General features: G+C 44.7%; 3 protein-coding genes, 1 long non-coding RNA gene and 1 other non-coding gene across 8 annotated transcripts in view; 2 read left to right on the top strand and 3 right to left on the bottom strand.

Moving 5' to 3' along the window:
* The window catches only part of LOC103715762 (protein REDUCED WALL ACETYLATION 2-like), a 7,031-nt gene extending 5,720 nt beyond the window's left edge, over positions 1-1,311 (bottom strand). The window contains exons 1-2 of one of the 2 annotated variants that reach the window (XM_008803504.3): positions 1,015-1,311; positions 644-735 (exon numbers count right to left, since the gene is read on the bottom strand). In XM_008803504.3, coding sequence (XP_008801726.2) covers positions 644-735; positions 1,015-1,047 — 125 coding nt within the window. In that variant the 5' untranslated portion in view covers positions 1,048-1,311. Of the gene's footprint in view, positions 1-643; positions 736-1,014 lie in introns of those variants that run through there. The other variant, XM_008803505.4, reaches the window with a different exon arrangement.
* A 25,876-nt stretch (positions 1,312-27,187) lies between these two features.
* Positions 27,188-38,258, top strand: LOC103715763 (importin subunit alpha-4). 3 transcript variants are annotated; one of them, XR_605439.3, is made up of 11 exons: positions 27,188-27,622; positions 33,282-33,378; positions 33,470-33,561; positions 33,638-33,769; positions 33,892-34,077; positions 34,179-34,342; positions 34,474-34,552; positions 35,639-35,767; positions 36,016-36,143; positions 36,293-36,431; positions 37,601-37,737. XR_605439.3 is itself a non-coding variant. In XM_008803509.3 (11 exons), the coding sequence occupies exons 1-10, from the start codon at positions 27,404-27,406 to the stop codon at positions 36,378-36,380; spliced, it is 1,314 nt and encodes a 437-aa protein (XP_008801731.2). In that variant the 5' UTR covers positions 27,188-27,403; the 3' UTR covers positions 36,381-36,427; positions 37,601-38,258. The 3 variants fall into 3 exon arrangements, 2 of the variants coding, with proteins under 2 accessions (XP_008801731.2, XP_008801729.2); XM_008803509.3 differs by having other exon boundaries at positions 36,293-36,427; positions 37,601-38,258; XM_008803507.3 differs by lacking the exon at positions 36,293-36,431 and having other exon boundaries at positions 37,601-38,255.
* A 5,411-nt stretch (positions 38,259-43,669) lies between these two features.
* LOC120104300 lies at positions 43,670-43,776 on the bottom strand. Its single transcript, XR_005506756.1, has one exon. It is a non-coding gene; the product is annotated as a small nucleolar RNA R71 (small nucleolar RNA).
* An 8,891-nt stretch (positions 43,777-52,667) lies between these two features.
* LOC113463293 lies at positions 52,668-59,016 on the top strand. The gene is made up of 2 exons (XR_003387300.2): positions 52,668-54,671; positions 58,019-59,016. It is a non-coding gene; the product is annotated as an uncharacterized LOC113463293 (long non-coding RNA).
* A 146-nt stretch (positions 59,017-59,162) lies between these two features.
* On the bottom strand, positions 59,163-65,471 carry LOC103715764. Its single transcript, XM_008803510.3, has 5 exons — positions 65,178-65,471; positions 64,411-64,465; positions 64,237-64,293; positions 61,436-61,513; positions 59,163-59,855 (listed from the first exon to the last, which is right to left on the bottom strand). Exons 1-5 carry the CDS (start codon positions 65,448-65,450, stop codon positions 59,398-59,400), a joined length of 921 nt encoding a protein of 306 aa, XP_008801732.2. The 5' UTR covers positions 65,451-65,471; the 3' UTR covers positions 59,163-59,397.
* Between the last annotated feature and the right edge of the window lie 5,352 nt (positions 65,472-70,823).

The raw sequence follows: 70,823 nt of genomic DNA, 5'->3' as shown, positions 1-70,823 counted from the left end.
AGGAGGAGGAGGAGGAGTAGAGGGTGAGCAAAGAAGAGCAACTCAATATTCTACATTCTCAACAATAAAATTTGTCTTCTCAATAACATAGCAATAAGTTTATATTGACATCAGAAAAACCAAATAAGATAAATCCTGGAGTCCACATAAAAATAAAATTCCAGAGTCCAAACAAAATTCTAAAATCCATATAAGTTTTTTTTTTCTTCTAATTTCTATATCTGCACTTAACATAAGTGCACCTAATTTCCTTATTACCATCAATAAGTCTCATGGATAACTCCAAGAAAATGGCACCCCAAAATGCCAACTTTTTCCTACTTCTCGTGCTAGGAAGCTTTAGGTGGCAAGCATTGATCAGATTAGTTGTCAAAATTTTCACACCGAGAGGACCTTCAAATCGTGCTTTTACTTTTGCAAAGCAAAATATGATCAACAACACCACAAACTAAAATGGAACTTTTGTCTTGAAACATTAAAGATGGTTCTCTAACAACTTCCAGGCAAGAATAAATCCACAATCAACTCTATCAGGAAAGATGCGTAGCTGCATAGAAGTTGAAATATTTAAGAACTAGGCTACACAACTAGTACATAGCCAGCTTTATGCACATGCAGCATCTAAATTTTATATATAACTCACGGTCTTGATGAACTCGAGTTCTTCCAGTACCGCAGCAGCTCTGAATAAACCCATGCAACAAATACAGGGATGAACCCGAGAAGCACCGACACCTGCCACAAGCACAATCCAAATTGCGTTAGCCAATGCCTAAAGCATACAAAATGACACCATTTTCAGTAAATTATCACTCACACTTCTTCATGAACAGCATAAAAACAAGGATATCAAACTATTTCTTAAGCAGCAAAAGTTCAAGAATACAGACACCACCAATTTTCCCCACTGTGCATCAGAAACTTATGAGGGAAAAAAGTTCCAAAACCCAAATTTTTAAGAAAGAAAGAAAGATTTTGAGCAAAAAGAAGCCAACTTTCTTCGGATTCACGCACCTGGCCGGCAGTGATGGGCCCTGAAATCTCCATTGAAGACCGCCGGAGAGCCACAAGGAAGAAACCCTACCAATAAAAGAGATTCGAGTACACGAGCATTTCTAGGCCTAGAATTCACCTCAGAAACCCCAAAATATCTCAAGAAAAAAGGTCTCTTCACCGCGGAATCCTATTCGAAACCCTACTCTATTTATAGAGGACGGTCGAATCAGACAAAATTCCTTTTTTCTTTGATTTAGTAATCAGACAAAATTCGCAAAAGAAAAGGTAAATTTACATGAAAAATGTGGAGCGAGCGCGAACGAGCTGCGGGAAACAGAAGGCGGTGGAATAGAATCCCGAGGTGGGAACATTGTATCCTAACATGATCCGGCGCATAGGACAAGGAAAAGAGGGTAGGTAGGGGTTCGGTGCCGGTCCGCCGTATCTACCCGGTAACTGCACCGGGCAGTGCCGTCCACCGATATCCCCTCACCTTCCCGAATCCGAGCTACAGATACTCTTTTATTCTTCTTCTTCTTATTATTATTTTTAGTCACTATCTTCTTTTTGAGTAAACAATTGTTTTTACCAAAATTTACCATCTTAGTACCGAATCTTATACCGATACCATACCAGTACCGTATCGATATAGTGTAGTATAAATTTTTTTGCGTACGGAATATCGGTACGCCACCTATATCAAGTTTCAGTACCGAACCGATGCAGTAGGCTCTGTACCGTTTGATTCGGACCAGTACGACATATCATAATTCAATTATTTATTTTGCTTATCTCTCTTCATCCAAATATTTCGTTATGCACTCTTTCATTAATATTTTTTCGTGTTTCTTATACCTTCGGTCTAATCTTTCATTATTATTATCCCCAGCTTTTTTTTGGTGCAACAATTCTATAGTTAGGTTATCGGCATGCAATGTAGGGTAGAAAGTTCCAAGTGAACTAGAAAGGAGTTTCAGATGAGTACATCTAAATGTCGAGAAGATTAGCTAGCTCACTGTAGACCAAAAAATATAGAGTAAATGATGTAGCATAGAGTACAACCAACAAGTATTATGACTAGTTAAACCATACCAAGCTTTGCATGAGTCAGCATAAATAATAATTCTAACATATTTTCTTACCGACGAGTTCTATATCTAATATAATTTTTTTATTAAATTTAGTTCTTGAATTAGGGGTAGAGTTCATGTACCATATATATATACTTCTAATGTATTGTATGGGGGCGGCTTTTGACATACTAATAAATCAATAATTTGGAGGAAACTTTCTTCATCAAATGATAGACTTTTTAACCCAGTTTGCTTTCAATTTGTGTGTTTGACCTTCCAACTTAATTTTTGACAATCTAATCGCTCTTTACTCTACGAGCCATGTCGATAATATAAAGAAATGCATTGCATGGAGAAGTTTCGGAGTGGTCCTAAAAATGAGTTGATATTCAAATGATTTTTATTGAGAAAGTTACTACCAGGTGATTTTGATACGAAATATCTACTGGAAAAGGTTTGTATGAGAAGGAGACATGTGCCTAAAGTCAAAAAATTAGGAGATTGCTTGATGTCAATGTTGATGGGATAAAGAAGAGGAATCTGTGGATGCTAGGATACCGTGCTTGGATCAAATTAATAGTGACATTGGATCCTGACTGTCAATGATGACAACATTGAATCCTTGTAAGTTGATATATCTGAAAATAATACAAACCCCATTATTGTTTAAGTTGATTGATGGAGAGGGCATCCTATATGAAGGTGTGCATTTTGATATTATGATGTTTGGGAAACACCTAAAATCTGGCCTTGTTTTTGAATAAAGGCTAGATTTTGATTAAAACTATTGATGGTATCAAAGCATGCTCTTGTTATTGCTCAAGTTGATTGAGGTAAGCATCCAAGGTTCCAATTTGGTATCTAATGGTGTTAGATATGAAAGATATCTAATGTGATTAATAACAATGTCCAAACCCCAACCAACCACTCATGCATTTTAATAGTTTTATGTTTGATCTTGTGTTCATGAAACTACTGACTTCACCCTTCATTTGTTTTTTTTAACAAAAACTTTTTGAAACAGGTGGCTTTATCAAACCATATCTGATAACAGGAGCCTCTCAACCAGTATCACATAAATGAGGATTAATTAGTTGGCCCATATCTGGGGTGAATCGCATCTCTGGCTTGGAGATTTCCATTGAGAGCAGGGTTGTTTTCCATGATGTTCCATCAACTTTACTGCATGTGAAAAATAACGCCCTGCTTAAAATTACTCTCTTTTACAGTGGCAGCTCCTATATTAATGAGCCAGCAACCCTACATCAATGGCCAGAAAGAACCAATGATTGTTTTGGTGGTGGACATTTTTTCCGCCATAGGGTACTCTGCCCATGAATTTTTCAAGCACCATCTCCTTTGATGCACTGCTTTTGATGATCCATGTACTCAATGAGCATTAATTATTCATTTTTTTATCTAAAATTTATCTAAATATTTTATTAGAATGAATTCATAAATTGTGCCATTAAATATGGCTTATACCATCCCGTGAAGAAGATGAAATCTCGATGCCTTTTCATGATGAGATAAGTACATATATGTTGTAGAGGAAACAATAGAATGAGAGCGATTCTAGGAGTGTACAGCTGATCACATCCCATGTTGATATACATAATGAAATTACCCAGAGGCAAGGATATTGGGTGAGAGTTTCGAAGTTGGGATGTCATCCGATATTCCTATTACGCCCCCGCAAGACGTGTGGATCGTCAGTGACATCGATCTTGGAACTGAGCAGTTGAAACTGGTGACGAGGAAGAGCCTTGGTGAGTAGATCAGCTAACTGATCAATAGTGCTGATGTGAGAAACAACAAGGATACCTTTGGATACCAGATCGCGAACAAAGTGAAAATCGATAGCAATGTGTTTCATGCGAGAGTGCATAACAGGATTAAGACTTAGTTGTGTGGCTCCAATATTATCACAAAAAAGCTTGGGGGCATCCGGAAGCCGAAGACCAAGCCTTGAAAAGAGAGACTTGATCCAGACCAATTCAGAAGAGGTAGTGGCTAGTGTCCGGTATTCAGCTTCAGTGGAGGACCTCGCCATAGCTCATTGCTTCCGAGTATTCCAGGAGATCGGACTGTCGCCAAAGAAGATGATATAAGCGGTGGTGGATGTCCGATCATCTCAGTTACCTGCCCAGTCTGCGTAAGAGTAAGCACGAAGATGGAGATCGTTGCTTCGATAAAGAAGAATACCGTGGCCAGTAGTGTGCTTCAGATAGCGCAAGACTCACTTCGTGGCTATCCAGTGTTGCTGAGTAGGTCTATGCATGAACTGAGCCAATTTATTCACGGCATAAGCAATGTCCGGTCTTGTGAAAGCAAGGTATTGAAGGGCACCAATGTTGCGACAATAAGATGTGCTGTCCACAGTACCCGAGCCATCATTGAGTAAAATGCTCTCTTTAGCACTGAGAGGAGTAGTGATGGCTTTAGCACCACTCATGTGAGAACGTTCCAAGAGGTCCCGAATGTATTTCTACTGGAAAAGGAATAAACCTTGTGGAGCGGGTAAAACCTCCACCTAAGGAAATAATGCAGGGCCCCTAAGTCTTTGAGAGAAAAATGAGTACGAAGCTCGGTGACAACACGAGAGACAGCAAATTGGTTACTGCTTGTGATAATGAGATCATCCACATATACAAGAAAGTATATGATGATGGAGTCCTTGTTATAGATGAATGAGATCAGCTTTGGAGTTGAAGAAGCCAAGGGCAAGGAGGCAGGATCGGAGTTCCTGGTACCAAGCACGGGGAGCCTGTTTCCACCCATAGATGGATTTCTTCAGCCTACAGACATGAGATGGAGAAGTGGTGTCAGCAAAAACCCGGAGGTTGGGTCATGTACACTGTTTCATTCAGAGTCTCATAAAGAAAGGCGTTGATGACATCTAGTTGTCGTAGGCGCCACCCCTTCGAAACAGCAATAGCAACAACACTCCAAACTGTAACAGGTTTCACAACGGGACTGAATGTTTCAGTGTACTCAATCCTCGGGTATTGATGAAAACCCTTCGCAACCAACCGAGCCTTATACCGCGCAATGGATCCATCTGGGTGTCGTTTGATTCGAAACACCCATTTACAACCGACGATGTTGTCGGAAACCGAACGTGGTACCAGGTCCCAAGTCCCATGATGGAGTAAAGCATTGAACTCCTCAGACATGGCCTGTCGCTAGTGAGGATCTTTAAGGGCTTGAGTAACACAAGTGGGCTCTACGAACGGGGAGAGAGGATGCTTAGTTGTGACATAAAGTTGTTTTGGTTTGATTATATTGTTGCGAGATCTGGTGACCATTGGGTTCAAGCGAGTTGAGCTTGGAGGTTGGGAGGCAGCAATAGGGAGAGAGACAAAAATGTCCGGGTTAGGCGTGGAAGCAGTAGGAAGCAAGGGCTCAGTTGGACTGGAAGAAGTGTCTTTTAAAGAAGAAAGATGAGGACCTACAAGACAAGGCATATCAGAGGGAAGTGTAACCACTGGAGGTACCGGGGGAGCCATGAAATCTACGATGACTGCACTAGGTGTGGAGGAAGAAGAATGGGTAGTGGCGAAGGAAAAGAGAGACTCATCAAAGACAACGTACCGAGAGATGTAGATTTTGAAGGATTTAAGATCCATGCATTTATAGGCACTTTGAGATGTGGAGTAGCCAAGGAAAAGACATGGTTTCGACTTGGGTTGAATTTTACTAGAGATGTAAGGTTTGAGCCATGGATAACACTGACAATCGAAAACCTTGAGTTTGGTGTGATTGGGTGGTCGTCCAAAGAACACTTCAAAGGGACAACAATTGTAGAGAAGAGGTGTAAGCAACCGGTTGATAAGATAGACAGCTATTTGAAAAGCATGAGACCAAAAGGAGAGTGGTAAGGAGGCCTGATGAAGCAAGGTAAGACCAGTTTCGACAATGTGACGATGATGCCATTTACTCGTCCTATTTTGTTGAGGTGTGTGTGGAGCAGTGGTGTACCAACTGATGCCATGTTGGAGAAGGTAAGGTTGGAGCTTCACAAACTCACCCCATTATCAGAATATAGATTTTTGATAGGGACACCAAATTTCTTTTTGAGCATGGGTTTCAGGTTCTGAAAGATAGTCAGGACATCAGATTTATGAACGAGAGAAAAAAACCAACAATATTTCGTGTAGTGATCAACGAAAAATCACATAGTAATGATAGCCATCAATGGAACTATGCCTCGTTGGACCCCAAACATTAGTGTAGAGATATTCTAAGGCATGAGTACTCTGAAGAGAAGTTTTGCGAAAAGGAAGACGATGACTTTTATTGCATTGACAGGAAATACATATGGAGTTGTCATTCAACAAAGAAGGCCGAACGGGAAGATAGAAATTGCGAAGAACATGGAAAACAGTTTTAGTCGATGGATGGCCTAAGCGACGATGCCATACATCAATGGCTGTTCTTTGAGTAACTAGTGTAGTGGCGTAAGCAGAAGACATTGATGCCGGTAGTGGGTAAACTCCATCCTGACAGCTACCTTGAAGTAGCGTCGCCCCCGTTTTTCGATCCTTCACAAGAAAGTGAAACGGATGAAATTCCAAGAAAACATTGTTGTCCCTGGTAAAGCTATGAACTGAAATTAAGTTTTTATGAATTGACGGAACACAAAGGATATTAGATAGTTTGAAGGGACAAGCAGAGGAGGGGATTGTTGTAGAGCCAACATGAGTTACACGCAAATCTGATCCATCATCGATGACAACCTCATCTGTACCATTATATTTATAGTGAATCGAGAGATTAGCTAGTTCAAAGGTGACATTATGAGATGCCGCTGAGTCAGTGAGCCATTGTTTATCCGAAAAGGAGTTTGGGGAGGCACAATTAGCAGAAGCATGGCGTCGTGGCTTCACACGGCATGTTTTAGCAGAATGGCCATGGAGATCACAGAGTTGGCAGATAATGGATGCTTTGTCTTGACATTGGTTATGTCTAGGCTTGCCAGAATGGGGCCGAGAGCTCTTTTTATTAAGAAACCTGTTGGAGTTGGGAGTCCTACGTTGGGAGGAGTTGGCAGTTGCAACCATAGTTGCATTAGAAGCTTCCAGTCGTCGGATGTAGTTTTCATGGCCAAGTAGCAGATTGTGAAGTTCCTCAAAGGTGAGAGGAGTCTCATGAGCACGGATTGGAGCAACAATATCCCGATAATCAAGACCAAGTCCACTAAGGACATGAAGCATGACGTCGTCGGCTGAGAGAGGAGCATCAATGATGGCTAACTCATCAGCAATAATCTTCACAGCATGCAAGAAGTCTGTCATAAAACGGGAACCACGTTGGATGTGGGTAAGATCTTCCTTCAACTGTATAACTCTAGTACGAGAGCGATTGGCATAGAGCCGAGTGAACTTCGTCCAGGCTGCATAGGAGGTTTTCGACGTAGCGATCATTGGGATGACAGTTTCGAAAACTGATGCCAGGATGGCATGAAGCAGGAGCTTATCCTGCCGAAACCAAAGAAGGAACTCAGAGGAGGGTGACGAGGATGCATCTCCCTTAGTTGGACACAGGGTTGTGCCGTCGACATAACCCATTAAGTCATAACCAATAAGAAGAAAAACGAATTGTGCACGCTAGGAAGCAAAGTTGGACGACGTAAGCTTCAAAGGAAGTTGGGTGGATGCATTGATCGAGATTAGCTGTGAAGTAATGGTGGTGGGGTTGTTGACAACAGCAAGAGTTGCACTAGATGAGTCTCTTGAGGCCATGAGAGCAGATCGAATTCTTCTCGTTGGAGGAAGAGCAAGCTTTGATACCATGAAGAAGATGAAATCTCGATGCCTTTTCATGATGGGATAAGTACATATATGTTGTAGAGGAAACAACAAAATAGGAGCGATTCTAGGAGTGTACAGCTGATCACATCCTATGTTTATATACATAATAAAACTACCCAGAGGCAAGGATATCGGGTGAGAGTTTTGAAGTTGGGATGTCATCCGATATTCCTATTATCCTGCAATTCCTAGTCTGGATCATATGCAAAAAATAGGCAATTTGTGAATTCTTTTTTTTTTTGCTTTATGTAAAATAATAGAATTGCAGACTGTGATTTAGTCCAGAACTTAGATAATTTTTAGATGCTGCAGGCTGGACAGGACAACAGGTCTGATTTTTACAAAATATTTCTGTAAAAATATTTAAACATATCTTTATTTTGATATTTATCCTAGCTTTATCGCAATAGAATACTCGATATTTCATAAATAATGAGCATTGAAAGATTTATCCATGAGTACAAGTTTATTAATAACTAGTAAATATCTCTATTTAAATCTTATAGCTACGACACTTCTATTCTTGAAGCCAAGCTCAGAGCTACATAGGAGGAGATTATCCGCACACGGCTCACCTTAGGGCAAATCAGATTCACCTGGAAGAGGACTTGGCGACAGTGATTGGGTGGATCTAGAGCCACGCCAGGTAGGTGATGAACACCTGCTGTTGCAGGATATCTACAATCTATTGAGGAACTGCGTGGCCTCCCAGATCACACATATTTACTAAGAGGTGAATAGGGCTGCTGACTGTGTCGCTTCGTATGTTGCGCAATATTCTAGTAGTTGGATATGTAATAGCTACGAGTCCTCTCCACCTCCTCTTTGTCATTTTCTCTTTTTTGACTTTTTTTGGGTATATTCATGCTAGAATTGTATGATGTATCTGGCTTGCCCAAATAAAAAACTTATAGCAAATACTAACTGCAACATAAGAACCTCATCAATTCCTTTTACAAATGTCACCATAAATCGACTAGAGTTGAAGGTAGCTCTTCAACTTATCCTCAAATTCATGGAGAGTCAAAGCTAAAATATCGCTCTGTCTTGCAGTCCAATTCATTCAACTCCTTTAGGACCTAATAAAAGTCACCAACAAATTCGTTTTGGATAAAAGCAATAAGAACTTTATAAGAATTCTCTATTCTCTATTCTTCAAAATGTGCTTTTCTTTTGGAATTGATGAACAATAAAAGATTAGTAGGACTAAAAAATGACTAGTTAGTTAGAACTCAAACTCAAATGCTTTTAGTGCGTGATGTCATAAAGAATAAAATGCAGAGTCTAAGAAGAAATATATGCTTTGTCTATATGATGTATGTGGAAAAACTTATCTACTTGCACCTGAATCTCAATGTTCATCTCTTCTTATGCAGGAGTCATCTACATTCCATGCAGGATCAGCAAAAAGAAAGACTGCTTGGCTCACACAGTGTATGGCCTATGGACAAGGAGGTCGAAAAAAATAGCCCTTCTTTAGTTTTCAGTGATCATCTTGGCCTTTTCCTTTTAGTGGTGATACCTGTCATGAGATCTATCAAAATGTTTGGGCAACCTCATGCCACAAGATGAGCCTATAGTCCGCCTTTCTTAATTATATCACATTAATATTTCTGTTCCTAGTCGCCGGTCTAATGAAATTTCCAGTTACCTAGTGAAAACAACAGTGTGGGAGCATTCACTAGCTAGACAGAGGTGCACACACTAGATGGTCATGTGGAAGGCATCCATATGCTAATTATTGCTTGACATGGCTAAAATTGAGACAACCGCTAGGTTGCTTCATCTCACCGACAAACCCTAATGCCTGAATTATTTGCTGATTCTTGTCTTGAGTTCAAAAATGATGGTTCCTATTTGTTTGTTCTAGTTCACTTCATGCAGAATAATGTTGGTCATTTTGATTACCTGCTAATTCATCAAGTTTTTGCAAGGAGAACTTGTCAAACAGACCTAGATCCAGACCTGATGAACTGGACTATGGCATAGGACAATTGGTTGGTCTTGGGTCCCAAACTTAGATTTGCCTCAATGATGTAGGGGTGTTGCAAAAAAATACACCTAGCATAGGCTGGATTCAAGATTTCAAGTACTAATCATATGCCTTAACAAAAAAGCTTGCGAGAAGGAAAAAAAAAATGAACTAGTCCCATGCTAGAGACTACTTTGGTATATTAACAAGGGATAAGTTATATGGTAGTTCTTGGAATCTAGGTGTTCCAAGTGCATGACATTCAGCACTAGTTTGTTTGCAGATTCCCTGCATTGGGTCTGTCCTTAGAGCAAGTAGACAATGTTTTAACAAGAAATGCATGTAGGTATGGCAACTGCCTAGATTGGAGTCATGCAATTTGGGCTTGAATCATACAAAAATCTTTGTAGAGCCAATTTAATTAGTATGGTACTGCTGAATACTACTGTGATAAGTTAATAAGCCAAAAGGTAAGAAACCTACTTTGTTTCATTTCACAAGAACATTGTTTAAGAAATATTACTTTATTTCTTATCATGTCTTTCCCTACCTTGGTTCCATGATAATAGACAATAGGATCCATCTTATTTATGCAAGATAACATGGAGTGGTAACATAATATGCAATAAAAGTCATCAAATCATACAAGATCTTGCGAAAGATCAGACTCATGTAAACTTAAATCTTCGCATGCGATCTCTCAAAATCTTAGAGAAGCATGGCACAGCCCTCCTTAAAATGAATTTTGGCCCTAAGAGTGTCAAGCTCAAGGACATATGATATCTTTGTACACCAAATTCCTGTCCAAACTTAGCTTGCAATCCTATCACAGCTGCCTGTATTCCTGGTCAAGTGAAGCTTGAAACTAGCCTTGCTGCCCTTGGTCTTAGTAGACTTTGCTGCCAAGGTATTCAATGAGACAATCGCATGATTTAGTTCACCCAAAGGCACTTAATATGTTGCCTGTAAGTGATGTGACTTGTAAGCACTTGTCTAAATGTGATTACCATGGAAATTTTGTTTCTAAATTATATTTACCATGGTTTAGGTAATTGGAGAGCTCATTCAACTGAGTCAACTTGATTGGAGACAGACTGGGTCTGGACTCTGGAGTGATGCCATGTGGTTGCATCTGGATGGGAATGACCCATCTATCTCCTTTCATTTTTGTTGCTGGGGGTCCAAACCGAGAACGATTGGCACAGCAGTGTGAACGGGGTTCCCTTTGAATTGCTTTGGTTGCGCTCCACCTTCCGCCGGAAAACCTGCAAGCAAGCCTCGCACCACCACTGGGGTAGTGGGGGCCCTCCGACGATCAAGTTAGAGGGAATCGAAGGAGAAGGAGAGGTAGCAGGTAAGATGATGCTATGGAGAATCTTGCTCACCCCCCCTTCCCCCCTAGCCCCATATATATCAGGCTGGGGGGTTTTTCTGGGGATTGGTCATCGTGTGGCACGATGGGGTTGCCACTGACATGGCCGTTACAGGGCGTCGTGGGGCAGCGCCGGGTACGGCCATGGCAGGGCGTAGTGGAGCTCCGCTTCGTACGGTTGTTACAGGAGATCGTGGGGCAGCGCCGGATTCGGCCGTTGCAGGGAGTAGTGGAGCAGGGGGCCGCGGCGTGCCTCAGGAGAACAGTCTGTTGTTGTCAAGAGATTGCCGACCCGAGGTCGGATTGCTGGATCAAGGGGCAACCGACTCGGGGTCGGATTGCTGGATCAAGGGGCAACCGACTCGGGGTCGGACTGCGGAGCCGAAGATATCCGACCCGAGGTCGGATTGCTGGATCAAGGGGCAACCGACGCGGGGTCGGACTGCGGAGCCGAAGATATCCGACCCGAGGTCGGATTGCTGGATCAAGGGGCAGCCGACTCGGGGTCGGACTGCGGAGCCGAAGATATCCGACCCGAGGTCGGATTGCTGGATCAAGGGGCAGCCGTAGTCTTCCTGGGCGCGCGTGCCGGTCACGTGGGGCATGGTGGCTAAGTTCCCCCGTAACAGTAGCCCCCCACTTCCGAGCCTGGAACCAGGAGGGGAACGGGTGAAGGGAGTGATGCTTCGAGATTGCCGCCATCCCTCGGAAAGGCGCGCGCGCTCCGAGCTCCCCGCCTCTTTTTTTATGGCGTATGGCGGTTGTCGCTGATCTGGCGGTCTGCGGATTTCGGCGGACATCCTTCCTTAATGGTGTCGATTCGCCTTTGGGGCGAGAACGATCCTTCGGTAGCCAGGCGTCCTCTGGCGTCACCGAGGCGTCACCCGCCTTTCTGCCTATTTAACCGGGGGCCCTCCCCCGTCCGCCTTTCTCTTCACAGGCATCCTCGAGTTTCTCCCTTGTGCTGTTGCCGTTGTCGTCGGACTGTTCGTTCGCTCCTCCTTTGACGCTATCGGAGCCGTTCTTCCTTCCCTTCCGGTGAGTTGCCCCACTCTTCAATTTAGGGCTCTCCGTACTTTCTCCTTTCGTATTAGTGTACCCCAGTCGTTCCGGTCCCTTCTCCCCTCTTGACCCCGTCCTGACCGTAGATTCTCTGGCCGTTAGGGATGGACGAAGTAAGAGCGGACCGCATTCAGTCGGAGCTGGTCCCGAAGACCTAGATAGGTTCGTGGCCCGGTACCACCTTCCCGAAGCCTGCAACGTTACGCTCCCGGGGCCTGAGGAGAGGATGTCCCATCCTCCTCCAGGGAAGGTCGCCATTAATGAGGACATCCTTCGGGCTGGGTTCCGCTTCCCCCCTCGGACTTAGTCGTGCAGGTGCTTCGAGGTTTAAGAGTGGCGCCGACGCAACTGGTGCCGAACTCATGGCGTACCCTGACGGCCTTCCAGGTTCTCTGCCGCATGCACGAGGTTCCCGCCACCCTGAATGTCTTTTGGGAATGCTACGGCCTGAACGGCCACCCCCGGGACAGAGGGTGGTGGTGCTTTGCGGCGCGGCGAGGGTGCGGCCTCGTCAAGGAGGCTCCTTCCTCCATTCATGGCTGGAAGGAGCGTTTCTTTTTCATCGACGTAGATCCCTCTTGGGGAATCGGGACAACCTGGGAGACGCCGATGAAGTCTCCGATCGGCCTATCGAGGTTGTCAAGGGAGGAGTCCGATGGCGTCGCCGTTTTGAGGGGGTTGGTTGCCGAGGGCCGGCTCCCCCCGGTGGCTCGCCTTATTTCCGAGGATGCCTTGGTGAACGTCGGTCTGAGCTCGGTCCCTGCCGACCGTGAGCCCGCCATCACTTCTTCTTTTTTAGCTCTTTTCTCCTCTTTCGTTTCTTCTTTCCATCAGTTTCTCAGTTTCTAACCATCTCGTTCTTTTTGCAGAAATCGACGACGTCATGCAATCAGACAGGGCAATGGCTGTTAGTAGGGCGTCCCTACTGGAAGCGGTCCGGAGGAAGAAACGGACTCCTCCGAGCGAGGTCCCACCGGCGAAGAAGCCCCGCCAGCAGGCGACTCCGACGCCGACAGACGGGTCCGGGCCCACCGGTCAGGGGGACGCCGCGGGCTCGGACCGACAGTTGACGCCGTATCAGCCCTCCGGTGATGAGACTACCGCTTTTCCGGAGGTGTCATCCGGGCGCGCCCGAGACGGCCGGGTCGGACGCGGTCGGTCCCCAGCCCGGCCTTCGACTCGGTCGGCCTCGGATGATACGAGGAGGGGCGCGCCGAGGCCTCGGCCGAGCGGGACCCTATCGATTTCTGGCGCGGCCCCCGCCCCGAGCACGGTCGGCATGACTCTCCCTCAAGCAATGGGTAAGGGTAAGGCCGCAGAACCACCGTCCGGCTCCGGGGCGAAGTCGGGGTCGGCCTTCACTTTCGCCGGCGCCCGAAACCTCATCGAGATGATGCTGCTGGAGGGTGACCGTAGGCAGGTCCGGCAGATGAGGATCCCTGAAGTCGGAGCTGCCAGCTGCGTCTGCCTCATGTCGGTGAGTGTTCTTTTGGTCGCTTTCGTCATTTATAGGCTCTATTGATCCCCGTCTGACGCTCTCATTTTTTCTGTCTCTTAGCTCGCCCAGTACATGATCCGTCTGGAGGAGAGCCACGAGGAACAGGCGAGGCTCCTGGCGAAGGCCGAGAGCCGACTGAAAGCTGTAGAGGAGGGAGGCCAGGCTGCGGCGGGGAGAACGACCAGGGACCTCGAGACGAGGCTCCAGGTGGCCGAAGAGCGGGCACTCGGCTTCGCCGCCCTCGAGAGGCAACTGTTGGAGGCTCAGGAGCAACTCAAGGTTGCCTCGGGTCTCGAAAGCGAGATCAGGAAGGCGGAGGAGCGAGCCGAAAAGCAGTCCCGGAAGGCTGCCGACTTCCGGGAGAGGTGGGAGAAGGCCCAGCAGTCGGCCGACAACGCCCGCAACCGAACCCGATCTCTTGAAGCCAAGATGGCCGAATTGGAGTCGGCCTTGGAGGGGGCTCGTGCGAGCAACCAGGAGCTTCATTCGCGCCTGGAGGAGGCTGAGGCTGCTCGCATCGCTGCCGAGGCGAAGCACATGGAGGCTCGGGCCGATCTGCTGAGGGTCTCCTCCGAGGCGGACGAGCGGATTGTGGCGAAGGTCATGGAAGCGAAAGCTCAGATTACGGAGCGAGCGGAGGCGGCGCTGGCCGAGAAGAGCGCAGAAATCGGGCGTCAGGCGGTACAGGCCTATCGTCAGTCCGCCGAGTTCATCCGTGACATGTCGGATGCGGGGTCCGACTCCTTTGCCTTAGGCTTCGATGAAGGCCTGGCAAGGGTGTCCACTAAATACCCCGGAATTGACCTGAGTGGGGTCTCCCTCCTCGACTCCCCTCCGATGCCATTGCCTGCCGGTTCTCCAACCGTCTTCCTACCCTTCGCGGACGTGCTCGCCGTTCCCGATCCAGGGGTTCCTCCAAGCTGACCCTCTGTACTTTTTCTTTGTTCTTTTCTTTGTATGTTGGCGTTTTGCCATGTTGTATGGGTCTCGGCCCTGATGCAACGAAAGTTAATGCAAACCAAGTGTTTCCTCATTTCACTTTCGTCCTTCCTCTTTTTAACTCTTGGTAGCGTCTCGCCGACTCCTGACTCTTGAAGTTCCTCCGGCACTAGGCCAGGCATCCGAGGGTTAGGCCTCAGGAAATCCTTCCGGCGCTAGGCCAGGCATCCGAGGGTTAGGCCTCAGGAAATTCTTCCGGCGCTAGGCCAGGCATCCGAGGGTTAGGCCTCAGGAAATTCTTCCGGCGCTAGGCCAGGCATCCAAGGGTTAGGCCTCAGGAAATTCTTCCGGCGCTAGGCCAGGCATCCGAGGGTTAGGCCTCAGGAAATCCTTCCGGCGCTAGGCCAGGCATCCGAGGGTTAGGCCTCAGGAAATTCTTCCGGCGCTAGGCCAGGCATCCGAGGGTTAGGCCTCAGAAAATTCTTCCGGCGCTAGGCCAGGCATCCGAGGGTTAGGCCTCAGGAAATTCTTCCGGCGCTAGGCCAGGCATCCGAGGGTTAGGCCTCAGGAAATTCTTCCGGCGCTAGGCCAGGCATCCGAGGGTTAGGCCTCAGGAAATTCCGCTCATTGGTCGGCCAAGGCTGGCGCAAGCCGAGGCGACCGGTCGGGGCTTCAGGCTAGTCTGCTCCCGGGATGATCATCGGGTTAGCCTGGCATCCGAGGGCCGAGCCTCGGGAAATTCCGCTCGTTGGTCGGCCAAGGCTGGCGCAAGCCGAGGTGACCGGTCGGGGCTTCAGGCTAGTCTGCTCCCGGGATGATCATCGGGTTAGCCTGGCATCCGAGGGCCGAGCCTCGGGGAATTCCGCTCGTTGGTCGGCCAAGGCTGGCGCAAGCCGAGGCGACCGGTCGGGGCTTCAGGCTAGTCTGCTCCCGGGATGATCATCGGGTTAGCCTGGCATCCGAGGGCCGAGCCTCGGGGAATTCCGCTCGTTGGTCGGCCAAGGCTGGCGCAAGCCGAGGTGACCGGTCGGGGCTTCAGGCTAGTCTGCTCCCGGGATGATCATCGGGTTAGCCTGGCATCCGAGGGCCGAGCCTCGGGGAATTCCGCTCGTTGGTCGGCCAAGGCTGGCGCAAGCCGAGGTGACCGGTCGGGGCTTCAGGCTAGTCTGCTCCCGGGATGATCATCGGGTTAGCCTGGCATCCGAGGGCCGAGCCTCGGGGAATTCCGCTCGTTGGTCGGCCAAGGCTGGCGCAAGCCGAGGCGACCGGTCGGGGCTTCAGGCTAGTCTGCTCCCGGGATGATCATCGGGTTAGCCTGGCATCCGAGGGCCGAGCCTCGGGGAATTCCGCTCGTTGGTCGGCCAAGGCTGGCGCAAGCCGAGGCGACCGGTCGGGGCTTCAGGCTAGTCTGCTCCCGGGATGATCATCGGGTTAGCCTGGTATCCGAGGGCCGAGCCTCGGGGAATTCCGCTCGTTGGTCGGCCAAGGCTGGCGCAAGTCGAGGCGACCGGTCGGGGCTTCAGGCTAGTCTGCTCCCGGGATGATCATCGGGTTAGCCTGGCATCCGAGGGCCGAGCCTCGGGGAATTCCGCTCGTTGGTCGGCCAAGGCTGGCGCAAGCCGAGATGACCGGTCGGGGCTTCAGGCTAGTCTGCTCCCGGGATGATCATCGGGTTAGCCTGGCATCCGAGGGCCAAGCCTCGGGGAATTCCGCTCGTTGGTCGGCCAAGGCTGGCGCAAGCCGAGGCGACCGGTCGGAGCTTCAGGCTAGTCTGCTCCCGGGATGATCATCGGGTTAGCCTGGCATCCGAGGGCCGAGCCTCGGGGAATTCCGCTCGTTGGTCGGCCAAGGCTGGCGCAAGCCGAGGCGACCGGTCGGGGCTTCAGGCTAGTCTGCTCCCGGGATGATCATCGGGTTAGCCTGGCATCCGAGGGCCGAGCCTCGGGGAATTCCACTCGTTGGTCGGCCAAGGCTGGCGCAAGCCGAGGCGACCGGTCGGGGCTTCAGGCTAGTCTGCTCCCGGGATGATCATCGGGTTAGCCTGGCATCCGAGGGCCGAGCCTCGGAGAATTCCGCTCGTTGGTCGGCCAAGGCTGGCGCAAGCCGAGGCGACCGGTCGGGGCTTCAGGCTAGTCTGCTCCCGGGATGATCATCGGGTTAGCCTGGCATCCGAGGGCCGAGCCTCGGGGAATTCCGCTCGTTGGTCGGCCAAGGCTGGCGCAAGCCGAGGCGACCGGTCGGGGCTTCAGGCTAGTCTGCTCCCGGGATGATCATCGGGTTAGCCTGGCATCCGAGGACTGAGCCTCGGGGAATTCCGCTCGTTGGTCGCGCGCCTATCACTTGCCGCTCGACGGGATTTCTCCGTGGCCAGCTGCGATCGTATTTTTCCTCCTCTCGACGCGTCGCCTGGGGAACACCAGAAGGCTATTAAATGCTAATTGAGGCGTTACCTGGGAAATCGGATCGGCCAGTTGCTGCTTGCGAGGAGTGCCAGTTAAGCGGCCGCGATACGCGCGTTCTTCGAGGCGGATGCGGCCTGGGCGCGTGCGGAGATACGTGTGCCGTGGGATACACGCCGCCCGGAGTGTCCTGCATGAAGAATGCAATTAAGGAGAACGACGCTTAGGAGGTCGTGGGAGGATACGCCTCGAGAGCCGGAACGGCTCCGGATTCGATGCGCCCGCATTTATTGGAGCCACCCGCATCGGAACGACCGGGGGGCCACAGTTTGGCTATAAATATAAGTGCAGGTGCGGTGGAGCCTGCCAAGCCGGAGCTGTCCAGGTTGCCATGGATCGTGGACCTCCTCTCCGGTGCGTGGCTGGGAAGCCCCTGCCGGAAGAACGGGAGGTGCGCCCCTCGCGACTTCCGCCAACTAGCCGTTTCATCTGGGATCAACGGGGAGATTCTCCCCGGTGGAACTCCGCTCTAGGCGTTTCATCCGGGATCACATCCCCCCTCTTTTCCGTCCCACCTCCCGATTGAGCTCTGCGCCAGACGCTTCATCCGGGATCGCGCCTCCTCGCGCTCTTCTCCCTTGTATTCCTTCCCTCCCCTTCTCTTGGGGAGGGCCGGAATATCCTTTGGAGGTGGCGTTCCTCTAGGAGCAGTGTGAACTCCTCCTTCGTCCACTTCTTCTTCGTCAGCGCCGGCTCTTCGTCTTTTGCGTGAGGCGTCGATGGCGCCTCCGGGGAGAAGCACCCACGCCCGGTGGGATTGCAGCTGCTTCGGGTGGAGGGTTCGGGATCCCGGGTCTTCAACTCTACGGAGTCCCCACCTCTTCCTTACTTTCTTTACTCCCCAATCCCCCTTTGGGAATTCTTTGTAATCACACGAACACGCCATTACGACCAGGAATTATTGAAATGAAAAGGACTATACATTTTTTGAACTGTCTTTCTGGCTTTGTCTTTCTACTGGTAATACACCCGTAGGTTAGCGGAATTCCAGCTCCTTGGAATTTCTCGACCATCTAGGGCCTCCAACTGGTAGGAGCCAGGTCGGTTTACCCAGCGAACCCTATACGGGCCTTCCCAATTTGGCGCCAGCTTCCCTCCTTCCGCGGGTTGAGATGCTTTGGCTCGCCTTAGCACCAGATCTCCGATTCTGAAAAGTTTTGGTCGGACCTTGGAGTTATAATATCGAGCCACCCTCCGCTGATACATCGCCATCCGAACCTGCGCCATTTCCCTCGCTTCTTCCAAGAGGTCCAAGTTTCCTCGGAGTTGCTCCGAATTGGCCTCGGGTCGGTGCGTAGCCACCCGGGGCGAGGGGAGTCCGAGCTCCACGGGGACAACCGCTTCCGTGCCATAGGTTAGGCTGAAAGGCGTCTCCCCGGTAGGGGTCCGATGCGTGGTCCGATACGCCCAAAGGACGTTCTCGAGTTCTTCGACCCAAGCTTGCCCCGTCCGACCGATTCGCGCCTTAATTCCTTGGAGGATTGTCCGGTTTGTCACCTCGGCCTCACCGTTGGTTTGGGGATGCGACACAGATGTGAACCGATGCTCGATCCCGAATTCCTCGCAGAAGTCACGGAAATGCTTGTTGTCGAACTGTCGACCATTATCCGAGATGAGGACCCGGGGTACCCCAAATCGGACAATGATGTTTTTCTTCACGAACTTCCGGACTTGCGCCTCCGTGATAGTGGCCAGCGGCTCTGCCTCCACCCACTTGGTGAAGTAGTCGATTGCAACAATCAAGAATTTTCGCTGGGCGGAAGCGACGGGGAATGGTCCGAGGATATCCATTCCCCACTGTGCGAAGGGCCAGGGTGCGGTGATTGGTGCCAAGGGGACAGAAGGGACTCTCTGGACGTTGGCGTGGCGCTGGCAGGCGTCGCATTTCCGTACGTGATCCTTTGAGTCCTCCAACAAGGTAGGCCAATAATAGCCTTGCCTCATGATCTTGTGCGCCAAGGACCTAGCCCCCGAGTGCGATCCGCAGACGCCCTCATGGACTTCGCCGAGGACGTAGGCCGCCTCCGAGGGGCGGAGGCACCTTAAGAGGGGGGCAGTAAACGAGGTCCGATACAGCCTCCCTTCATAGAGTACGTAGTGGGCGGACTTCTTGACGAGTCGCCGAGCTTGATCTTCGTCTTCAGGGAGGATCCCTTCGGCGAGGTAGGCGACGAGCGGGTCCATCCAAGACGGCTCCGGATCAATCGCCATCACCGCTCCAGCCTCGCCGATGCTCGGGGCATCCAGGGTCTCCAGGTAGATTGCCCTCGACAAGTTGTGCGCCTCTGCGCCCACCAAGCGGGACAACCTATCGGCCCTGACATTTTCACTTCTGGGGACTTGCTGGATGTCGACACTGCCGAGGTCGGGAATGAGTGCTTGCACCTTCCGGACGTAGTTCTGCATGGTCGGGCTCCGGGCCTCGAACTCCCCACGGACCTGCCCGACCACCAGCTGGGAGTCGGTGAAGACCTTCAAACGCCAGATGCCGAGCTCCCCGGTGAGTTTGAGTCCTGCGACTAGGGCCTCGTATTCCGCCTCGTTGTTGGTAACTGGAAATCCTAACCTCAAGGCATACTCGGCTATCACTCCATCAGGACTGGTAAGGACCAGCCCGGCCCCTCCACCCTCGGGGTTCGACGACCCATCGATGTGAAGCGTCCAGGTCGGGAGGTCGAGGCTGGGCGTTTCCGGCGGTCTAGGTTCCGCCTCCTGCACCGTGCACTCAGCGAGGAAGTCCGCGAGCACCTGGGCCTTGATGGCGGGTCGAGGCTGGTAGCGGATGTCGAACTCACCGAGTTCTACTGCCCACTTCACCAGCCGTCCCGCATTCTCGGGTTTGCTGAGGATCTGTCGTAACGGTTGATCAGTTAAGAGGGTGACAGAATGGGCCTGGAAATAGGGGCGGAGCCTCCTGGTCGCGGTCAGCAGCGCGAAGGCGATCTTTTCGGCCTTCGTATACCGCGTCTCGGCGTCCCGTAGGACCCGGCTGATGTAGTACACAGGCTTCTGGAGCTTTGCCTCTTCCCGAACCAGCACCGCACTGACCGCGGTTGGGGAGACCGCCAGATAGAGGTAGAGCATCTCCCCTTCTTGCGGCTTGGACAGTAGGGGAGGAGACGCCAGGTATTCCTTGAGCTGGTCGAATGCTGCTTGACATTCGGCCGTCCAGAGGAAGTCTTTTGGGCGTTTTAACACCTTGAAGAATGGTTGGCAGCGTTCGGCCGATTTTGCCACAAATCGTCCGAGCGCGGCGACCCTTCCAGCGAGCTCCTGAACTTCTTTTACTTTGGTCGGAGGGGACATACCTTGGATGGCCTTGATTTTGTCCGGGTTGGCTTCGATACCCCGTTGGTTGACAATGAAACCAAGGAACCTCCCGGCCGAAGTGCCAAAGGCGCACTTCGCTGGGTTCAGCTTCATGCGAAACTTCCGTAAGGTGGTGAAAGTCTCCTCCAGATCCACGATGTGCTGGTCTGCCTGGTGGCTCTTCACCAGCATATCGTCCACGTATACCTCCATGTTCCGGCCGATTTGCTCTTTGAAGATTTTGTTGACGAGGCGCTGGTAAGTGGCGCCAGCGTTCTTCAGACCGAAGGGCATTACCTTGTAGCAGTACAGCCCCCGGTCCGTTATAAAGGCAGTTTTCTCCTCGTCCTGTGGGGCCATCATTATCTGGTTGTAACCGGAGAAGGCGTCCATGAAAGACAGCAGCTGATATCCGGAAGTCGCGTCGACCAGTTGGTCTATCCGCGGAAGCGGGAAGCTATCCTTAGGGCACGCCTTGTTCAGGTCGGTATAGTCGACGCACATCCTCCACTTCCCGCTCGCCTTCCGGACAAGTACAACATTTGCCAGCCACTCGGGGTAACTCACCTCCCTTATGAATCCTGCCTCCAAGAGTTTGTCTACCTCCTGGTCGACCACCCGGATCCGATCCGGGGCACAGTGTCTCTTCTTCTGCTTCACTGGCCGGTGGGTCGGGTCGACGTTGAGGGCGTGAGAAATGACCTCCGGGTCGATCCCAGGTACATCGGCCGCCGACCAGGCAAATACATCGGCATTGGCTCGGAGGAATTCCACCAACCGGGCCCGAGCTCCCGGATCGAGATTGGCGCCGACCCGGACCACCCGGTCCCGGCGGCCTTCCTCGAGGGGAACTTCGACCACACCCTCGGCCGGCTCCCCTTGCCGCAAGGCCACCTCGTCTCTGGCATCAAAGGACTCGACGCTTAGGGCTTCTGCGGGCTTCTTCCCTTTGAGGGTCGCTAGAAAACATTGCCGTGCGGTCGGTTGGTCGCCTCGGACCTCCCCGATCCCGACCGCCGTGGGGAACCGCATGAGCAAGTGGTACGTAGAGACCACCGCGCGAAGGGCGTTCAGTCCGGGTCGTCCGAGGATAGCGTTGTAGGCCGAGGGAACACGGACGACCAAGAACCCGAGTCGCACCGTGAGGCAGCTCAACGACACCTTTCGCCGGGACAGCGTCACCGGTGAATCCTATGAGGGGGGTGGATATTTTGTGCAACAATTGTCTGGACAAGCCCATCTTTTGGAAGGCCTCGTAAAACAAGATATCAGCTGAGCTTCCACTATCCACAAGAACACGCCTTACATCATAGTTTGCCATAGTGAGGGAGATCACCATGGCGTCATCGTGGGGGGTCTGAACCCCCTTTACATCCTCATCACAAAAGGTGATTACATTGCCGACCCTCTGCCTCTTTGCGACGGCCGCCCCTGACGCTTCCGTCGAGCCCCCTGAGTTCCTCACGGGCCGGGGGCAGCCCCCAGTGATAGTGTGGATCACGCCCGCAACGGGTCGATTCTGCTCCCGAGGCTCCGGAGGGGCCGGGTCGGCCGGACGCGGGTCTGCGGGGGGACGTCGGTCGCTCACATATCGACCGAGACGCCCCCGGCGGATGAGAGCCTCGATCTCGTCCCGAAGCTGGAAGCAGTCCTCCGTGTCGTGGCCGTGGTCTCGGTGGTACTCACAGTACGCCCGGGAGGGCCTCTTTCCAGGGATCCTCCGCATCTGTCTCGGTGCCGGGAGGTCCTCCCGCCCCTTGATCTCCATAAGGATATGGGCCCGGGGGGTTAGGAGAGGGGTGTACCGGTGAAAACGTCGGGGCGGAGAACGAGGGCGTGGGGCGCCGTGGTTCTTCGCCGGCGACGGGCTTCTGCGCCGACGCTGAGGCGTCGGGCTCCTCCTCTGGCGTGCCTCTTTCCGCCTTTTCTTCCCAAGCTTTTGAGGGATCTCGGCGGCCTCCTTGCTCCGGTGGGCGGCCGCCTCCTCGGCGTCCGCATACTGGTTCGCCCGGGACAACAGCTCTGGGAAGCTCCGCGGCAGGCGTTTGTCCAGGGAGAAGGTGAGTCTGCCCTTCCGGAAGCCACGCTTCAGGGCTGAAAGAGCTACCTCCTGACTCAGGTTCCGGACCTCCAGCGTAGCCCTGTTGAAGCGGGTAAGATAATCCCGCAGGCTTTCTCCCTCGTTTTGCCGGACATCAAAGAGGGAGTCGGAGACCAGTCGCCGCCGGCTACTGACGGCGAAATGAGTGATGAAGAGGCGAGTGAACTGGTCGAAGGACCGGATTGAGTCAGCCTCCAGCCCGGCGAACCATGCCCTCGCCGGGCCATGGAGGGTTGCCGGAAAAGCCTTGCAGAGAAGGGGATCTGATGCTCCATGGAGGAGCATGAGGGTCCTGAAACTCTCGACGTGATCCCGTGGATCCGCCGCCCCGTCATAGGGCTCGATCGCCGGCATTTTGAACCCCGGCGGATTCGGGGTCCGCAGGATCCTCGAGGCGAGCGCCGGCTGGGAGGAGATCTCTAAGTCGGCGAAGGGATCTTTGGAATGGCCCTTCAGGACCTGGAGTTGTCGGTGGAGATCGTCCACCCGCCGGTCCAGGGAGCGCGACCGGTGGGTGGGAGACAAGGAGCGGCGAGAGGGGGACCGACTGGAGCGCGGGTTCCTCGAGGACTGGGGGGTCTGGGAACGCGCCCGGGCCCGCCTCTCGTACCCCGCGCAGCTCCGGTGGGAAAGTCCCGGCAGAATGGAGCGTGCTCGAGAATCCTCCTCGCGCCGGCGCTCCTCCCCATGGGAGAGGAAGGAGCGCGGGTTGAGGAGGACAGGCGAACGCTCAGGCAGCAGCGGCTCCTGAGCCCGCTGCGGCGCCCGGGACATCGCACCCTGCAGATTCTGCACCGCCTCCGCGAGGGTGCGAACCTGCTGGGTTAGCTGGTCGAACTGGGCGGCTTCGACCATCTGAATGGGCGGTGGGGCGGTGGAGTGTTGCTGAGAGCGTGTTGGAGATGCAGCGGCCTCCCGGCCAGTGGCGCGAGAGGCCCCGCGACCGGAAGCATTGGAAGCTCCACGACCACCTCGCCGTGCCATTACGATTGCTCTGAGATCCGGCCCTTCCTCTAGCGCCAACTGTTGCTGGGGGTCCAAACCGAGAACGATTGGCACAGCGGTGTGAACGGGGTTCCTTTTGAATTGCTTTGGTTGCGCTCCACCTTCCGCCGGAAAACCTGCAAGCAAGCCTCGCACCACCACTGGGGTAGTGGGGGCCCTCCGACGATCAAGTTAGAGGGAATCGAAGGAGAAGGAGAGGTAGCAGGTAAGATGATGCTATGGAGAATCTTGCTCACCCCCCTTCCCCCCCAGCCCCATATATATCAGGCTGGGGGGTTTTTCTGGGGATTGGTCATCGTGTGGCACGATGGGGTTGCCACTGACATGGCCGTTACAGGGCGTCGTGGGGCAGCACCGGGTACGGCCATGGCAGGGCGTAGTGGAGCTCCGCTTCGTACGGTTGTTACAGGGGATCGTGGGGCAGCGCCGGATTCGGCCGTTGCAGGGAGTAGTGGAGCAGGGGGCCGCGGCGTGCCTCAGAAGAACAGTCTGTTGTTGTCAAGAGATTGCCGACCCGAGGTCGGATTGCTGGATCAAGGGGCAACCGACTCGGGGTCGGATTGCTGGATCAAGGGGCAACCGACTCGGGGTCGGACTGCGGAGCCGAAGATATCCGACCCGAGGTCGGATTGCTGGATCAAGGGGCAGCCGACTCGGGGTCGGACTGCGGAGCCGAAGATATCCGACCCGAGGTCGGATTGCTGGATCAAGGGGCAGCCGACTCGGGGTCGGACTGCGGAGCCGAAGATATCCGACCCGAGGTCGGATTGCTGGATCAAGGGGCAGCCGTAGTCTTTCTGGGCGCACGTGCCGGTCACGTGGGGCATGGTGGCTAAGTTCCCCCGTAACAATTTTGAATATCTAAACTATTAGACATGGTATGTGATTGCAATTACCTCTTAGCCCTGCCATTAAACCATTAAACCATTAGACATCTTGATGGGAATGATCCTCAAAATAATAGCTCAAAAGGCTAACTAAAAGAAATAGCTCAGCTACTTAAGTTTGGTTCCTCTCCGGTTCAAGACTAAGAGCATAGTTGGCTGGGGCGAGTTGGACTTTGAAATAGAAGTAGGAATGAATGACTTCCGTTCCAGCAATTTGGTTGGAGGAAGTTCCATTTCCATTTCGATTCAAAAGAAAATGGAAATATGCCCCAATCCCACAAAATTCAATCCTAATTCTTCCTCAGTATTCGAATCCTATTCCGATTTCAATTCCAGTCACAAATCAAACACGTTGGAAAATATGGCCTATTCCGATTTCCATTCCAATTTATTCTAGTTCCGATTTTGGTCGCGAACTAAAGGCATCCTAAAATAAATAAATAAATAAATAGGAGCTTCTAGTTTTGTAATCATGAATCATCCATGTATTGCATGAAAATGAGAATAATTTAGGTCCATGGTATGTAGGAGACCTACTATCTCATGAATCATACAAGATTTATGCAGACATAATCACCATGCAATTACCGATGATGGTGAGCGGGGGACTGGACCTCCCCAACCCAGCACAAACCAGAGAGGATCTCAATTCAGGCTAGTGCCAATCGGACCCACCACACCAGTTAAAAACACTACTTGTCATTGCATCCAATCTCTAACTATCAACTCAGTATTGTGAGCCTCCGACAAAAATCCAATCCAGCTTTGGGTTGAAGTGTCTCTTATGCTGCACACATTTAGGTCCCCAATATTAACACCAATATAACCCTGGATTTTTAACATGTTATGTACCAAATAGAATCATCGAACCGTAGATGATATTGGATCACGTTTGATTCGATAAGAAAGGAGATTTGATTCATGTAATCTTGTAGGCACATAATCTTGCATAATTTTAGGGAAGCATGGACATATCTTATTATCTAAGCTTGGTCAAGTACCATAGCACCAGCCTAACTTCAGATGACTTTTAGTCAAGAAAGTTTGGACTTGATTAGGTTTATCCATCGGCGCTGGCGCTTAATTAAGATTATCCTCCAAGATTTGTTTTCCATACTGTGGGTCATAGGAAAGCTTGCTTGACTTAGTCAACTTGATGTCATTTAGTCTACATTCAGGTGGGAATGACTCAACTCCCTCCTTTCAACTTCATGGGCCAATGCCCTTGTTCTTGATTCCTGGTACCAGCTATATGAATGTTAGGTAAAGTGATGTACTTTGAAATTTTAACTCATACTTTAACAAATGAACCATGTAACAAACAAAGCAAGTGAAAATCTGTTTGCCTACCAGCTTTACTTATCTAATCCTGAGACAAGAAGTCATGAAGCTATAGAAAAGAACCTAATATGCAACTCTTCATCTGAAAGGCAACATAAGTCCTAACTGATGTGGCTTTATAGTCCCATAGAGCATCCACTAGACCCAACTAACTAATAAAATGCACTAGTTGCCCCACAAGACAAACAGACATCCAATTCACAGCCAACAAATCAATCAATATATGCCAACCTACAACAAAAATGAAAGCCAGTCTGCTGATCCATCATGAGTTGGAGTACATTACCCATCCATTTACCATCCAAGTCACTGATCTAATGTCACAGTCCAAGTTGGGTGCTGGGACTATACATGGCCACATGTACTGCTCAACCCGTCACCGGCTTTCATATCAAACCAACGAACTAAGTGGTGATATGATAAGTAATTTCGAGCATTCTTTCCTGACTTATCTGACATACAAGAAATCATCACTTAATCAAGCTCGGAGATCCTATCATTATCATGGTGTTAACCTCCTTCTTATGTGCAGTCGATTAATTTTTGCGCATCTGCTTATCGATGATTCAATTGTAGATCTCAAAAAGTCATTCAATTTTTTTAAAAAAAACATCTTAATCGGATATTATATAACTAAGTTATAGCTCCTAAAAATTTGGCTTCTGATTCAGCTTCCTAAACTCTATCCAATTCTATCCGTAACGATCAAAATGACCTACATTGAATCTGATGATCCTCTTGTATCAGTCGATGCAACGCACGAACCTCAATTACGTAGGCCAATCATATGAAATGCTTGTTTATAGAAGATAACTCTAGTTGGCCATCCATGAAATTGTTGTTTGTAGAACAAGCAAAAAGGATAAAAAAGAAAAAGAAAGAAGAAGGAGGAGGAAGTGGAACATGGAAGGCAAGATCAAATAACCCTATTCCCACCCATCTCTGGTCCAAAATTGCCACCAAAACCAGCATTTGTTTGATTGGACCACAAAATGGGCTTTATACCCTAGTCCCGAAAGAAGCCCAGCAACAGCCCATATCATAAGGCTATTTCATGTATAACTTTTTTTTTTTTTTTTTTTTTTTTTTGCGCAATGGTGGCTCACACCCTACGGATGTAGATGCGGCCAACAAAATCTGAAAACAACAAAGTAACTAAAGAGTTCGGCATACTGTCACACTTCCTTCAAAGTCCAAACACAATCTCTAGAGTGGTGAGCCGCATAAAAAGCAATTCAGTTAGCTGCATAGTTAGCTTCTCTGTAAACATGTGTAGCCTAATAAGCTTTACACTTCTGTAGTAGTCTGCGATTGCCCTCGCCTGCATATCTCTCACCCTGATTCAGTTAATCACTTGGCCGAGTCGCCTTTGAGGATGAACCGATCGGTCCGATCCGCGCCTAGTATCCGTCGGGGCATAGGAGATGCAGTTTATATTGAAATTTATTACATTCTCGACCCCCATACCCCCAACTTTTAGCTAAACAGGAACCCTAGAGGTCTCGATTTCGATCGCGATCTCGATCCCTTGTTGGGGTTTGGTGGGAGGGGAAGGAGGAGGAGGAGGGAAGGAGCGATGTCTCTCCGGCCGACGACGCGGACGGAGGTCCGGAAGAAGGCTTACAAGACGGGGGTCGACGCCGAGGAGGCGAGGCGGCGGCGGGAGGACAACCTCGTCGAGATCCGGAAGAGCAAGAGGGAGGATAACCTCCTCAAGAAGCGCCGCGAGGCCCTCCTCCAGTCCGCCACTGCCGCCGCCGCTCAGCTCGATCACTCGACCGGGATCGAGAAGAAGGTCACCCAATCTCTCCTTTCTTCTTTCTTTTGTTCTTTTCTTGCCTTCCCTGCTCGATCCTTGATTGGCTTTGCTTGCTCTGAAATAGGAGGGTCGATTTTATTCGTCTTATGACCAATGCCTTCGATTTGAATCGGGCTTGCTTTTTATATGCATTGATTCCTACTGCAGGTGCCTCCGATATCTTCTTGGGCCGGCTTTAGTGGGTATTTGGTAAATACTAATGGATAGATCTGGATTCGCTTGTTTAAGTGTGATCTCCGTGAAACTAGGGTTCATTGATATGATTTCATTTTTTCTTTTTTCCTGCCAATTAGATTACATGTATTTATGAGATTTGTAGAGTTCTTCAGAAGGAATTCGGGTTTAATATGTGCAGTAGTTTGTTGTCTGGTCTCTGGAGTCTGTTCATATACTAGTCTCTGACATGTTTGACACGACTGTGATAGGATTGCATAAAAATTAGAACTAAGGTCATTAGGAACCATGCTGTATTATTCTGGATTACTGTCAATAGGTCCTGCCATAGCCAGTTTCTTTTATGCAAAACTACATGTCTGCTGTGGACCAATTTTATTTCCCTGTGATCAATGGTAACCTCTTGCGGTCCATGGATATCAAAATCAGAAATTCAGTGTTCTTAATAGTTATGATAAACTATTTGGTCTCCATGATAATAAAAATAATAATTTTTTGCCCAAGAAATTCTGAATGACTGTCTTGGACATCGGATTATTATTTGCTGATTTTGCTGGAAATCAACCTGTTTAGGTTGTAGATTGGCTTGCCAGCATAAAGATCAAGTATCTGATACTTTTTCTCCCTCCAACTCTCATAGCTTAAGAGGAAGAAAAAGGGTTGTCACTTGTCAGTGTGATAAAGGATAACTTCATCAGTCCAGAATTTCAGCTAATATTGGTTATGATATGGTGATGGTCGAATGTGTCTTCTTTTCATCTAAGATGTTCAATGTACATTTTGACACTTTCTCATGTGTGTCTATTCATAGCTTTCCCAACATTGGATGAGTCACTCTTAATTCAGTAAATTTGTTTGCAAGTTTTATGTATGTGGAATGATTGTTTTTCCATTAATAAGAATCTCTTACACTGTAATAAGCTCATTGTTTTAGCCCATGCCCATCCTTTACAATGGAATCTTGTTTAAAATATTAACTCCTAATCAAGTTAATTATATATTTATGTATGTATGTCTGTGTGTGTGTGTGTGTGTGTGTGTGTATTTGTATTTGTATAAGCACCGACCCCTTCATTAATTGTTGAAATATATTGTCTTGATCACCAAGTCACCTTGTGTTGAAATGTCGATGACTATGTTTTGTTATATAAAGAGTAGAAAGCACTCTTTGGCTACAGTAGGGCCCGAGTTCTTTAGGCACTTGTCTAGATGAACTTTTTATAGACATTGAGGAGGAGGTCCAGTGGTGTATGCTGTTTGCAGATGGCTAGTGTACATTGATGAGATGAAGACCGGATTAAATATTACCATGAAGTAATACATGGGTTGAAGTTTCACATGAAAAATGGAACCTTTTGTTGCAGTTTCAAGTGTCAACCTGGACGTGATCTGGTTTTAGAATTTCTGCTGAAACTAACTTATGGGGCCAAATTTAATGTATATGCAGGTTGGTTATTTTAATTCCTTGCATTTCTATCATTTCATTAAATGTTGAGGAGCACTTTTTCTATATTAAATTTGAATTTAGACTTCTAATATATTTAAAAGAAAAGTAACAATAAGTTTAGCTGTGCTAGAGCTCAACTTTCAGAAATACTTCTGTTGTTTTTTGTTCGATCGCAAATGATAAAGTGCACTCTAAACATAACTTTTTGATTTTTTTAATGATGTTTTTATTATTTCAATCCCAATACTGAAACAATATATTTAAATGTTCTGAACCTTCTAGTAATTTTGTTTCGGTTTTATGTTTATTCATTTTTTCATTGTAGTTTTAATTGATACTTTCAATTTCTTTTTGCTTGATGTTTTATGATTTTATGGAGCTGACTCCTGGAAGTTGGAACAAGGGTTTGACGATTGTAGTTTGTACTTTCTAATCGAGATTATTGAAACAAAAGCAAAACCTCTGAAGCCTCAAAAATTGCTAAAACTATAAACCAAAACAAACTCTTCACCATTGCTGTTAAAATCTTATGACACACGATCCAGATCTTAAATCCAAATCAAATTCATGCTAAACGATATGGATCTCATCCCTTGATCAGGATCAGTTATGATCATCAAAAATCTAAATCAATTTTATGAATTTTGCAATGCCTTGGATCATAAGGTCCAACATGCTCATGTTATTTACATATTAAATCATGTGGAATTCTTATATGGCTTTTTTAAAATTATTTATTTATCTCTAATATGCCCAAACATTTAAATTTGTTAAGAGCTTTTAACTTCTAAAAGGTTTTGGAAAAAAAATATCTGGGAGTTTATGGATTAAGATCAAGAGCAGAAAAGGATAATTAAATTGATAGGTTGATATAGATATTTTTGAATAATTATGCACGATGTTTGTTTCATTAGACATGCTATATATGGGCTTATGATGGTGGAAACTACACTATATATGCATCCATGCATATATATATATATATTGTCTTCTATTCTTCTACTTTATAACAGATGCATTTTTCTTGATTTTCATAATTTTTATATTTTTAAATATTGAAAAATCAAAGATACCTGATCTGATCTGATTTATCCCCTCATATGGTTCATGATTTGATCCCAATATTAACAACTTTGGTCCTCTAACATTGGAGTATAGTGTTGGTGGATAAGGTTATAAATTTTAGTGGAATAAAAACAGACTAATGGAGTACATGAAATGCAGCTCTTGTGGGGAAGAAAAATGAAAATATGAGCCTAAACTTTTATTGATGGCCAAGAGATACTCTAATCCTAATATTTCACTATCTTGCATTTATAAAATTGAATGGTGGCAAGGTAGTTGGAGAAATACTACATTGACTTGGAATACCACTGATAGTTGAAGAATGATGTTAGTATATTCTGTGATTTCCCATGCTTTTAAAATGGGGGGGGGGGAATTTATAGGAGCACAGAAGGTAGTTAATTTTATATAGACCAGAATGTTGAGCTAATAATGGGTAATTGCACATAAATTAGCATGTCAAACACAAAAGTGCCAGATGAATGCCTGATCAAGTTAGGAATGATGGTATAATTTTCTGAAAGAAAGAATAGGAGTAGAATAAGTGGTGAAGAACTCTAGATGTTTCATTGTTTTGTGTATGCAGAATGAAGATTTGAGGAGGCCTCAGGGATGGTGGTGCTTGGATTTTTGTCAAAGGGTTTTATGAAAGATGAGATGACATAACATAGCATCAACAAGTTTTGTGTGAGATTTGAATTTTCATCTGCCTAGTTGGTATTAGTTGAAGATGTAATCATTAGCAAGAATGCATTGAAGGATGTCTAAATCAAACCTTCAAAAATTGTGTTAATTATGGTCTATAACTAGATATTCCTTATTAGGGAAAAAGAGAATAGAAAGAGAATACAAACATGAGTCATTCTCCATTATCAAGTACATAACATGTGGACTCCTAGAGGCTGGAGGAAAGATTAAAAGTGAGACCACAAGTTCAGGCCCAAGCAAGATTTGGGGACCTTTGTGGACCAAATATATAAATCCACAGTAAAATATTATACTGATAGAATGCCGGTCCTCCTAGACTTCATATTTTAATGTGTTTCTTTTAAGAATCACCTCAATCTCTCATTCAGCAACATGATGTGGTCATCACTATCTCATCTCATCATCTTTTTATGTTCATGAACTTCCAGTTGAAGATCAATGGCAGATAGATGTTGATTTCCTACATGTGTTATTGCTTTGGATAGATAGAATCATAGAATTAGTAGAATATTTGACTGCCATGGGGCATCAAAGTTCAAGTACATCAAACTCACCATTGAGAGCCTTTGATGACTTTCACCAAAGGAATGAAAGCTTCCACCAGGTCCACTCTCGCCCCTCATTTTTCTGAGCGAAGGAGTTGTCACCTTGTTTTTGGGAACCAAGACATGGTCAATGTGCTATATTAGGAATATTTAATCATTCATGAGGGTATAATTTGAGTTGAAAATGCGTCCATAGAACCATTTGCGGCTCTCAATTTTTAAGCTTCATTGGAAGCTCATCTTGCCTGCAAATGACTTATCGACTATGGCACTAGGCACTAGCCACGTGCAATGCACAACTGCTTATATGGATACCCATGATTCCATTGGACTTGTCTAATTAAATTTGATTTTGATAGCAGGTTGTGAACTTGTGATCAAATTATTTATCTTTTTCTTTTAGAATTTATATGAATAATGCTGCGCATGACTTTATTGATCACAGCGCTATTACCACATGCACTGTAGACGGTGTTTTAGTATATGATATGGTCAAAGATTTGATTCACCAAGTGGTGGGCTTGTATTGTGATTCACCTATCAAGGTTTGAATTTTTGGCGGAAATTGATTCCTTTTGACCAAATTGATTGATTTCACCTGGAAGCAAGCTGAAACTAGCATTTGAAACCCATTTATGGTCAGCTCAAAATGAATGGTTTTAATCCTTTTTCACCCAACACTGACCAAAATATCCATAGATGCTTCTTTCAGACCCTATATTGGTATTTACTGTCATACCGGAGTCATTGCTTCATTTATTGAAGTACATAAACTGGAGAGCGTATATTTTGGACCATTTCTCTGAGTTAAAAAGAGGGATATATATACTCATGGATGATGAGTGTTGTTTCTCAGATTTGTAGTACTTTTCTGATTTTGATGGCAGAGCTGATCCTCACTACTTTGATTTTAGTTCCCCTGGAATATTGGTCAATCCTTATTGCCTGGATTGCATATAGCCTTGCCAGCTCTGTGGTTTGAGTGAGGCCTGCAACAAATTTATATGCAAATTAAGTTGCAGTTTTTTTTTGTGTTGTTAAAATTCTATCAGTAGCTAAGCTGCTGGTGTAGTTTTTGGAGATGACAGCAATATTTTTTTCTGTATTTTTTCTTCCTTTTAAATAATATAAATATCTATGGTGTGCCTCCCGGTTGTAAAGTTCTGCAATTGACATTGGTTGATGTACTGGCTGAGTTACATTGCAAATCCTCGCGGATTATACGCACCATGCCCGATTTTTTCATAATTTTTTGGAAGGAAGAAGTGATATCATAGTGTTGGGAGGACAGTGAGAATAAGCGCCATGATTTATCTTTCAGTACATAATGGTGTGTAAATTATTTCTGTCCCAGTTTGACTTTGACATGTTTCATTGGATGAACATTTTTAATTCTGGAATAATGTAGGGGCATCTACAAATCAAAAAGTGACTTCATCTTAACTCTTTGGCTTATCTTTTTGGTTTAAACTTTTTATACTGACAGGATAGGGTCAAAAACCTATTTGATTTTGTATTTTCAAATGTAACCAAATTGAAAATAGTGTGAAATATGTTGGTTGGGAATAGAGGAAAACTGGTTTGCACAAAATTGAAGAGATGATCTGGTAGCAGCTGACTTTGTCAGATATTTGATCTCTATTGTCTGTATCCGTTAAAATTTCTTTTGATATCATCATTTTTATGTACTCTGCAGTTGGAAAGCCTTCCTGGAATGGTGCAAGGAGTATGGTCCGATGATCCTGCTATGCAGTTAGAAGCAACTACCCAGTTCAGGAAACTTCTATCAATTGGTATGTGTACTTATACTGAAGATAATATGCTCGTTATCTATCAGGGCTTGGACAGATTCTGTTATTGATACGCAATTAAATATGTTTCTAGAGAGGAGCCCACCTATTGAAGAGGTCATTAAGACAGGTGTGGTCCCCAGGTTTGTGGAATTTCTCTCAAGATATGATATGCCACAACTACAGGTATAGTATATCTGTACAAGTTTGTAATAACGATAAGCTACATTTCACTTGGTAGTTATGCTTATAATTCTTGCAGTTTGAGGCAGCATGGGCATTGACCAATGTAGCTTCTGGGACTTCAGAGCATACCCGAGTTGTCATTGATCATGGTGCTGTTCCAAAGTTTGTGCAACTTTTGACCTCTCCCAGTGATGATGTTCGAGAGCAGGTTAATTGCTTTGTTAATTTTGTTTCTTCTCTGTAAGATCATCTATAAACTAATTACAATTCAAAACCCCATTTTCTTCTTGAATATCTGGTAATATGTTATTAAATTCGGACCTTTAACAGGCTGTATGGGCCCTGGGTAATGTTGCTGGTGACTCGCCCAGTTGTAGGGACTTTGTTCTCAGTCATGGTGCCCTCCTACCCTTATTGGCTCAATTGAATGAAAATTCAAAAATATCAATGCTGAGGAATGCTACATGGACACTATCCAATTTTTGCCGTGGGAAACCACCAGCCCCATTTGATCAGGTGTGGAACTTATTTAAAGTCATTGGTTCCCTTGAGAAAAAAATCTTAGCATTTTTTTTTAATGCAACTCTGCTAATGGCCTGTCTGATTGGTCATATCAGACAAAGGTTGCACTCCCTGTTCTTCGGCAACTTATTCACTCAACAGATGAAGAAGTCCTAACAGATGCTTGCTGGGCACTATCTTATCTTTCTGATGGAACTAATGATAAAATTCAAGCTGTGATAGAGGCTGGTGTCTGCCCAAGGCTCATTGAGCTTCTGCTGTAAGAATTAAACCTTCACTTCCTTTTTTTTTTTGTTTTCTGCTGTGAGAATTAATCCTTCACTTCTTTGTTTTTGTTTGTTGCTTTGTGTATTGTTTTTACCATAACTGACAAGCAATTTTTTCCTTCAGTCATCCATCTCCGACAGTTCTTATACCTGCTCTTAGGACAGTGGGAAATATTGTCACTGGAGATGATGCTCAGACTCAGGTTTGTCTTATATTGGGATGCCAACTAGGAGGCAATTTTTAGCATCCTGCAGAATATCTCTTTAACTAGACTTCATGTGCATATGAATGTATAAGAATCAATGAATAAGATAACTTATCTATGTCAACCTGGGGCTGCAATTCTTCTCATGGGCAGCTCAGGCTTGGCTCGCTAACTACTCGCTTGAGCTTAGCTCAGCTAAAAACGAGCCAAGCTCAAACAGTTTTTTAGGGTTCGGCTTCATAAATGAGCTTAGCTTGAACATAGGCTTTGTTCAGATTCCGTGGAAAAGCTCAGCCTTGATTGACTGAAATCCAGCTCCGAGTGTAGCCGAGCCAAGCTTGAGTACTTGATGTGAAGCTCGGCTGGAGCTCGAGCTGAGTTTGAGCAGCTGTTCTGATGTACTGAGCTGAGCTAAGCAGCCTGATACTTGGCTCGGCTCGGCTCATCTGGTCGGCACCACTGATCCTATTGACGAGTAAATGATTTGAATCTGTTTATTACCCTGGCATTATTAGGGAGATATCATTCTCAAGATATCAGATATTTCTGCATGATTGCATGTGTAAATCTTGAAGCCAGTGTCCATTCATATGCGGCAAGGTGGTGCTTTTTCTGTGACAATGGGGAGTATGGATGCTCTGGATCCTGGTATTTTGCATGTACCTGTAAAGAGTGCTGGTGGCCAGCATGGTTTTGGAAAAGAGGATAACGGTGAGCTGGAACACTGAAATAAGATATTATTAGGATTAATGACCGGAGAATATCTGATGTCCTGATAAGCAGATAGTTGAAATCTTATAGAGCAGTTCTATTTTTTTTGAAATTTGGACTTCTCGAATGACTGTATCACTAGAAAGGCTAGTTAATCGTTAGTGTTAGGTTCAGTACTCTAGTATGCTGTCCTTGGACAGCATATTGAGTGTATGAAGATCGCCTTAGTGTTTTTATTGTTAAAGACGACCACAAAGGTTAGCATGTATGCACAAAAAAGTTCTTTTAGCCATATTTGCTGGGTGCTAAATTGTTTCTTTAGGTGTAATCTGCGCATTAAAGATTCATACTTATTAGTGAGGCATGTTGCAGGTTGTAATTGAAAACCAAGCGCTTCGTTGTCTTTTTCAACTTCTCACACAAAATCATAAAAAAAGCATCAAGAAAGAGGCATGCTGGACCATTTCAAACATCACCGCTGGGAGTAAAGCCCAGATCCAGGTAAAGTACATGCCTGCTAGAGATACATTTGCAGCATGTCTTTTGTAACTGATACACCATGACTTAATATCAAATGCTTGCTCATTGATGCAATGAGATTTCTTTCATTTTTTTTTTTAATTTATTCCTTTGCTTTGTTTTATTTTTTTGTTTTTTCTTCCTCAGACAAAGAAACCACAAAGTGGTATTGAATTATTTTTGAAGGAAGCCTGATTTTAGTACCTTTTCTGATCCATGCCATGCTACAGGCTGTTATAGATGCAAACATCATTAATCCTCTAGTACAGCTGCTGCAACATGCTGAATTTGACATTAAGAAAGAGGCAGCATGGGCTATATCAAATGCTACATCAGGGGGTTCCAATGAGCAGATCCAGTATGTTTTGTTTTTCATGTAAACTTACTAGTGCTTTTACTTATTTTGAGCAATTAAGTAACCTGGCATAATATCTCAACCAGTTACATATGCTAATAAATTGCTGATTTGAAATGCTGTGACTGTTGTCCTTGGCATCTTTTTTTCAGAGCGGATCTCCTACCAGTTCAATTACCAGTCATTTGGTCTTCCTTTTCTGGCTGTTTGGTTGCTGTTGACATGAAAATTGAGCAATGACGTATCCATCCTTAATACCTAGTATATATTTCTAGGGAAAATGATCTGTAGGTTGTCAAGATTCTTTAGTGATTTTAAATTATTTTAAAGTTCCATTGACCTTTTAAACTTATTTTCAAGTCATTATTATCTTGTTAACGAATATATCTATTTTCTTAAATTATCTTTTTGTACGGTAAAAAATTAGCTCATTTGAAGTCGAACTCTCACCGGCTCTGCCTATGTACAGATTGACGTAAGCATAGCATATGTGCAAATATATCTATTTGGCTGATTGTGTATTATATCTTGATAAGCTCATTTAAAGTCAAACTCTCACCAGCTGCCTTGAGATATTTTTCAAAACATGATTAAGCAAATGAAGTTTGTTGTTTGTGATTATAATATTCCACCAAGGAAGATACCTCTCTTGCATAAGAGAGGGGAAAGCACCCCCAATTCATTGACGTAATGAAAAATAAAAGAGGAAGCCCCACAGAAAATAACTTCAAATGTAAAATTTAAGCAAATGAATATTCAGGCCTGTGAACATTGTTAAGTGGATGAATGGTGTTGCTTGCTATGATACATATCACTAATTAGGCTAACTTTTAATGTGATATTGAAAGCTCTTAATATGATTTGAAAGCACATGAATATTTTTTTGTCTTCAGTGTTTGTCATCTCTTGATTGTGTACTTTACATGTGAAGAAGTAAACATCTTATAATTATAGAACATTGTAGTTATAAGTCCATATTCTTCGGCATTTCACAATACTATATTTATTTTTTTACAACGCTGTAAAAATATTATGTCGTGTACAAAATTTATCATGGTCTATGCATGATTTATGGCAGTTCAATGGCAAAACAAATTTTGGGAGGGTATGATATTAAAAAGAAGAATGCTTCCTTTTAAAATCACAGAAGTTGTCAAATTTGTTGTCAAATAAAGAAAAGCCAATGCCCTATATTTAAGTCTACTTCCATATAAGGACCTATACACATTGTTCATACCGTTTTTTGATATTTAGGCACTGGAAACAGATATGTAGGTAGGATCATTGTCGTTAGATGACTAGCTAATAGTTCTGTCCATATGTCATCAACATAATCACTCTGAAGTCAGAACCTCCTTTCTTCTTTTTGGATTTCTGAGCAACATTGTAAATCCGACAGATTATTCCCTTGTCAATAAATTGATAAATATCCTGTTTTTTTGTTTCTTCTCATTTTGCAGCTTTTTGGCGAGCCAAGGATGCATTAAGCCACTGTGTGATCTTCTGGTATGCCCGGACCCACGAATTGTGACTGTGTGTCTTGAGGGCCTTGAGAACATTCTGAAGGTGGGCGAGGCTGAGAAAGACTTGGGTAGAACTGGTGACATAAACCCTTATGCCCAGATGATAGATGAATGCGAGGGACTAGATAAAATTGAGAATCTGCAGGGCCATGACAACAATGAGATCTATGAGAAGACCATAAAGATCTTGGAGAGATACTGGATTGAGGAAGATGATGAAGGACAGGTCGTGCAGGGTACTGGTGAGGGCGCGACATTTGAATTCGGAGCCAACCAGCCCTCTGCTCCTTCTGGTGGCTTCAAATTTGGTTGAAATATCCTGTTACCGTACTAGGCTTTCCTTTTTTTTTTCTTTTTTTGTTTTTATTTTGTTGTATGAATTCAAGGGTCTATCAATTCACCCAATAGGAGGGTCAGGGTTTTTGATCTGACTCCGAAACAGCTATAGTAGCGGAGTTGATGAATGCTGTTTGCAAGTGTAAACATTAGATTGATGTTTTGTGTTTAGTTTACTTGGAGAATTGCAAATTAGTATGATTGGATCATTCTTGCTGTCACAAAAGCTTAATAAGTGTTATAGTTATTTTTGTTTGTATTGGGTCACGAGTTCTCTTTATCGCCATGCGGATTGGTCACCTAGTCTGACTTCCAATTGGTTTGGGCAGTGCAGGTGATTGTTCTGTAGCATTTCCCTGTAGTGTTTTCTAGCAAACATGCGGATTATGGTTGCAGACATCAATGTATAGAACTGGTGTGATCTACTCAGAAAGCAGCCCTTTAATAGGGATTTTGTAGTTTCTATGGATGAATGATGGTGGTATCTCCTTTCTTTTCATTTTCTTCTCTCTTTTTTTTCCTTTTTTTTTGCCCTTATTACTTAATGATGCAAGAATTATTCTTTAACCATCTTCCATAGTTTGCATAGTTCATATCATTAACATGCCGGTTGGTTCACTATTATCGAGTTGAATTTCTAAGAAGAGCTATTATGGTCTTAGGTTATGTTTAGCTCTCTCACCGAAGAGCCCTAGGTGATTTACTTTTCTTCTTTTTGTGCAATGAGATGCTCTTTTGACTCTTCCAAACAAATGTAATGGTTGTTTATACCTTTTTTTTTTTCTTCTTTTCTTTCCTTTCTTTTTCTTTCTTTGTTTTCTTTTTTTTTTCTTCTTTTCTTTTCTTTCTTTTGACTCTTCCAAATAAATTTAATGGTTGTTGATCCCCTGCTGCTTTCTACGAACGCCCACCCTTTCCATCATCTCTTTCAGCTCAACCAGTCTCTTCCAATTCCCCCTATCACCATAAATCCTCAACATTGTCGAGTTGATCGTTGGGTGATCCTTCTCCAATCCTTGAATCGATTCAGCAGCAGAACCGTGCTTCAGACTCTAGTGCAATCCGCACCCTCTGATCAGTGCTCCCCAGGCAACAATGTCAGGCTCACCTGACTTGACTTCGATTAGCCTCCCTAGGTCTTGTACTCCCTCAGTCCCTCTGCATTGACTCGAGGAACCTTTACCCTTCCGCGATCAGTCCACCATGTCGTCAAGATGCAAATTAACTTCACCACGCGATCATCATCATCATCTTCTTCTTTTTCTGCACCACGCGATCATCATCATCATCATCTTCTTCTTCTTCTTCTTTATGCATTGGCAGCTCATACTGCTCTAACATGAGCATAACCTGCTACATCAGAAGCAAAAAATCTACACAAAGCAAAAAAAAATGAGAACTGCTGAGTCCAAAGAAACTCTCTTAAATGGTGAGCAGCAAACGAGGCAATCCAGTCAGTAGCTTAGTTCGCCTCTCGGATGACATGCCTGACCTGGATAGCTCGGCACTTCCGTAACATCCGTCGCGTGTCGCACCTTCTCCTGCCCCTCCTCTCGAAGACACGCGATCAGCGAGGCAGAGTCCTCCTCCAAAATGATGCATCCAGCCTGCAGCATATGTCTCGCATTGGAAAGTCCCTCCCATGCTGCTCTAAGCTCTGCCCCAAAAGCCAAGTCGTCGGAGGAACGACATCCCTCCGCTGCAACCAGCCTAGCACAATGGTCTTTGATCACAAAAGTCGCTCCCACCCAATCACCAACGGCGGGCACACTCCCATCAAAATTTACCTTTAAATGGCCAAAGGGTGGGGGCTCCCAAGAAATAAGAACAAACCTGAGTGCTATAGTAGCGAGATGAAAGTTCCAGGTGTCCCTAACCATCACAGATGAATAAATCTCACCAGACTCAATGACCTCCACTATCTGATGAAAAATCCTAATCCTAATCACTCGATAAACGGTTATCTGATCCAACCCGACCTATATATTAAATGGGTTAAACGGGTTAAATGAGTCAGACATCTAAAATATGTATCCGATCCAATTAATAAATAGGTTAAACGGGTCAATCTGTTTACGATTCGAACTTGTTTAAGCCAAACCCAAACATGTTTATGGCGGGTCAAACATGGGTCGGATTAATGGGTCGGGTCATATTTTACTACTTCTAGGTGTAGTATAGATGGAGTAGAGGACCCCTGGGTGGACGCTCTCTCGGTGAGGCTCTGGCCGACTATGGTTAATGTTGAGGCAGCGAGCGGGCTTCGGATTTGTGATCTCCTTCGACCGGAGGGGACAAGGTGGGATCCTGGCCGGATTGGCGACTTGTTTGGGGAGCAAATTGTGGAAAGTGTCAGATTGCTGCCGGTTCCAGGGCACATGTGTCCAGATGTCAGGGTTTGGAGTTCGTCTGATAATTCCAGAGTCCGTGTGGGAGACATCTATCACTCCCTTCAGAGTGAGCAGCACTCGAGGCTGGATTGTGGTTGGATCTAAAGATTCAGTCTCCAACTGCTGGTGGCCTTGTTTCTTTGAAAGGTAGTTTGGAGCCGGCTGATGAGAGCACAAAAGTACAATCTTCATACCATTTTAATTAGTATTATAGCTAATCTTTATTAATAAAATTAATTAATTAATGTTTTATTTGTGTTTGAGTGCAAGTAATCCAAGAGATTCAATAACGCAGGTTTCAGCCCAATGCCCCGGCAGCTCGAGCTCAACAAATTTCCTAACATCCGCAGCATGGGGGCTTTGAAATTTCCCAACTTTTCAACTATCCGTAACCTCCCAGAACATGCAACAGGATCAATATCCCATCTCATCTGTTTAGGAACAAACCCAAACTCCCAAACCGGCTCTTTAATTCAACCGTGTTTCAAAATTCCGTCTCCTCAGCTTCCCAACGTTCGTCATCTAAGCCGCGTCTCATCCTGAGTAAATTCCAGCCGATGGAAGAGGAGGAAGCCATCTGGTGAGGAGTCTTCTCAACACCCCAACAGTCATCTTCTTCCACGCTTCCCAGCCGCATCCCAACGTCCGTCCATGGCATCTCAAGCGTTGTGGCATCAAACAGCCGCATGGCTTCTTGTCTCCCAACCGGATCATTCCAAGCAACAGTGGAAGCATCCCAGCAGCCGAAGAGTCCCAAGCGATTCGACTTCATCTAATCCGCGTCTCATCTACTCCCAGCAGCGTTTCAGCTTCTCCGATCGCTTCTCCTCCTTCAAACATGCTGAAAGTGTCTATAAAAGGAACCGGGAAGGGGCTACCAGGGGGATCATCTGGTGGAGGCAGGAGGAGGACACGGATCAAGGGATGGAAGAAGGAAACCAGAGGTCTCCCAAACAACCGCAGGCCTTCTTCCGATTTTTCTCAGCCGAGGGAGAAAGGAGAAGAGGATAGCCGGCCGTGCGATGAAGGAGGAAGAGGCCAAGGGAACCAGCAAGCAAAACATCTCAACTCCTCTTCCGATCCGTCTTCTCAGCCGGGCGAGAGAAGGAGGAGAAGCATCGGGAGGAGAAAAGAAAAAGAAAAGAAAGAAAACAGAGCACTCTATTTTCTTAAGAGAAGAAAGGAAGGAAAAAAAAAGGGATTTATGTTTTATTTTATTTATTCTATGCTGATCCCTTTTATAAAATTGCTTGCATCTCATATGGATAGCTAAATCTTTTTTTAGCTAAGGCCAGAGAAAAGCCTAGCATTTTCTTCATGTATTTCATTTAATCATCAATTAGATTTTAATGTTTTTGATTTGATTTATGGTGCAGTGGATTGATAGAAATTATTTCAAACTTATATATTTTCTTTGATTTGTTATTTCCCCCGGGTATAACAGATGCTTAGAAATCCCTGTAGTTTAAAATAGAATTACTGTAATGCTGCCCATAAAACTAAATCTATTTTATTATGATTAATTGATGATTTTAAGAAATGCATGATTAAGTGCTAGGCTGAATCCTAATGCCTTAGTTATATTTTTGTCAATCTGAATATTATTTAGCCTTTAGTTTTTGTTCACTGTCAAATCCCTGTGGATTCGATCTCGGACTCACCGAGAATATTACTTTGCTACACCCTATACTTGGGGTATTCTACATTTAATTTTCCTTTTTAAAAGAGCAAGATTAAAGTCGTAGCAAGTTTTTGGCGCCGTTGCCGGGGATTTGCAACGTGCGAACGAGAACAAGGCTGCAAATTTCAATCTTTAATTTCTAGTTCTTCAATCTTTCTTTATTTTTAACACGGCTGAAATTTCAAATCTTTTCAGATTCAAGAGCGACACAAAGCGAGACCAGTAACGAGGAAGATCAAGATCAAATTTTTGGATTTCCGGAGTGAATGAACTCCGGCCGTGAGTATTTAAATTAATTTTCCTGTTTTGTTCATACTAGTTCTATTTTTCCTAGATTAGAATTTTACTCTTGTTTAAAAAAAAATTATTTAAAAAAATTATTAATTAAAATAATAATAATAATAAAAAAATTAAAAATTTTTTTTGCTAGTTTGCTTGATCAACTATTCAAATGCAATTTAATGTCATGACATAAAATGTTAAAAATCTTCTTGATTGTTGCATATAGTATAAAGCATTTGCATAAAATAATCTAAGGGCTGAACCCATTAAAGATAAAGTCGGGATTTCATCACTCGTCCTTAGCCCAAAAATCATCCCAGTGCATAAATATCCTAAGCCTAATTAAAATCAACTAGACATTGGCCCCTAAGGATATTTGAGCTCAATAGGACGAAGACCACTGAAAGTTGCACCAATTTCGCTCTATGGCCCGGTCGATGTCTAGGCAAGCTTTGTCCCTCTAAGTGATTGAAGGGAGACAGTTTCTGTTCGAGGAAAGTGGATTTTAAGTGGGATTTTTGCTACACGCATCATGACCCCTCCACTTACCTGGGAGCTTACCTGGTCGACTAAGGTTATTAGACCGGATTGGAGGCTTAAGTGTTCTCTTCAACCCAGTTAGGAGCTGTCTAGAATTTTTAGAAAAACATTAGAAATTGTTGGATGATGTTTTAATGCATGTTTAATTTTAATTATTATTATTATTATTAGGGTGTTTGTTTAGATCTCTTTAGGTGGTACTTGTACTAACCCAAAAAATAAAATAAAATAAATAAATAATAATAAAAAATAAAAAAAATAATAAAATTTCAGTATATGCTGTTGTGGGAGAGAGATAAAACGAATAGATTATTTCGAGTTGAACCAAGAGATAAAAATTTAATTGTTCAAAATTCAAATAATCAAATGGAAGATAATGGTAGTAATCAGGTAGACAATGAATTTCAAGATGACTTACCTATTAGAACGCTTCGTGATTATCTACAACCCACTAGGACCAGTACCCCATCCTGTATGGTTATTCCTACTGCTGCGGGAGCTTTTGATATGAAACCAGGAATCATCCAATTACTCCCAAAGTTTCACGGACTTGATTCTGAAAGTCCCTATTTGCATCTAAAAGAATTTGATGAAGTATGTTCAACACTTCATTTCAATGATGTCACTGAAGAAGTAGTTAAGCTTAAGTTATTTCCTTTTTCTTTAAAGGAAAAAACTAAGTCATGGTTACACTCCTTAAGGCCTAGGACCATAGCTACCTGGCAAGAAATGACAAGAGAATTTTTAAAGAAATTCTTCCCAACACATAAAACAAACACACTTAGAAGAAATATCATGAACTTTGCACAAAAAGATGGAGAAACATTTTTTCAGTGTTGGAAAAGATTTAAGGACCTTCTGCTTGCTTGCCCACATCATGGATATGAAATTTGGAGGGTCATTAGTTTCTTTTATGATGGTTTGTCCTCCAATATGAGACAATTTGTAGAAATGATGTGTAACGGTGAATTCATGAGTAAGGAACCAAATGAAGCCTGGGATTATTTTGATCTTTTAGCAGAAAATGCACAAGCTTGGGATACAACAGATAAAAATAAAAAATCTAAAATAGCACCTAATGCAAAAGGAGGAATATATCTTATTAAAGATGATAATGATGTCAATGTAAAAATTGCTAATCTGACTAGGAAGGTTGAAGCCATGGAATTAAGCAAGGCCAATATAGGAAAAGCACACACTATTGTTGAAAGTATATGTGGAATTTGCGAGAGTAATGCACATGTGACCAAGGATTGTCCTACAATCCCTGCTTTTCAAAAAGTGTTGCATGATCAAGCAAATTTCACCAATACTTATAAAAGACCATTTCCAGAAACATATAATCCTAATTGGCGAAACCATCCTAACTTTAGTTGGAGACATGGACCCACTGCCAATGAATCTCAAGGAAATTCTGTTCCTACTCCTTATGTGCCACCACATAGGAAATCCCTTGAAGATACTTTGCAAACTTTCATGCAAGGGCAGACTCAAATAAATCAGAATACAATGCAATCACTCCAAAAACTTAAAAATTCTGTAGGTAGAATTGAGGCTCAACTCAATGTTAGGAAAAAAGGGACATTTCCATCCCAACCTCAATCTAACCCAAAGGGTCAACATGAGGTCCATGAAGCAAGTTCATCTCAACTTAAATTTGAACAAGTTAAGTCTGTCACAACCCTTCGTAGCGGAAAAATAATTAACAAAGAAATTCTGATAAAAGATGACAAACCTGAAAAATCTATTGAAAAGAAGGATGAAGATGATAATGAACAAGATGATCCAATACCCCATCACAAGATAGTTGCTCTATTTCCTCAGCGCTTGCTTGCAGCTAAAAAGGGAATACCTGACCAAGAAATTCTGGAAATCTTTAAACAAGTAAAGATTAACATTCCTTTATTAGATGCCATTAAGGAGATCCCATCTTATGCCAAATTTTTAAAAGATCTTTGCACCATAAAGCGAAAGCTTTATGTACAAAAGAAAGCTTTTCTAACTGAACAGGTGAGTGCTATTCTCAAACACAACACCCCACCTAAATATAAAGATCCTGGTTGTCCTACCATATCTTGTATCATAGGAAACTTCAGGATACAGCGAGCCCTTCTTGATTTAGGTGCAAGTGTTAACTTACTGCCCTATTCAGTTTATGAACAGTTAGGACTTGGTGAACTAAAACCCACCAAGGTTACTCTCCAACTTGCCGATCGATCTATAAAGATACCAAGAGGAGTAGTCGAGGATGTACTTGTCCAAATTGATAAATTCTATTTTCCAGTCGACTTCATAGTATTAGATACCCAGCCTGTCATGAATTGTACCACTCCAATACCTGTCATTCTAGGCCGCCCATTTCTAGCTACTTCCAATGCTTTGATCAACTGTCGAAATGGAATAATGAAAATGTCATTTGGGAATATGACTATAGATTTTAATATATTTAACATTTGTAAACAACCCGATAATGACAACGAAAATGATGAAATTCATGGAGTTAATCTGATCGACTCCATTGTAGAAGATGCTCTTGTCCCATCTCTTTCTTCTGATCCGTTAGAAACATGCCTAACTCATTTTGGAAATACAGAGATAAACCAAAACTTTAGAGAAATTAGTGCCATTTTAGATTCAGCTCCTTTATTGGTTACGGATAGGTGGAAATCTCGTTTCGAAGAATTGCCCCCACGCAATAATAGTCCTTTACCATCTAGTGTTCAAGCACCTAAACTTGAGCTAAAACCTTTGCCATCTGAGCTCAAGTACGCATACCTTGGTCAAGAAGAGACTTTTCCTGTGATCATATCATCCCAACTCGAACAAAGTCAAGAATTAAAATTGTTAGAAATTCTCAAGGAGCATAAGGGAGCAATAGGGTGGACAATTGCTGATATCAAGGAAATTAGTCCCTCAATTTGCACTCATAGAATCCACCTAGAAGCTGATGTCAAACCTTCTTGTCAACCTCAACGTCGTTTGAACCCAAACATGAAGGATGTGGTTAGGGCAGAAGTTCTGAAACTTCTGGATGCGGGTATGATTTACCCAATTCAGATAGTAAATGGGTAAGTCCAACCCAAGTAGTTCCGAAAAAATCTGGTGTTACTGTAGTCAAAAATGCCAACAATGAATTAGTTCCAACTAGGGTCCCCACTAGTTGGCGTGTATGCATTGACTATAGAAAACTTAATTCTGTCACAAGGAAGGATCACTTTCCTCTACCTTTTATTGATCAAATCTTAGAAAGGTTGGCAGGACATAAATTTTATTGCTTCCTAGATGGCTATTCAGGTTACAACCAAATTGCAATTGATCCTGAAGATCAGGAAAAGACCACTTTTACATGTCCTTTTGGCACATTTGCTTACAAGAGAATGCCTTTTGGATTATGTAATGCTCCTGCAACCTTCCAAAGATGCATGCTCAGTATTTTCTCTGACATGGTTGAGCGCATTTTGGAAGTCTTCATGGATGATTTTTCGGTTTTTGGCTCCTCTTTTGAAAACTGTGTGGACCATTTAAGGCTAGTCTTAATTCGATGTGAGGAGAAGAATCTAATCTTAAACTGGAAAAAGTGCCATTTCATGGTAACTAGGAGAATTGTTCTCGGGCATGTCATTTCATCTGAAGGGATTGAAGTAGACAAGGCTAAAATTGACTTAATTGCTAACTTACCCAACCCAAAAACTATCAAAGATGTACGTTCATTTTTGGGTCATGCAGGATTTTATAGGAGATTCATTAAAGATTTTAGCTCAATATCTAAACCCTTATGTAATCTCCTTCAAAAGGAAACCCAATTTGTGTGGTCTGAAGAATATCAAAAAGCTTTTGATAAACTTAAAAGCTTGCTGACCTCTGCTCCCATCATGCAACCACCTGACTGGTCGCTTCCTTTTGAAATTATGTGTGATGCTAGTGAATATGCAGTTGGGGTAGTTCTAGGGCAAAGAAAAGAAAGGAATCCTTATGTTATCTACTATGCAAGTAAGACTTTAAATAGTGCACAAAAGAATTACACCACTACGGAAAAGGAACTACTTGCCATAGTATTTGCACTAGACAAATTTAGGTCTTACTTGATTGGATCCAAAATCATTATCTACACTGACCACGCTGCCCTTAAGTACCTTCTTTCAAAAAAGGATGCTAAGGCGCGTTTACTTAGGTGGATCCTTCTGCTCCAAGAATTTTTTCTAGAAATAAGTGATAAAAAAGGGGTAGAGAATGTAGTAGCTGATCACTTGTCCCATCTCACTCTTCCAAATTCCATAGACAATTCATCCATAAGAGACACTTTTCCTGATGAGCAACTCTTTGAGATCACGTCGTCACCTTGGTTTGCAGACATTGCAAATTTTCTTGTCACGGGTGAACTCCCTATGCATTGGAACAAACAGGACAAAAGAAAATTTCTGACCGAAATAAAAAATTTCTTCTGGGATGATCCTTATCTTTTCAAATACTGCCCAGACCAAATTATTAGGAGATGTGTACCTAATGATGAATTTATTAGTGTCATTTCCTTTTGTCATTCTGAAGCTTGCGGTGGTCATTTCTCTACTAAGAAAACGGCTGCAAAAATTTTACAGTGTGGTTTCTATTGGCCCACTTTGTTCAAAGATTCCCATAACTTTTGCAAAGCTTGCGAGCGTTGTCAAAAGTTAGGTGGGATAACTCGTAGGAATATGATGCCCCTCAACCCAATTTTAATTATCGAAATATTTGATTGTTGGAGAATAGATTTTATGGGTCCATTTCCTCCTTCATTCGGAAATTTATACATCTTAGTAGCTGTAGATTATGTCTCCAAATGGATAGAGGCAATTCCTTGCAAGAATAATGACCATAAAACTGTTTTAAAATTTTTAAAAGAAAACATTCTTTCCAGATTCGGAACGTCTCGAGCCATCATCAGTGATGGGGGTTCACACTTCTGTAATAAGCCTTTTGAGGCTTTAATGCGAAAATATGGGATCACCCATAAAGTCGCCACCCCTTATCATCCACAAACAAGTGGACAAGTTGAAGTATCCAATCGATCAATTAAGAATACTCTGAAAAAACGGTTAACCCAAATCGCAAAGACTAGTCTTTGCATTTAACTGATGCACTTTGGGCTTATCGTATTGCTTTTAAAAGCCCGATTGGTATGTCTCCGTACCGTCTTATTTTTGGCAAACCGTGTCACTTGCCTGTGGAATTGGAGCATAGGGCCTACTGGGCTATTAAGAGATTTAATTTTGATATGGATAAGGCTAGTTCACTACGCAAACTTCAACTTAATGAACTAGAGGAAATCAGGAATGAAGCATATGAGAATGCTCGAATTTATAAGAATAAAATGAAAGTCTTTCATGATAGAAATATTATAAGGAAAACATTTGAGCCTTCCCAGAAAGTTCTATTGTATAATTCAAGACTTCATTTATTTCCAGAAAAATTGAGATCTAAGTGGACCGGCCCATTTATAGTTAAAACTGTTTATCCGTATGGAACCGTTGAGATAGAGAATCCAAACACCGGTAATATTTTTAAAGTAAATGGCCAACATTTGAAGTTATTTTTGGATAACTTTACCCCAGAGGTTGAATCGACCAATCTGGGAGATCTTGTTTATCAGGATTGATCTCTATATCTGCTAGAGATCCTCTATTTGTACATAATTTTTCTTTCTTTCATTTTCTATTGATATGACAATTGGTGAGCAACAACAATGTGCGGTCATTCTATCAGGTAAATTCTAACCTTCAGCCTTATTATCCTTCATACAATCATATTTCATGCATTCATGTTGAAACATTGGGGACAATGTTGAAATTAAGTTGGGGGGAGAGATTACTGTATTTTTCTATATATCATAACAATTGTCATATCTTTCAAAAAAAATAATAATAAAAAATCTATTAAATATATATATATAATAATAATAATAAAATAATAATAATAATATATATATATAATAATAATAATAGTAATAATAATAACAAACATATATTTTGTTGCATTTAATTACCACTCTAATTTTTCTAAGCAAATAAACATGTGCAGCTATTAAGGCAAGGAGCACATTATGACTTATCAGAGACCTATTACTAGATCCCCACACAAGTATTCAATGACAATAGGAAAGCCTCAGGAGTTCACTTGTGTTACCTATTTGTTTGTTGATCTTATTCGCAAGAGAAGTACGAGTGTCCTTGTCCTAAAGTTCATGATTTGGTTTTCACATAAATATAGAGTTTGAAATTCCCGGCTAGATCACCTGGGTGCTTTATGTTCTGACCTTGGTTGACCTATAGTCACAATACAGTCATATCTTAAAAAATATATATATATATAATAAAAAAGAGAGAGAGAGAAATAATACAGTTTGTCTTCACTGAGTAACCGGGCCTCTTGCCTATAAAGCAGCGAGTGTTCGCGTAAAAAGGTGAAAATGACTGAAATAAGTGACTAGTTTGGCCTCGTGGCGTAGTCTGGTTTGAGTAATTAAGTCCGAGGGATGTTTCACCTAATGCCTTGAGCCAACTGGATCAAGAGTCATTGACCCAAAGCTCGTTACATGTACCTTACTAGAGCCTAATGGAGTTAGACTGTTGTAGTAATTTTGATTTAAATAAAAAAATATATATAATAATAAAAAAATAATGATAAATAAATAAATAAATAAATAAAAATATTTTAAACATGAGTGAGTTAGTTAAATTAAAACCAAGTGACATGTGGATGACTGGTTTGACTCCATTATTTTAGAACTCTGTGTACCTGAGATGTCTAGTTGGGATTGATAGCTTCATTTTTATATGCGAACCATTTAGTGGATCGGGAGCTAACAAATGGTAGTTAACACTTGTGAATTTGAGTAGTGCACCTAGCACTCAAGGGGCACCCAATTGTGGTGGAGGTATAGGTATTTTGAGACGTCACACTTACATTTGCCTTAAGGGTTGCTATATTTTAGAGTATCTTTTAAAATGATGTTTGTGGGTAACATCACTGCAAACCCTCACGAGACAACACTCGTCCACTAGGGTAACCTAGGAGTTTAACGGCTTGTTGCACGTGCTAAGTGCAATCGTAATGCTCTACAAAAATGAGTATTTATTTTAATTCATGCATATTGATATATATTAATAAAATAAACAATACTTTTGCACCCTCATTTTATCATTTTCACACTAAATTGCTAGAGACTAGCAATAAGCTAGTTGGAGGATGTGATGAGAGCACAAAAGTACAATCCTCATACCATTTTAATTAGTATTATAGCTAATTTTTATTAATAAAATTAATTAATTAATGTTTTATTTGTGTTTGAGTGCAAGTAATCCAAGAGATTCAATAACGCAGGTTTCAGCCCAATGCCCGGCAGCCCGAGCTCAACAAATTTCCCAACATCCGCAGCATGGGGGCTTTGAAATTTCCCAACTTTTCAACTATCCGTAACCTCCCCGAACATGCAACAAGATCAATATCCCATCTCGTCTGTTTAGGAACAAACCCAAACTCCCAAACTGGCTCTTTAATTCAACCGTGTTTCAAAATTCCGTCTCCTTAGCTTCCCAACGTTCGTCATCTAAGCCGCGTCTCATCCTGAGTAAATTCCAGCCGATGGAAGAGGAGGAAGCCATCTGGTGAGGAGTTCTCAACACCCCAACAGTCATCTTCTTCCACGCTTCCAGCCGCATCCCAAGGTCCGTCCATGGCATCTCAAGCGTTGTGGCATCAAACAGCCGCATGGCTTCTTGTTTCCCAACCGGATCATTCCAAGCAACAGTGAAGCATCCCAGCAGCCGAAGAGTCCCATGCGATTCGACTTCATCTAATCCGCGTCTCATCCACTCCCAGCAGCGTTTCAGCTTCTCCGATCGCTTCTCCTCCTTCAAACATGCTGAAAGTGTCTATAAAAGGAACCGGGAAGGGGCTACCAGGGGGATCATCCGGTGGAGGCAGGAGGAGGACACGGATCAAGGGACGGAAGAAGGAAACCAGAGGTCTCCCAAACAACCGCAGGCCTTCTTCCGATTTTTCTCAGCCGAGGGAGAGAGGAGAAGAGGATAGCCGGTCGTGCAATCAAGGAGGAAGAGGCCAAGGGAACCAGCAAGCAAAATATCTCAACTCCTCTTCCGATCCGTCTTCTCAGCCGGGCGAGAGAAGGAGGAGAAGCATCGGGAGGAGAAAAGAAAAAGAAAAGAAAGAAAACAGAGAAGAAAGGGATTTATGTTTTCTTAAGAGAAGAAAGGGAAAAAAAAGGGATTTATGTTTTATTTTATTTATTCTATGCTAATCCCTTTTATAAAATTGCTTGCATCTCATATGGATAGCTAAATCTTTTTTTAGCTAAGGCTAGGGAAAAGCCTAGCATTTTCTTCATGTATTTCCTTTAATCATCAATTGGATTTTAATGTTTTTGATTTGATTTATGGTGCAGTGGATTGATAGAAATTATTTCAAACTTATATATTTTCTTTGATTTGTTATTTCCCCCGGGTATAACAGATGCTTAGAAATCCATGTAGTTTAAAATAGAATTACTGTAATGCTGCCCATAAAACTAAATCTATTTTATTATGATTAATTGATGATTTTAAGAAATGCATGATTAAGTGCTAGGCTGAATCCTAATGCCTTAGTTATATTTTTGTCAATCTGAATATTATTTAGCCTTTAGTTTTTGTTCACTGTCAAATCCCTGTGGATTCGATCTCGGTCTCACCGAGAATATTACTTTGCTACGCCCTATACTTAGGGTATTCTACATTTAATTTTTCTTTTTAAAAGAGCAAGATTAAAGTCGTAGCACCGGCTGCCTATGAGATCAGTGCTGTGAGGGCAGGGTCTGGACATTCACCCTTAGTACCCAGGGTGCCAGTTGGATGAGACCATGGACCATGTGTTGTTCCAGTGAAAGCGAGATAGGAGGGTGTGGGGGCTCGTTGACATCCTATCGGAGACACGGTGCCACTCGGGCCCCTTCCTACAGGCACTCAGACGGTGGGCCATCACCCCTCAGACTCAACTGATGGCTGTTGGAGCAGTTTATACGACTTACCATATTTGGCTGGCCAGGAATATCTGAATTTTTGGAGAGAGCAGCCCTTCACCTAGGTTCATTGTGGAGTAAGCCCGGGCTCAGGCAGTTGAGGCCACTCGTACTAGTCCATCGGATGGGCCTTTGATAGTTTAAGGCGCATGGGGCTCTACTTCTGCTCTTGTAACGCATCGTACGGTGTTTTTCACCTGAGAACCTCTACCTCCAAGTTTTCTCAAGATCAATTTTGATGGATGCGTGCTTGATGAGGGCAGTTGTCATCAGGAGCCCGGACTTCAGGGTGGTTGCTGCTGGCGTATGCCAGATCTTTGACACTTCTGTTCCGAAGGCAGAGTTGAGAGCAACGTGGGCTGACCTGAGTTATGCATAGCGCGTCTTGTGGGTCAAAGCAGTTTGGCTAGAGGATGATTCGACCACGGTGATCGGCTGGATCCATGGGGCATCGATGGCGTGGATGGATGCCACCCCCTGCTCCGAAACATCCGAGCCATAGTGAGAGGCGATGTATTCCAGGCAGGACACGTGTACAGAGAAGCCAATGAAGCCACAGATTGGATGGTCTCGTATGTAGCAGATCACTTCGAGAGACCCTATGGGTCGGAAAATGGGAGTTACATAGAGCACTTCGAGATGTGTTATTTTTTGACTTTTTTATATGTATCCATACTATAAATATATGAGCTATCTGCTGCAGTAAAAAAAAAAAAAAAACCCTCATTAGATCTTTAACAGTAGAGTTAGCGGTATTTTTGCCGACAAATGTGCATCAATTTGAGTGCTTATTTCCCCATGAGATCGGTGGTAAAAATATTTTAACCCATTACTCTAGTGCAATCCGCAGCCTCTGATCAGTACTCCCCAGACAACTATGTCAGGCTCCACTGGCTTTACTTCGAATAGCCTCTCTAGGCCTCCACTACCCAAGAGGTCCTGTACTCCCTCTGCATGGACTCGAGGTACCTTTCCCCTTTCTCGATCAGTCCACCATGTCGTCGAGATGCAAATTAACTTCACCACGCGATCGGGTTGAACAACATCCTCTTCCTTCATCTCAAATGCTTCCACTTCTAGTGCTCATGCCTCGCGTTGCTCCCGATCGTGGAGCTACATCATACCAGATTTCCGCAGAATAGATGTCCCCTCGTTTGCTGGGAGTCCAAACTTCGATCAATTACCAAGCCAGTGCTGAAGAAGTTGCCAAACCCTAGAGGCTTCTTGTGCTTTCATGCATAATATGTAAGGAGGAGCATGCCATGTTCTTTTGCAGGTGGCTTCCATCGGCTGCAACATTTGATATTAACAAAACGGCTAGCTAGATTTAGAGGAATGGAAGGCGGAGGTTGGGAAAGTGCACATCCTTATCCATTTAACTATCAAATACTGCTGGAATTTGAAGATGCTTCATTCATATGCCCAAAAATCAAGGTCAAAAAAGGAGTATGAGGTCCTCCAATAACGTCCCCTCCATCATCTTTTGAATAATAGCTACTTGTAAGTCTCTCTCTCTCTCTCCACCGTTTCCTCCCCTTGTTGCTTGTTATTCTCTGCATTTCCACCTCTCAAAATTCTACTAAGAAAATAATCTTGTCTTAAGATTGATACACTCAAAGCATGCCACATGTTTGACATAATATCGTGCAGAGTATTATGATTTGCAGAGCCTTATTCCAGAATTATATAAAATCTTAATGCCTCAAAATGGCATTCTATGCTATTATGGTGCATAAAACATTTTATTTCTACCGGCTGAAATGCTGGTCTAGGAGCAGCAGTTCTGATGGGGAAGTTGACAAAAATCTGATTCTAAAATTCTTTCCCTCTCTAGCTTAGAACAAGTCAGACTAAAATTTCAGCACTTAGAATGTTCAAAAGATTAGAAGGAAAAGTTTATTGATTTTGTATAATTCCGGAATAAAGCTCTGCAAATCACATTATATTATGTCAAACCTGAGGCATGCTACAATTACTTGTGCTTTGAGTGTATTCAATCTCATAAAAAGCATGTTCCGTTGGTAGAATCTTGAGGGTTGGAAAAGCAGAGAATAACATGGAACAAGGGAAGGAAATAGAAGAGAGAGGGAGCGACTTACGGGAAGGAGGAGACATGTTGGACCTTGTACCCCTCCTCCTTTCTGACCCTATCATTGAACTCTTGGGCACACAAATCAGCTTCAGTTCCTAAAGGGTGGTCACTTTGATGTGATCCTGTGGGAAGCATCTTCAAATTCTGGCAGTACTCGATGGTTAAGTGGGTGAGGCTGCGCATCACGCCAACCTCCACTCTCCATTCCTCTGAATCTAGAAGTATTGTCAATATCAAGTATTGCAGCCGAGGAAAGCCATCAGGTGAAGAACAGGACATGCTCCTCTTTGCATACGCATGGAAACACAATGAAAGAAGCCTAAGGCTTGGCAGCTTCTCCAGCACTGGCTTGATAACTGATGTCCACGAAACCACGTTCCTCCTCTCAGACATCCGATCGAAGCACTGCTTTGGCTGAGTCGCCCGCGCGTTTGTAGCCAGCCAGCATTGCGTTCCATGAGACGACATCTCTATGAGGCATTTTGTCGGACAGCTTCTCTGCATACTTGATGTCTTGGAAAATTTTGGCTGCATCGATTCGGTGACCATGACGAAGATGGAGTTGGGTTATTTGTGATGGTACCGCATCAAGACTGGGGTACTGGTGATGGAGGGATGATGACCGTCTATCGGCTACGGTAAGCCCTTGGGTATATCAAGGTTATGAAAGATGTCCATGTTCTTTATGACCTAATGTGCGAGTGCGACTAGAGTTGGGCATCGGGCCGTGCCGGGCCGGCCCGGCCCAGGCCCACCGGGCCCGAGGTCTAAACGGGCCGTGCCTGGCCCGGCCCGCTTATGAAGCGGGCTGTGCCGGGCACGACCCGTTTAGCACAGAACAGTAGCCCGGCCCGGCCCCAGGCCCGTCTATTGGCGGGCCGGGCCGGGCACGGCACGAGACTGGCCGTGCCTGGCACGGCCCGTCTGGAGAGGGGGGGAGAAAAATAGCCGTTTCCAACGGCTATTTTGAGAAAATTCCAATTTTGCCCCTCCCAACAGTCCAAAAACGGCTAAATTGAGGGGTATTTTGGGAAAAAAAAATTTTTGGGCTTCTATAAATAGCCCTTTCCTCCCTCATTCTCACCACACCAAACCAACTATTCTCTCCTTCTCTACTACTATTATTTCTCTCTTCTAAAGTGCTCTTCTAGCAATTTAATTTTTAGTTTGCATTTAGCAAGTGTTCAAGTGCTACACAAGAGGAGGTTCCTGTTGAGAAGAGAATGTCACTCCTGTTGAGAGCACAAGAGGAAGCTCAGAATCTCGGCTCTGCCTCTGCCCTCCGACCCTCTACTCAATTCCTCCTTGTGGTTAGTTTTTATTTTTTGAATTCATCAATTTAGATATGTCATCTTTTGAGGAAAGTCAGTTTGGCATTCCTCCTGTTTCTGAGGGAGAAGAAACTAATCCCCAACCCCATGTTCCTAGTTCCTCTAGAACTAGTGAACCGAGTGAAGATCAAACCTCTTCTCGTAAGAGGACTAGTGCTGTATGGAATGAATTTGATAGAGTTATGGTTGATGGAGTCTGGAAAGTTAAATGTAAAAAATGTGCCAAACTTTATAGTTGTAGTAGTAGTGGGGGAACAGGGCATTTAAAAAGACATCAAGAGAGTCATAGGATGCATGATTCTCATGCTCAAACTCAAAGTACCCTTAATATACAAGGGGGATTACTTGTAGGTAATTTTGCATATAATCATGAAAATCAAAGAAAAGCACTTGTAAAATGGATAGTTAAGGATGAATTACCTTTTAGTTTATGTGAATCTTTTAATTTTGAAGAATATGTTCAATTAAACCTACAACCTGCTTACAAAAGAACTAGTAGGCGTACATTTAGAAGAGTAGCTATGACTAACTTTTTAGCAATGAAACAAAGTTTAATTGAAACACTTTCTACTTTAAATGTAAAAATTTCATTAACTTCTGATATTTGGTCAGCATCTGTAGGTAGTAATTGTTTTATTGCCATTACTGCTCATTATATTGATAATGATTGGCAATTAAATAAACGTATTTTTGTTTTTCGTGCTTTTGATTTGCCACATTCTGGGCAACAAATTTCAAATGTCATTTATCAAACTGCATGTTCATATAATATTAATGATAAAATTATGTCTATTACTTTTGATAATGCATCTAATAATAATTCTGCTGTTGCATTATTAAAAGACTCATTGCATCTCATGTTAGATGGAAATTTATTGCATATTAGATGTGCATGTCATATCTTAAATATTTCTGTTCAAGCTGGCATGGGCATGATTAAAGATGTGATTTCAAAAATTAGAAATGCAGTTTCTTTTATTCATGCTTCAAGATCAAGACTTCAAGAATTTAAGAAACTATGTATAAATCATGGTAAACGTTTTAAAAAATTTAAACTTGATGTAATTACTCGTTGGAACTCAACATATAGCATGATACATGATGCATACCCATATAAAAATTTATTAAGTGCATATATTAATGATCGTGGATTAGGCTTTACATTGACTGAAACTGATTGGAATAAAGGAAAAATTTTGGAAGCTTTTTTGCTTAGTTTTTATAATGCTACCAATGTTCTTTCTGGTATTTATTATCCAACTTCATGTTCATTTTTACAACAAGCATATATAATTAGTCAAAAATTTGCAGAACATAGATATGATGATGTTTTAATGCCTATTATTGACCTAATGGAATCTAAATGGAATGAGTATTGGGACAAGATATGTCCTATGCATAACTTAGCTGCTGTATTTGATCCTAGAGTTAAATTAAATGGCGTGCTAATTTTACTTGATGCATACTGTGAAAATATGACTAAAGATCCTGAACCTGCTAAAAATGAGGTAAAACAACTTCTTTATGATATTTATGCTATATATGATGAAAAAATTCGTGGATCTAGATTTTCCGTACAAACCTCTATTTCTTCTTCTAGTAGTTCTCGTTCGTCATCTATTTTTTCATTCATTGCACAGAGAAAACACACACATGCTTCAAGTTTATCTTCATCTTCTTCATCTTTAAGTAGTGAACTAGAATTTTATTTACGAAATGATCTTCAGTCTGCATATGATGAAAATCAAATAGAGAATCTAGATGTATTATCTTGGTGGAAGAGTGTTAGAAATCAATATCCTGTTATGTCTGCAATTGCACGCGATATTTTAGCTGTGCCGATGTCCACGGTAGCATCGGAATCCGCTTTTAGTGCAGGTCAGCGTGTTCTTGACGAAAAGAGAAGTAGGATGACGGGCGAAACGGTGGAGATGCTTCTCTGCTTCAAAGATTGGTTGGATGCTGAGGCAAGACTTCAAGATAAAGGTGGACATAATACAACATCCTCTGATGATGATGATACAAACACTACTGAAGAGTGAATACTGATTCACTGAATCACTGATGATTAGTAAGATTTCTTAATTTTTTATAATTGTACATTTTTATTGTATTCTGGAGGTCAGACCAAGGTCCAAACCTCGGCCCTTTCTTATTGTATTCTAGATGTCAGACCAAGGTCCAAACCTCCCTTCATGTACCATTTTGATTTAAATTAATAAACTGGTAGGGGTCTATGCCAAACCCCCCACCATTAAGGTGGCTTTATATTAATAAATCCTTAGTTTTCAATATGTATTAATTTATTAAAAAAATTTATGAAGCATTAATTTTTATGGAGACGGGCCGTGTCTGGCCCGGCCCAGGCCCGGACTGGGCCAGGCCCGCGGGCCAGCCCGACCCAGGCCCTTATGGGCCGTGCCGGGCTGGCCCGCGGGCCGTGCCGTGCTTGGCCCGCGGGCCAAGAGCGGGCCGTGCCGGCCCAGGCCCGAAGCGGGCCATGCCGGGCTCGGGCCGCGGGCCAGAAACCCGTGACCCAGCACGGCCCGGTATTGTAGCTAGCGGGCACGGCCCGCTTCGTGCCGGGCCGTGGGCGGCCCGGCCCAGTGCCCAACTCTATGTGCGACTGCTATTTGTGCTCATAATATTTGCAGAATAAAGTAGTCCTCCATGTATCCGATAATTAAAGCAGTCCTCCATGACACCAAGTTCTTGACAAGGATTTCATCGAACACCCACAGACGAGCATTTGGGTGTTTCAAACTCGCCACAGCCGCCGCCGATCAGAGCATCTCCAGGCAAATGTAATTGAATCAAATGCCATGCGAATTTTGACGGCATGATGCTGCGGAACCACCACAAAGCTGGCTACAGCAGCAGTGATAACAGCGGCCAGTGTTGATCCTGACCGGACCATCTCCAAGAAATAGCTGAACACTTCGGCTGAGTCGCCGGCGCGTTTGTAGCCAGCCAGCATTGCGTTACATGAGACGACATCTCTATGGGGCATTTCGTCGAACAGCTTCTCTGCATGCTTGATATCTCGGAAAATTTTGGTCGCATCGATCAGGTGGCCATGACGAAGATGGGTGGCGATGTTGGAGTTGGGTTATCTGTGATGGCAGCGCATCAAGATTGGGGTATTGGTGATGGAGGGATGATGACTATCAGCTACGGTTAGCCCTTGGGTATATCAAGGTCATAAAAGATGACCATGTTCTTTATGACCTAATGTGCGACTGCTATTTGTGCTCATAATATTTGCAGAATAAAGTATTATTTCTACACAAGTATGAGAGCTGGGGTTGGGCAATAAAACCCCTCGTTAAATCTTTAACAGTGGAGTTGGCAGTATTTTTGCCTACAAATGTGCATCAATTTTAGTGCTTATTTTCCTATGAGATCGGTTGTAAAAATATTTTAACCCATTACTCTGCCCTGCTCAAGTTTTAGTAGACACCAGCCTTGACGTAGTCTGGCTTTTTTTATAAACAAACATAAGGTTCATGTGGACAGTGACTTTGTCAAAAATAATGCTGTTATTTTGTAGTTTTCATGAACAATTACCCCTTAAGATGATTCAGAACAGCCTTCTATTTCATAAATCGTAATATTTTCAACAAAAAAAAAAATGCAATCAACAAGGTTGTAATGTGCAATAGCAGCAAACATAGGTTGCCTTCATAACAAGATACAATCACCACTGAAACCTTGGTTCAAAGGCCCGGTGTTAGATTGAAACTATGGAAGTTCGCATAGAAGCAATAAAACACTGCTACCATAATGAGAGTTATCAAAGATCCAAATCAATTTTATAAAACATTTCAGGTCAGATTTGATAGAAGCTATATATATTAGATAAAGCATTTAACACGGCCCACACCTTGTTTAGCTGACAATATTACCCATATACCTTGGATCAAATACTGTGAACACTTCTTTCATGTATTTCTAGTCATCTGGTTCTCACCTACAAAAACTTGTATCACAGAAGAAAACTGAACAAGAGCAGCAATACACTAAGATAGAAGGACTACCTAGCTATCTTCTCAGCCTTTAATGTTTTCGCTTTTCTACTCACACCATCATTTCTATCATCCTTGTCATCGTCGCCAACAAAAATAATATTACCACCGTCATCAACATCATCTACTTCCAACTCACCTTCATCATCCCAGTCTTTGCCTTCACCATCGAACTCATCATCTTCATATTCCTCGTCCAGCATGCCCTGTTGAGCACGTACAGTGTGGTACTCTGGTGGGGGAGGACAGTCCTCTGTGATTGGCTCATCACGCTTGATCACAAGATGCCGAATGATCCGTTCATCTTTGTCCAGCATGCTCTTGAAGTCATTGATTAATTTGGCTTCCAGCTCAAAGTTCATCAAAATATAGTTGGCGTTCTTTGCCTTCCTTATCTTATAAGCAAGTCGTCTAAGCCCCCAATTGTTCAGCCTCCAAATCCTTCCTTTTCTCTCCCTGATAAAATCTGCGATGACGGAGAAACGAATAATTTGTTGTTAAGTAGTTAGTACATGAAATAATCCATTAACCATTAGATAAACAATTCCAAACACAATTTTTTCCTTCACAATTTATTTTATACTTATGTGGAAAACAAAAAGTTGGGGCATGAAGAATTGAAATGATAGCAGCAATGTTTATTCTTTCCAATCTGAAGGAGACAAACAAAGCCAGGCATGCATCAAGCAGGATTGGCTGCCGTTCATGGAGAAACTAGGTGGCTTTAGCCTACATATGCATGCAAATATAGGCACATTCTGAGGACATTGAAGTCTAGTCAAAATGGTGATCATGCCAACCTTGAATTGAAAATGAAATAGAAGACTCGAAAGGTATGACAGTTCACTCTTCAATTTGGAGTTTGATCTTTATATTGCTCGACTCACTGAAAGGTTTGACATTTCCTTCCAATGTTCTACCAGAAAGCTAGAGGAAATCACACTAGCTTCCTGTACCACTCCAATGAAAAAGGATAAAGCACATAGTAGGCAGCCACAAATGTTCCACGTGAAGATGAACTGCAGAGAAAGCATGCTTGGATCTTCAGTTTGTCAGATCCTCCTAAAAATGGTGACCCAGGAAGATCTTCCAAGGTTTTCAGATCCAACAAGCATTTCAAGCCCATCATTAACCATCCTCTACTAGGTTATTGAATGTCCTTAAGGCAGACATTTAAAAAGCCTCTTTCATCCATTACATCTAACACTCTCTTAAGATCCAGATTTACCCTAATTAGAAGGCAAGAAGCTCATTCACCTGCATAAAAACCATTTAAGTTCCTTAAATTATACATCACAATTCCCTGCACTCAAGACCAGTGCAAACTTTTAACTCACTGTTTTTGCAAAAGCCATGAAAGAGAAGGAAAACAAGCTGTGACAGATCCTCCTGGAGATAAATAGTCTAGGTGGCCTCAGCAACCCAAAAATACTAATCTGATAAACTGTAACAATCTGCAAATAGGAAACAAATGTGGGAAACAAAAACAGAAGTGGACATCTTTCCAATGGATACCAAGTATTAATGACAACAAAGAAATTCTGTCAAGTTAATTCTTGAGTGCATTTCTAGAGCATCACCAATAAGATTACCTGAGTCAATCAATTAAGAACTACCCCACAAAGTTCAAACCTAGAACTTATCCCAAATGGATAAGCGCTGCAACCACTGGGGTAAACGCCAGTTTGCCGAAGAAAATGAGAGTTCACAGGGTATAGCTTTGTAATAATAACTGAATTATGAAACCTTTTTTTCCTATTCCACTTTTAATATGGTTGTTGACATCATATATATAATCAAACAAACGAAACTTGATATCAAGTATCGGTCTTTATGAAAGCAGAAACACAAAAAGCAGAGTGCCTAATTAAGGTTTAACTAGAAGGCCACCAAACACAAAAATGAAACAACGTAAGAAGCTACATCATCATTCCTATCATCTTAGTTATTATCTTTTATGATAATAAAATAGTCAAAATTATGTGCCCATTAACATGGAAATGCAGAGAACAAATCATGAGAGAAATCAACTAGTCCAAAAAGCACCTTGCACTTTTGATATGACACTTTCAACCTCATCCACATGGTCTTCATGAATTAAATAAACCACCTCATAATGACGCACTGCCAAGAAAGAAACACAAGTAAGCATATAGCAGGAAAAACTGGATATATACAGGTCTACATAAGTATCTGAAGAGAATCTATGAATAGCTTTCATCATTGTTACTTTCATAAATTATATCAAGAAAAGGACAACTTTCATAATAAACCTTACAATCCTAATAGTACACTATGCATACTATGTCAGAGAACTAATTAGGACAAAAAATCCAGATACTGCATCATTTCTCCAAAATAAGTTTATATGGTTCATGCCTTCATAAAGAGGAAAGGAGTGAATTTTTAAATGTTTTAAATGTTTGTAGGAACAACTTTGTACAGGTATATATAGAAGAAAGTATGAGGGCAGCGATAAATGACAGAATTTGCTACTGCTTTTGCAAGGTGATAAGGAGAAAAAGATAGACGATATATAGACCTACAGAAGATGATGGAACATGAGAAAACACTCTATAAGCAAGTGGCAGAAATAAAGAATCAAACGATCTCACAACATTTTTATAAGAAGCATCTACCTGTAACAAGATACATTCTGCGATCTGATTGTACACACAATACCTGTCTTTGATAACCTTCTTAAAGACTTCGTGTTTCTCTTTTTGCGCCCTTTTCCACATTACCTGAGGGACACTGTTAGAAGCCTCTATCCCTCAAAAGGCAGATGATTGAATGTACTTAGCCTTCCCTACACACCCTGACAGAAAAGTGTGACAAGCTAACCTTTTAATGAAAACCTCCCTATGAACCATATCAGAGAAACAAATGAGACACCATGTCTTCCTCAAATCCACAAAGAAACACTTGATATTGACATTAATGCACCTATTAAAATGAAATCCAAATGAATGTCTCAATTTTATGAGGTACTAAACATGCCATTCGGAAGTGATGCTCCAACCACCAACTGTTAAAATGAGAATGGTACCAAGTCACTCTAACTGAAATAATTCCCTAGCATCAATCCCTTTAGCACCTGCCACAAAACTTTTTCCCCTGATTGGGCTCATAGATACTGGTAGTAATCCGCAAGATTAATTCTCCATATCATAACTAGAATGGAAACCACAAACCCACCATCCTCCATTCTCATCTTTGCACCCAAAGAATAAGTACTACCTAAGAACCTAATTGCACCTATCACCACCTACTCATAGAATCTGTGTCATCCAATACAATAGGCTATTCAACAATCGTAAAAGTAATACCATATTTAAATAGAAGCAAAATTAGGTTTATAAATATTCAAAAAACTCTCTGAATATGTGAACATGTCATATTTCTATCAGGTCCAAAATCAAAGAATCCAAGATGTACAAGTAAAAATATGCTTTACTGAAACATTCATAGCTGATCACATTTTGAAGTTTTCCCTCCAACATACCTTCAACTAAAACACATATTTTTTATCATTAGCCCTCTCAACTCCAGGAAATTTTTTTCATTGTGTGTTTGGGTCAAGTACTCGAGTGTGATCATCCATACCAATCCTAATCCGACTGCAGTTCTTGGGTTGTTTTCCTGCCAGCATATCCTTTTTCACATATATCCAGACCAAAACTACCATCCATAACTATATCAGAAGTTTTTCCTCCACCATACCTTCAACTAGAACACATATCTTTTTATCATTAGTCCTCTCAATTCGAGGAATTTTTTTCATTGTGTGTTCAAGTCAAGCACGCAAGTGTGATCATCCATGACAATCATGATCTAACTGCAGTTGCTAGCTTGTTTCTTCCCTGCACATCCATTTTCACATATATCCAGATCAAAACTACTATCCATAACGACATCACCAGAACATCACAAATCACTGCATATTCAGCTTAGCCAAGGAACCCAATATAGCACCGATCACCTCCCTCATTTGTTTGTTAATTGCATGTTTACTTGGTTTTGTTAAATTTACTTGGTCCAACCCAACTTTCCATAGGGTTCTGTAATATTTGGTCTATAGAGGACTCAACCTTGCTGAACCCCATATATGCAATTCCTGCTTGGAGAGTGCCAGTGATCTCCTACAATTCACCATAACATGAGCCAATGAATTTTTAAAATCTCACTCCCCAGTTTTGTCCCTGAAGAACAACAAAAAACAATAATTGGTTACAATTTATGGACAATCTAGCATCCAAGCATGTAGTCATTCACAAAGTGATTGTTTTATAATGATATGACAAGAGGATGCAATTCCAGTTAGATTTTAGTTTACAGGGTGCTACCACGAGGTGGCTGGATGTGGCTTCCATAGAGGTGCTGGTTACTCAAAATGTTTTTGAAATCACTGGCTCTGGTATTTGACTCCAGTTAGAAAACTTTGCAGTATGGTGCCCATATATAGAAGACATATGGTCAGCTTTTCCACAATAAGTTGGCCAATATTCACTTTGGCTCTTGCTTTTGTAAGCCCTGTTTTTCCACTCTCTATGCTTCTGGTTTGTTATATGATAGTTCTGGACATTAGGTTTCATTCTAATGTTCAAAAGGGAAAATGAAAAGAAGAACAGCAAAAAGAAATATAAGACTAGCACAGGATCCGGCTACGTCAGAGTGGGTTTCCACTAAACTTGTTATGTCTCGGATATCAGCCCCTTCAGCAAGTAATATAAAGAAATGCTAGCTGATGTGAATAAATTTAATTCTTTTAAGCCAACCACATCTCTAGAGTTATATAAATATGACTAAATAAATTTTGAAAAAAGGAAGGATTGTGATGTGTTTACCTCTTTCAACATTTAAATCACTCTCTAGCTGAAGCTTGAGAAACTCATAAAGCTTTTCTGCAAACCACAATGGCATTACTTTCTGCTATTAATATCAGTGAAGTAATTTGTCAAGAACACACAAACTTATCATAACAAAAGCAAATTAAAATTGGTGCTGAAGATTTTAAGTACCTTCTTCAGCATCTGCAAATTCAGGTAAAACACTACCATCTTCCTTAACTGTTTTCTGTAAGTAATAGAAACGAGAAACACTTAATTAGCTTAAAGGTTCTATTTAGAAACTTATAAGCATTCCAGTGACCACAACGAGCATTTGGTAATACCGGCTGGTCTCCTGTAAATTTATAAAAAAATTGATTTCTAAGGATTATAAAAATGAAGCAAAGCAATCTACCTATTAAAATTTTTCAAGAAATCAACAAACAAACTAAGTGAAAATGAAGAAATAACCAGTCAACTTCAACATCAAACCGAAAAAAGAACAGTTTCCCATCAAAAATAACCCTAAGCACACATACCAAATACATAATTTTTTTATAAAAAAATCTGAACTAAGGAACAATAACTAATGACACTAGCTCCAACAAAGGGTTAAAAATCACATCGGATGTTATGGGTTCTCTCAAAATCGCACTTTTTAAGCTCCTCCAGTGCCCAAAACTAGAATAAGCTGGGAAAAGAAGGAATTACAGGAGGCAAGGAAAGGGGGAAGAAAACCTCACCTTCAAATTCTATTCTATCCTCATCAAAAGCTTCAGAGGAAAAGAAATCCTAAATCATTGAAATACCGAGATTCTAAGCAACACTAAAATGGAATAGCATAAATAAATTAAATAAAGAGTTCGTAACTCCAAATGTTAACCCATCTCATCGACCAACCCAAAAGCAGAGAAGAAGAAAACACAAGAAAAACGACATAGTTCTGGCCAAGATCGCACCTTTTTTAGCAGGACGGCTTCGGGGAACGGCCCGGTGGCCTCGTCCGGCTTGGAAACGAAGCTGTGGGAGTCGGGCTTGTTTTTCCTCTTCTTAGCCCCTGCCACCACCAGCCTTCCCCTCTCGACAGAGAGCTTCTTCTGATAAGAGAATCCATTAGAGGGGGGCGACCACCAATGAGTTAATCTGAGCCTCTGGGGACATTGGAAGACTAGGGTTCGTAGAAGAGAAAGGGGAGAGGTGGAGGAGGAGGAAGCCATGAGAGTAGCTTCCATTGTTTGGAGAATAAAAAAATGAGTTCCGAGAAGAAGATCGCAGATAAGGCGCTCAGATGTCGAATCCCGAAAGGTCCAAATCCGAACCCGATAAGGTAGCCGGGCTTCGATTTGGTGGGCCTCTTTAGATCCGTTAAAGTTTGATTTTTCTTGAAAAATAAAAAACAAACATATATTTTTTTAATGCCTTTGCTTTTTAACATAAAGAATAATTTGTTTGGCCATCAAAATGCTATAGTTGCTATATTATTTGCATGAGTCTAGATGGTTTCTGTTGCTGGTGGTCCAAACCGAGAACGATTGACACAGCGGTGTGAACGGGGTTCCGTCTGAGTTGTCTTGGTTGGTGTTGGTTACGCTCCACCTTCCACCGGAAAACCTGCGAGCAAGCCTCGCACCACCACTGGGGTAGTGGGGGCCCTCCGACGATCAAGTCAGAGGAGATTGGAGGAGAAGGAGAGATAATAATCGCAAGCAAGAGAGTGCTCTGGAAGATATTGCTTACCCCCCCTTCTCTCCCCAGCCGCATATATACCAGGCTGGGGGGTCTCTCAGGGGGGTTTGTCATCGTGGGGCGCGATGGAGTGGCCACTGACATGGCCGTTACAGGGCGTCGTGGAGCAGCGCTGGGTACGGCCATGACAGGGCGTAGTGGAGTTCCGCTTTGTACGGCTGATACAGGAGATCGTGGAACAGCATCGGATACAGCCGTTGCAGGGAGTAGTGGAGCAGGAGGCCTCGGCGTGCCTCTGGGAAGCAGCCTGTCGTTATCAAGAGATCTCCGACTCGGGGTCGGAGTGCTGGATCGAAGGGCAACCGACTCGAGGTCGGGCTGTGGAGCCGAAGATGTCCGACTCGGGGTCGGATTGCTGGATCAAAGGGCAACCGACTCGAGGTCGGGCTGTGGAGCCGAAGATGTCCGACTCGGGGTCGGATTGCTGGATCAAAGGACAGCCGTAGTCTTCATGGGCGCGCGTGCCGGTCACGTGGAGCATGGCGGCTTAGTTCCCCCGTAACAGTAGCCCCCCACTTCCGAGCCTGGAACCAGAAGGGGAACGGGTGAAGGGAGTGATGCTTCGAGATTGCCGCCTCCCTCGGAGAGGCGCGCGCGCTTCGAGCTCCCCGCCTTCCTTATGGCGTATGGCGGTTGTTGCTGACCTGGCAGTCTGAGGATTTCGGCGGACATCCTTCCTTAATGGTGTCGATTCGCCTTTGGGGTGCGAGCGACCCTTCGGCGGCCAGGCGTCCTCTGGCGTCATCGAGGCATCACCCGCCTTTCCGCCTATTTAACCGGGGGCCCTCCCCCGTCCGTCTTCCTCTTTACAGACATTTTCGAGTTTCCCCTTTGCGCTGCCGTTGTTGCCGTCGGACTGTTCGCTTGCTTCTCCTTTGACGCTCTCGGAGCCGTTCTTCCTTCTCTTCCGGTGAGTTACCCCATTCTTCTACTTAGGGCTCTTCGTACTTTCTCCTTTTGTACTAGTGTACCCCAGTCGTCCCGGTCTTTCCCCCCTTCTTGTCCCCGTCCTGACCGTAGGTTTATTGGCCATTAGGAATGGGCGAAGTGAGAGCAGACCGCATTAAGTCGGAGCTGGTCGCCGAGGACTTAGACAAACTCGTGGCTCGGTACCACCTTCCCGAGGCCTGCAACGTTACGCTCCCGGGGCCTGAGGAGAGGATGTCCCATCCTCCTCCAGGGAAGATCGCCATCAATGAGGGCATTCTCCAGGCCGGGTTCCGCTTTCCCCCTTCGGACTTAGTCGTGCAGGTACTCCGGGGTTTAAGAGTTGCGCCGACGCAACTGGTGCCGAACTCGTGGCGTGCCCTGACGGTCTTCCAGGTTCTCTGCCGCATGCACGAGATTCCCGCCACTCTGAATGTTTTTTGGGAGTTCTACAGCCTGAGTGGCCACCCCCAGGACAAAGGGTGGTGGTGCTTTGCGGCGCGGCGAGGGTGCGGCCTCGTCAAAGAGGCTCCTTCCTCCATTCACGGCTGGAAGGAGCGTTTCTTCTTCATCGATGTAGATCCCTCTTGGGAAATCAGGGCGACCTGGGAGACGCCGATGAAGTCCCCGATCGGCCTATCGAGACTGTCGAGGGAGGAATCCGATGGCTTGGCCGCCTTGAAGGGGTTGGTTGCCGAGGGCCAGCTCCCCCCGGTGGCCCGCCTTATTTCCGAGGATACCTTGGTGAATGTCGGTCTGAGCTCGGTCCCCACCGACCGTGAGCCCGCTACCATTTCTTTTTTGACTCTTTTCTCCTCTTCCGTCTCGTTCTTTCCTTCGGTTTCTCAGCCCGACCATCTCGTTCTTGTTGCAGAGATTGACGACGTCATGCGGTCGGACAAGGGACCGGCTGTTGGTAGGTCGTCCCTACTAGAAGCGGTCCGGAGGAGGAAACGAGCTCCTCCGAGCGGGGCCCCGCCGGCGAAGAAGTCCCGCAAGGAGGTGCCTCCGACGCCGACCGACGAGTCCGGGCCCACCGATCAGGGAGACGCCGTGGGCACGGACCGGCAGCTGACGCTGTATCAGCCCTCCGGTGGTGAGACTGCCGCTATTCCGGAGGTATCATCCGAGCCCGCTCAAGACGGACGGGTCGGACGTGATCGGTCCCCGGCCCGGCCTTCGACTCAGCCGGCTCCTGATGATTCGAGGAGGGACGCGCCGAGGCCCCGGCCGAGCGGGGCCCTATCAATTCCTGGAGTGACCCCCGCCCCGAGCACAATCAGCAGGACTCTTCCCCAGGCGATGGATAAGGGTAAGGCTGCAGAACCACCATCCGGCTCCGGAGAGAAATCGGGGTCGGCCTTCACTACCGATGGCGCCCGAAGCCTCATCGAAACAGTGCTGCTGGAGAAGGACCGTCGGCGGGTCCGGGAGTTGGGGGTCTCTGACGTCGGGGCTGCCAGCTGCGTCTGTCTCATGTCGGTGAGTGTTCTTCTGGCCGCTTTTCACCATTTATTAGCTCTGTTGTTCTCCGCCTGACGCCCTCACTTTTCCTATCTCTTAGCTCGCCCAGTACATGATCCGTCTAGAGGAGTGCTACAAGGAACAGGCGGGGCTTCTGGCGAAGGCCGAGGACCGACTGAAAGCAGTGGAAGAGGGAGGCCAGGCTGTGGCGGGCAGGACGACCGGGGACCTCGAGGCGAGGCTCCGGGAGGCCGAAGAGCGGGCACTCGGCTTCGCCGCCCTCGAGAAGCAACTGTTGGAAGCTCGGGAGCAACTCAAAGTCGCCTCGGGCCTCGAAAGCAGGGTTAAGAAGGCGGAGGAACGAGCTGAAAAGCAGTCCCGGAAGGTCGCGGACTATCGAGAGAGGTGGGAGAAGGCTCAGTGGTCTGCCGACAGCGCCCGCAACCGAACCCGGTCTCTTGAAGCCAAACTGGGCGAATTGGAGTCAACCTTGGAGAGGTCCCGCGCGAACGACCAAGAGCTCCGTTCGCGCCTGGAGGAAGCTGAAGCCGCTCGCACTGCTGCCGAGGCGAAGCATAAGGAGGCTCAGGCTAATCTGCTGAGGGTCTCCTCCGAGGCTGAAGACCGGATTGTGGCGAAGGTCTTGGAGGCTAAGGCTCAGATTACGGAGCGAGCAGAGGCGGCGCTGGCCGAGAAGAGTGCGGAGATCGGGCGCCAGGCGGTACAGGCTTATCGTCAGTCCGCCGAGTTCACCCGTGATATGTCGGAGGCGGTACGGGCCTATCGTCAGTCTGACGAGTTCATCCGTGACGCGTCGGACGCGGGGTCCGAATCCTTCATCTTAGGCTTCGAGGAGGGCCTGGCAAGGGTGTCGGCTAAGTACCCCGAAGTTGACCTGAGTGGGATTTCCCTTCTCGACTCCTCTCCGGCGCCATCGCCTGCTGATTCTCCTACCACCTCCCTACCCCCTGCGGACGAGCCCGACGCTCCCGACCCGGGGGTTCCTCCAAGCTGACCTCTTGTACCTTTCGTTGTCCTCTTTTTTTTGTATGTCGGCGTTTTGCCAAATTGTATGGGCCTTGGCCCTGAAACAATGAAAATTAATACAAGTCGAATGTTTCTTCATCTCGCTTTCGTCCTCCTCTTTTTTTTTTCTTTTTAACTCTTGGCAGCGTCTTGCCGACTCCTAACTCTCGAAGTTCTTCCGGCCCTAAGCCAGGCATCCGAGGGTTAGGCCTCAGGAAATTCTTCCGGCGCTAAGCCAGGCATCCGAGGGTTAGGCCTCAGGAAATTCTTCCGGCGCTAAGCCAGGCATCCGAGGGTTAGGCCTCAGGAAATTCTTCCGGCGCGAAGCCAGGCATCCGAGGGTTAGGCCTCAGGAAATTCTTCCGGCACCAAGCCAGGCATCCGAGGGTTAGGCCTCAGGAAATTCTTCCGGCACTAAGCCAGGCATCCGAGGGTTAGGCCTCAGGAAATTCTTCCGGCGCTAAGCCAGGCATCCGAGGGTTAGGCCTCAGGAAATTCTTCCGGCGCTAAGCCAGGCATCCGAGGGTTAGGCCTCAGGAAATTCTTCCGGCGCTAAGCCAGGCATCCGAGGGTTAGGCCTCAGGAAATTCTTCCGGCGCTAAGCCAGGCATCCGAGGGTTAGGCCTCAGGAAATTCTTCCGGCGCTAAGCCAGGCATCCGAGGGTTAGGCCTCAGGAAATTCTTCCGGCATTAAGCCAGGCATCCGAGGGTTAGGCCTCAGAAAATTCTTCCGGCACTAAGCCAGGCATCCGAGGGTTAGGCCTCAGGAAATTCTGCTCGTCGGTCGGCCAAGGCTGGCGCAAGCCGAGGCGACCGGTCGGGGCTTCAGGCTAGTCTGGTCCCGGGATGGTCATCGGGTTAGCCTGGCATCCGAGGGCCGAGCCTCGGGAGATTCCGCTCGTTGGTCGGCCAAGGCTGGCGCAAGCCAAGGCGACCGGTCGGGGCTTCAGGCTAGTCTGCTCCCGGGATGATCATCGGGTTAGCCTGGCATCTGAGGGTTGTCAGGCCTCAGGAAATTCCGCTCGTTGGTCGGCCAAGGCTGGCGCAAGCCGAGGCGACCGGTCGGGGCTTCAGGCTAGTCTGCTCCCAGGATGATCATCGGGTTAGCCTGGCATCCGAGGGCCGAGCCTCGGGAGATTCCGCTCGTTGGTCGGCCAAGGCTGGCGCAAGCCAAGGCGACCGGTCGGGGCTTCAGGCTAGTCTGCTCCCGGGATGATCATCGGGTTAGCCTGGCATCTGAGGGTTGTCAGGCCTCAGGAAATTCCGCTCGTTGGTCGGCCAAGGCTGGCGCAAGCCGAGGCGACCGGTCGGGGCTTCAGGCTAGTCTGCTCCCAGGATGATCATCGGGTTAGCCTGGCATCTGAGGGTTGTCAGGCCTCAGGAAATTCCGCTCGTTGGTCGGCCAAGGCTGGCGCAAGCCGAGGCGACCGGTTGGGGCTTCA

This window comes from Phoenix dactylifera, chromosome 1, assembly GCF_009389715.1.
Source record: "Phoenix dactylifera cultivar Barhee BC4 chromosome 1, palm_55x_up_171113_PBpolish2nd_filt_p, whole genome shotgun sequence".
NCBI classification, from domain to species: Eukaryota; Viridiplantae; Streptophyta; class Magnoliopsida; order Arecales; family Arecaceae; genus Phoenix; species Phoenix dactylifera.
The sequence above is the reverse complement of the archived record's forward strand: the minus strand, read 5'-3'. Positions and strand labels throughout refer to the sequence as shown.

Excerpts from the sequence above, each read along its gene's own strand:
- LOC103715764 (XM_008803510.3), bottom strand. The coding sequence starts at position 65,450 with ATGGAAGCTACTCTCATGGCTTCCTCCTCCTCCACCTCTCCCCTTTCT. Across the intron at positions 64,466-65,177 it reads AAGCCGTCCTGCTAAAAAAG|AAAACAGTTAAGGAAGATGG; the intron begins GTGCGATCTTGG and ends TATTACTTACAG. Across the intron at positions 61,514-64,236 it reads TGATTTAAATGTTGAAAGAG|TGCGTCATTATGAGGTGGTT; the intron begins GTAAACACATCA and ends CTTTCTTGGCAG.
- LOC103715763 (XM_008803507.3), top strand. The coding sequence starts at position 27,404 with ATGTCTCTCCGGCCGACGACGCGGACGGAGGTCCGGAAGAAGGCTTAC. Across the intron at positions 27,623-33,281 it reads CGACCGGGATCGAGAAGAAG|TTGGAAAGCCTTCCTGGAAT; the intron begins GTCACCCAATCT and ends TGTACTCTGCAG. Across the intron at positions 35,768-36,015 it reads GGAGTAAAGCCCAGATCCAG|GCTGTTATAGATGCAAACAT; the intron begins GTAAAGTACATG and ends GCCATGCTACAG.